Source organism: Takifugu flavidus, chromosome 10, assembly GCF_003711565.1.
Source record: "Takifugu flavidus isolate HTHZ2018 chromosome 10, ASM371156v2, whole genome shotgun sequence".
Lineage (NCBI taxonomy): Eukaryota > Metazoa > Chordata > Actinopteri > Tetraodontiformes > Tetraodontidae > Takifugu > Takifugu flavidus.
In genome coordinates, this window is record NC_079529.1 from 15516974 (window position 1) to 15577921 (window position 60948).

The following is a 60948-nucleotide window of genomic DNA, read 5'->3' on the forward strand; positions in this document are numbered from 1 at the left end:
AGAAAAACACCAGCTTTAAAACTGGTGAAATGAGGAAAGCTAGCTGGACCCCTCAGTACCCCAGTCCATGCATCTGATTAGCAGTGAATGTGTAGATGAATTTGATCCTTATTGAAGGAATTTTACAGCAGCAGAATTTCTCACAGCACTCAAAAATAAAACGCTGTAGTGGAGCAATGTGGTATGAAAACAGTTTAAAATGTACCTGTAATAAAGCTGTTTGCACATACATGATATAGCACATACACCATAATAAAAAATGATAGAATACACCCTGACCACACCCTGATTCTAAAACTGCAGAACAAAAATGATTTAAAGTAATCCCAGTTTGATTCAAAATCCAAATAGATGTAAGCAGAGAAAATTTGGTTTACCGACATGATTGATTTTTACAGCTGAATGCAGTAATGAGATAGACCATGCATGTTTAGACACATGAAAGTAATAAGAAAGGAAAATTATAAAAGACCAAATGGTGGTCTGACATTCATTTGTCCGAGGATTGTGGGATGGTCAGTTGCAATATTGGCAGATGCCAGTCCATTGCCTATAGGTACACCCTACATCAGAAGGTTACAACCCTCAGCAGTTACACCTTCAAGGCCGAAAGGGAATGCATCAAATGTGCGGTTCTATAATAAATGCAGTGAGTATTCAGCAAAAAAAAGATTGCAAGGAACAGGTTTAAGAGTGACACAAAATTCAAATAGCAAAACAGTGAAGGATAATCTGTTACATGGCTTATTACACTACAGTCCTAAAACCCTCAAAGACCAGCAGCGATTCAAACATTAAGAAAGCATCCTGAGTGCAATTATACAGTTTCTCTGAGTGTTATACAAAATGGTTAAAAACAAAGCATTTTTTTTAACCTGAGGTAGTTTCAAAAGTAGCTTCAAAAGACAAAAGTAGATCATATGTCCCACCTTGGTATCAAAGCAGTTTGATTGGCCTTTGTGCGTCCCCTGGCAACTATTTCCTGATTCTCTGTTTAATTGGCACATTTGCGAGGTACCACCAAGTGAGGGTGCTGCTCTTCCTCCCCTTTTAATGGAGACGGTTTTCCTTGAGAACCTGGTGATGACTGCTGTGGTTTGACTGGGCAGCTGGCAACCATGTGTTCGATGCTCTGACAAAAGTGGCACTTTTTGGGCTGGGGTGGTAACTTGCACTCTTTGGCATGGTGATCCAGGCCTCCACAGTTGTAACATCTATAAGAAAAGGATGTTTAGTTTGATGTCACAGGTTGAACAATGAATTTTTATGTCACTCAGGAGTGGTGAATATAAAGAAGTTATACTGTATGAAAAACAGTTGATGATTTACTCAAAGTTTTTCCTGGACCTGATATGTTAACTTTCTAGTCACCATTCAAGTCAGAGAAGAATTTTAAAGGTAGGTAAAGACAAAACTCCAACTTAAAGAAGGATAGTGTGGTTGGTGTCAAAGACAGATGTATTCAATGATTGTTCAATATCACAACCCTCACATGTAACATTTGGCCATGTCAAGATAATATTCTAACACTCGGGTGGACTACACAGTATCAGCAACAGGGTTTCCCTTTGGCCATCAGCTTGGCCGCAACATTATTTCTGCATTGCTGTGTTTGTTGGTTATGCTATTGAATCAGAGCAAGTCAATATTTTCCATTAGCATCTACCTTTAGAGTTAAACTGCACAAAGGGTAACCTCCAGTTATTTCTATGCAATTTCCCCTCATATGAGAAGGGGAGGTAGGTGATTGGTGGGCAAGGGTCAGCCAGTTTGTGCCACTGTAGACTCCCAACCACCATTGTGGTGACAGACAAGTGGTAGAATTGCCTGCCGATGAGTCAGTTTGTAGCTTTGTGGCACTTTCCATTTGCCTAGTGTCCAGATCTATACCAACAGAAGAGTGAAGTCTGCTATCTCATCATCAGGAGGAAAGAGAAGGAAAATGGAAGTAGTCTCTTTGTGTAAAAAACTGGAATAATGACCTTTGATCCCTGTCTCCCTCCTCTGTTTTCTAACCTCCAATCATATCGCAGCCCCCAACCAATTTGCATTTACTCATACATTGTTTCCATGACAACAGTGACCTCTCACCCCCCTCGCCTAGGTCCTTACATCTGTTATCAATTAAATGGACAGGAACATTTTTTCCTCTCTCAATCATTCATTCATACATACTCATGTCCATGCAGTCTGTTTTTTATAATATCTCGGTAACATGCAACAAACTGACAGAAATGCAACCTCGTGCAATAATAATAATCATAATCATCATAATAGAGCATCAGGATGCATGTATGTTCAATCAAATCAAACACTAAACAACAAAATGTTACTGCACTGCAGCAGACCACCCAGGACTCTTTGAAGCCATAATGATCTCTATTCTCACTTATAACTCACTAGCTCTAATCAGCACTGGCAGCAGATGATATTTCTCTAAGATTGAGTTGTATCCCTATTTAAAAATCCTGTTTTTGTTTGGAGATATTTCATGGATTATAAGGTGTCAACCCTTGTGTGACCAACTCAGCCTAGTTATGTGTTTGTTGAATATTGCCTTGATATATCTTAGATTTTTTTTTTGATGACAGAGTTGCAAAAAACCACATAGAGGTTTAGGGAGTTAGCCAGAATCCATTTTGGAAGAGTAGATTTAAATGTTATTGATTCAGGTCACTCATCAGATCCCCTCCTCTGACCCTTGATAAGGTTAAATGTGGGGGTTGGGATTAAGGAAAAGGGAAAGGGAAATAAAATTTAAAAAAAACAAAAAAACAATAGTGTCCAAACTGAACATGACGACATTACAGGCAGTGAAGTAACATATACAAAAACTAAATGATTTATAAATCTGAAAAATATAAATGATGATATGAAAAAAGCAGTGGCATTTGTTGACACAATTTGTTAGTGTACAAGTTCTCAGCAAGAAAGTTTCCACTTTACCTGTCCCCCTTTGAGCGTCGTTTCTGGACCTTCTTGCCTTTCGGTCTCCTTTCACTGCCCATACAGTGAATGCCTCCTGGGCCAGTAACTCGCTGCGACTCCAAACCCTTTGATGACTTCTTGAATGTAAACTCGACTGCTTCGCCTTCTTTCAGGCTTCGAAAACCTTCCATGTGCAACTTGCTCTGAAAAACAACATAAGAAGTGGATCAACACTAAAAACACAGGCTTTGGTTTTTGGAAAAATTGGTTAATTGGACTCAAATTAACAACAAGCACTACTTGCCATTGTAGTGCGCATATTGGCTTACAGAGAATCAACACCTCCTACTAAAAGAAAAAACAGTTTGGTACAAAATGCCAAGAAGAGGAAATATTGGCTGTTTTCTATTGTCACCATTGGTTTACCATGTTGTGTTCTTTTATTTTTAATACAATAGCGGAAAGCACGCCTAATTGCTACTTGCTATGATATCAGGCCAGCTTACTGTAGCTTCCACTGTGAAACAACCAAGACCTACAATGTGTGCAGACACTATCCAGTCAGGATCAATGCCCAAACCATGCTTGTCTGTTGGCTCATGTTTGAGGAGTAAATCTGATGAGGGTAACCTTTAACCCATCCCCCCCAACAGAGGAACAGCATTCCACACTGCTGCCCCCACTCCATCTCTCTTCCCACCCACATTACAAAGCTCCACTGACCACTGCCACTAACCCTAAACTGCAGGATGCTGGGGTTACTACTATATGGTTGGGGGTGGGGTGAGAAGACAGGGTGGGTTCTCTGTGAGGCTGGGGGGGGGGGGGGGGGGGGGGGTCAGGATGACATTCCATAGATACTTTTGTGGCAGGAAGATGTAGAAGATAAAACTAAAGAGCAAACAAAAATGAAGGTTCAATCTGTGTCATTAATAAAAGACACACCAAAGTTTGTTAATTTTATTAAACATAGACAGCAGTTTGGCTGTTGGACAACGTATAAAGATCACAAAGAATTTTTCTTACACCATCATCACTTGAAGTTGATTTTCAGGAAGCAATAGCATAATGAGTTTTTGAACTTAAAATCAAGTTTTTTACATGAGATACTTGTTCAAAAATCCCATTGTGGCTTTAACTTGTAGTAGCATATATTTTTTATAGACGTTAATCTAATTTCTTTCCAAAGTATTTCTTTGACTTAAAATCCAATAATTAAATATGAACATATGGGTCCAAAACCCACTGGAGTGCAATGGATCTTATCAAAGGCACGATTTAAGAAACTCTAGACGTATCCTTAATAATAGGCTATTAATGTACTCCAAAGCATCACATTTAAGACCAAGTAAATTCCTTTTGACAACCTGCTGCAAAACTGCAAGGCAAATGTAACAGACACTAGGTCATGCTAACATCTGACAAGGGTTTCCAAATTAGCAGCTTCCACAAGGACTTAAGAGATAAATGATTGCTCATGATATTTCTGTTTCAATGTGTCTGGAGAGCCACAACCCTTCCAGGCCTCCCTGCTCTCGTGCCCATAAAAGCTCACTTCTTTATTGTGACCTTGCTCACCCTCCCATACCCCCTACAGATCATCCCCAGTGTATGCATACCCAGCATCAGCTTATCCACAAACACAGATAAAGATTTGGGTAGAGCTATAAACTCCAAGGGAATGTTACTTGGGGTGTCTGCTCCAAAGTGTCTAAAATGTGTTTGAATGCACCAAGTAAGAAATCCATCAGAGTAGGCTTGGGGCAATCACAGGACTACCGCTGGGAAAAAGATTGGTTTGGTCACTGCCAAGGGGTGCTTTATTCTAATATATGACCCTATTGTTGTCCTGCACAAAGACCAAAGGATCCTGGAAGTTATTTATCCTTGATGCCTGACTACCAATTTAAGAGATAGGGTCTTTATAGTTGCCATGACCCCTTCACATATATCATTGCTGCACGCGTGCCTACTTTTTTGTCATTAATACAACAAAGTAACTGACTGCACATTAATTTGGAATTAGATTCTTTTTGAACAAAATGTACGGGGCTGTTTTTTCACACAAATTTGATGTAAACCACATGTCGAACTCAAGTTTTCAAAAATAATCATCCACTCCCGACCAATGTGAAATTATAACCTGAGATAAGACCTGAAAAAAGTCAACAAAGTAAATGTGGAACATGCAAGCAAGACCTGCATACAGACAATCCTTCAACTTTTCAGATAAAGATGCATTGGACTGAATGATACCTTTGTGTGTGCTGGCACAGTGCAGACAAATAAGCGTATCTAAAATAAACCTTGAGGACTTTGTTCTCTGTCAAAGCAAATTTAACACAGCACCACACACACACCCCACAGACAGAGAAGAGCCCTTAATCACTTTATGACAGGAACCTCGAGTGAAATAGGATGCAAGTGGAGACTCCTCTCATTCACATGCTAAGTCTTTATTTTATCAGACTGCGGTGGAGGTGCATACCCACATGTGAAGAAGGAAAAGAGGCACATGCAACACCCCACTGCTTCTTCGGCTGTATTTGAAAAGGTGAATCTCTTGAAAAGCTAAGCTTCTTACTGAAATATATATGCTTTTGTCTCCCACAAAAAAGCCTTCTTTAAAATAAATATTCAAAGAAAATCAATGTTTCATACTCATTCTATTCAAAATTCAATTGGTTGTGTAGCCTTTAATTCATCAAAGTGTATCAGTGGTGTTTCTCTCCAAAAACCACGAGGAAGGCAGCAACACGTGCTCCGCACCCATCGCGTTTACGCGCGACAAACGCCTCTAAATGAAATAACGTTGAGGGTGCCGCTTTCAAATCACTTTATTTTACTTATCTGATTTGGGCGTTTGAAGGTGTTTTGTTTTGTTTTATCAATCTTGTTTAAGACTGTGGTATCCTTTTGGTATCCTACCTGATGGACAAAGACATCAACCGGTTCGTCCAGCGGGAGTCCCTCACGATTCGTCATTGACAGGAAGCCGAAGCCCATACGCACGTTAAACCATTTGCACACGCCTTCGCCATAAGAACACTGCAACTCTTTCTCGGTGCTTGGGCCATCATCTTCCTCTGTCTTACATACTCCTGCATTGAAAAGTAAATTACAGTTTAGAAGAATTTATATGCGCTTATAAGGGGATGCATGCACACAATTCAAATAAAGTAGAGAAAATAACTTTCCCTTTTTTGTCGACATAGATCAATCAAATCAAACGAAAACGACACAAAACGATGCAGTTTGGTTTTTTTCGGATAACATCACCACTTTACAAATAAATCCGAGATTTTATTTAAATATCTATACAGAATGAAAATATACGTTGTATGGTGTCAAGATTTTTTTTAAATGTACTAAATTCGCATAATGTGTGCACAATGTTTTTAGATGATTAATTATAGAGAAAGTTAGCCATAAGACAGCTCAATTAAAACATATGTAGTAGAACTCTAGTTCGGTTTATTTTATAACAACCTGGAAATTCCTGGTTAGAAACGGAGCCCATGTCTTCAGTTCTGCCTTGAGTCAAAATTAGCACCCAAGCTACAGTATCCTGGTTCAGCCCCAGAGCTCGGTAAAATCCTTTAGGATTGCTACTTTCATGCAAAATGAGGTGAAACTGAGCTGCAAGGGGGAAAGCAGAGAGGTAAATAAAAGGGGGCTGGTATCCTATCCCCTAAACAATAGGAGGAGGGGGGGTTGCTGACTTTTTGCTGAACACCCTCTCTCTCTCTCTCCTCTCTCTCTCTCTCTCTCTCTCTCTCTCTCTCTCTCTCTCTCTCCTCTCTCTCTCTCTCACACACACACACACACACACACACACACACACACACACACACACACACACACACACACACACAAACAATTTAATAAAGGAGCCAGTTCAACCGCTCCCAGAGGTAACTGTCCCGATGTTGGAGAGCCACTCACTTTAATTCGGCAGGATTTCCCTGTTTTCTTTGTTTTTCTGTCCTCCTGTACACCTCTCCAGGGGTGGTCAGTTGAAAATTGAATAGATTGCGTGACGGAAGTGCCCAAAGTGTCCAATCATCAAATTCTTACACTCTGTGTGTATTTCCATTGATGTGCCCGTTTTGATCCTTCAGTGGCGCGTCGTGGATGCATTATCTTGAGAGAACTGGATATACGGATTTATGTTCAAAACGCCCATGATAGAGCGACAGTCGGGATGGACAATCATCTCCCAGAGGGCCAACGAAATGATCAAAATTGATTAATCACATAACATTCACTTGGCTCACGTCCTCGTGAACTGATTAACTGATGGATGCATCAAAGAGGAAGAAAATAGTTTTGAACAAGAGTAATAATAATAATACATTAGCCAAACTCATTGATGCATTTTTTTGCACAAAGAACAACTTTCATATTTAGTTAATGCATAAAAAATGAGTATATAAAAATGCATTTCTTGTATTGGTAACAGTTGCAGATAAACCTCACTTAACAGGACGACCCCTTGTGGAACTGTATTTGTGATAATTATAAATAAACTTATTCTGGCATCGTTAATAAAACAAACAGATTCGACACAAGCAACTGTTTTTTTCAAGAACTTGAATGGATGTTGTGATTAGAATAAGTCGGTCAAATCAATTTGAAGAAATAATTTTAAAATTAACATGGTAAAGCAGAATTTAACATTGAAAATATGTGAATATTTGGACCACTAATATGGTTAATATAAATAACATGATCTAAATTAAATTAAAATTTTATTTAAAATAGGATGACATTGCGACATCACGTGCAAAATAAAATTAAATTTGACATTGTTCAAAATTATAAAGAATGAAAAAAAATCCTTTTAATCATTAGCCCTGCCTTGGAGCAAACCTTAAAAATATATTATATCGCGGGCATACTTTTTTAGATGTCCATTTATCTTTGATCCCCATTATATTCTTTGATTTTTTTCTTTATACTTTAGGCTACATTTTGTATATTAAGTAGGCTATAGCTATTAACCCGGTCAACTAAAGCTTAGGTTCGTAAAAATTTCATGGCGAAGGGCTCTTGTAATTCACAGACTGTCCACTAGATACCAGCAAATGGCTGAATTCACTGTGCAAGAGGAACCACAAACGGAGATCCTCCCAATTTGGAGTTTCGCTTTAACCCCCTAACAACATTGTGACACTTTATGTGAAACATAGAAACACAAAAGAAACAATACTAGAGTCTGTCCGTGAACTCACCAGAGAACTAAAGTGCGATTTGCCAAAATGAGTTGCTGCTGGTGCCGTGTTCACTTTCCGGAGGACGAATACATTCTTGATCGGGACGCGGAAAACAGCGGGAGATCAACGGCGTCAGACACAGTAGGTTCGGAGAACAGCACCGTTATCGATGGGGGTCCAGTCGAGACATGCCACAGTTCTCGGGACTTAAGGGGAGCACTGGGTGACTGTGGTTCGGAAACCGAGCAGCTGAAAATCTACAACTGAAATTCTGAGGAACATGTAAAATGGAGATCTACACTGCTGGGAAAGTTAGACGCCAGCAAAACAAACAGGTTTCGCGGTCTGCGCCGTATTGCAAGTATATGTAGGTTTTACCTTCTTCCATTTAGTCAAAGTTCATAAAGGCTGTGAGACGGACTAAAACAGTTCGACTATGATGGCCAAAATACCAAGAAATTCGCGCGTATTTGTCTTGCTCTTCGCACTCCTGATCTTCTGGACAATATTAGGACTGAGGGCTCTCTTCGGAATCTGGTTTAGAGCGAATGGCGGACGTCGCTCCAGGAGGAGCTTTCACGTTTCCAGTTCATGCTTGTTCTTTTGGCAGCAACACCAAGGTGGTTTCGTCGAACGCTAGTCTCGACGGGGATGATTTTACAATATTCTTTTTTTTAACACTATATTGTAACCCTCTCACGGACAGGAAATACTTTCACTAGGACCACATCCTAATTCCACACTAGGACCCCCAAGTATCCAGCTTTTTAAGAGGAAAACACATGCCGCCTGAGGATATCGGCTCAAGTTTTTACCCAAAACGCAGTCTGTACAGTTGGAGGGGCCCGAGCGTGCGGGAGGTGCACATGAAACAGATTGCAGGGTCTGCAGCAGGTCATTCAAAAAAACATTATGGGAGAAAACGTTTTTGCGGTCTAACGCAAGGTTTGTTTTATGGCTTCAACTGAAGGCTAAACATTTTCAGCACCGGACAGCTCCCAACATGACGCAGTAGTGCAGAGATGTCTGTTATTCTCTATTTGAAGGCTGCCTATTCGAGTATTTTCCAACTGTGCGCCATGGTATAATAAATTAAAGAAAATAGATTTCTCTCACGAACCTGGATAATTCTTTTTCAATATTACTGTGTAATTTTAGATGGAGTATTGTACTAAGACTAGAGTCCTGTATGCTAGTATCAGTGACATTCTGAGGGGGTATTGCACAAAACCAGGCTAAGTGCTTAAAAGTGGAAATTTTGGCTATCCTGATTAAATTTAGCCTCAAGCACAAAGGTAGTCAAGTTTATCCCGGACAAGTGATTTAGTCTCTGCACTTAGCCTACTAAGAGCATTTCTATGGTTTTTCTGTACGTTGTACATCACTTAACCATCCTGCATCCAAATTCTATAACTGTATAACATTTTCCAGTAATCATTTTCTAGTATTATTTATTTCCACAGATTATATAAAGACAAAATAAGACAAAATATTTGAGCAATAAAATCCTTTAATTAATTTTGTTTTAATAATGAAAGGATTCATTATTATTCACCTACCTGTCTGCTGGGGTTAGGTCCTGGTCCTGACCCCCACTGCTGAAAACATACTGAAATTCATTATCAGCACACAATAAACCTATCACTTCATTTGGTACTTGCTATTTAGGCTACACTAAAGTAACTTGCCTACAAAATATTTTTATATTTCTTTTCCCCTGCTGCCAGGTCCTTATCTGGCCAGACATGTTCATTCTTTATGAAGGATGATGGATTCTATGTTCACAGTGGAAGTATGTCTGTGTGTTTTTCTGTTAATTGTGCACCCATTGACAATTGTGTTGATAAAGGTCAACCTTGAAATCTGTTCTTCAAATAATTGTAACCATATGAATGTAGCCTAAATGGCCTACAATGCAATTATGATTATTGTATGTTTCAAATATTTACAGCAATTATAATAATGGACATAGAATGATTTTGAACATTCAATAAGACAGCAACTGACTGCTAATTGGGTCAAATGGGTAAACAACATGTGAAGGTTGGATGAGTTTTTGGATGTCGGATTTCAAATTTTATTGTGGAGGTAATCCGATCTGTCTTTCTGTGTCTTTCTCCAAGGTCCTGGTCCTGTCATGGTATCCCCCAGGTCTTGCAGAGGACAACAGGGAAATCAGTGAGGATTTGGTATCAAGTATAATGGATGCTACATACAGACACAACCTTAAAGTAAACCTCAGATGCAGAAGCACACTGTCAGGCTGGAACTCTAAGCAGATTGGTCAGTGGTTTCAATCAATTTTATTCATCGAACCAAATTGCAATTTGGCAGAGTGAAAACAATAACAGGTTGTAAGATCTAACCTATGTTTACTTAACCTCAAAAATTGCTAGTTGTGCTGTGGGTAAGACACAGTGCTAGCTGCATTTATTTTCATTTTCAGGGGAAAAACTGACTGTGCTTGTTGGGGATTTTGACTCCACTTGACTATTTCAGCTAAAGAAAAAGCAAATGGTCAAAGTACTTCTGCCATTGCATCTGAATGGAGTTAGCAACTAATGTATCGTTGTTACCTAAATCTGAGGGGCCAATTTTGTCCATCATCCCAATGGAAAGGTTGGAGTGTTCGTAAAAACCATTTCTCAGATTAAGTTGATGAAAGCATGTAGAATTAAATAATTACTTGTGTTAGTTCATTTGAATTTTATCAGCATATCTGGGCTTAATTTTACATACTGTTCTGTAGTCCAATACTATTAGTGTCATTATGTCGAAGGCGTACTGAAGGAAAGAGAAATTCAATTTAGTTTCTGTTATTTAGATTAGAAAAATTAGGCTCAGAAGACTTTTTCTGTGTCCAAGCAGATGTCATATCACAATGCACCAAAATACATTATTCCAAAGAAAGGAATTCAACATTTGGGCCAGTCTTCTCTGGATAACCCAATGCCAGAAAATACATCGGTCAAACCACTGTCATTTGTTTATAATTACATGAACCAGTAAGACCATAACCTCATGAATCAGAATACACTAATACATGTACATGTATATTCATGGTTTTGCTGGGAGGAAGCGAATAGACTGTTTGTAATGTTTTCCTGTCAAGAAAATGCTTGTAACATGACATGTTTATTTTTAAGAATATAAAAGCAATATTTACAGGAAAAACAAGTCAGGAGAGTTTTATACAAACACACAGAACATTGCCGTATCTGCCAGTAAAAATAGTGCAGAAAAAGCTACAGAATCCACTTCTACAGGTTTTCCCCTTGACTTGTTTTGATGGAAAGTTCCCTCCCCACCCTCACTGCCTTTCCACAGGGACATTCATCTTTAGAGCGGTACTTCTTGCATAATTTCAAAACAATGTTGACAAGGTAGAGAACTTGAAATCATTTAGAAAGATTTTTTTTGTTTTCTTCCTACTAAAGCAGCTAACCTAAAAATGTGTCATAAGCAGAGGAAAAACCTAAAAATATATCAGTTTTCAATCAAGACAAGAAACCTATTTTTCAGTTTTTCTGTTTCAGCATGACCCCCATAAGCAGCCATTCAATTGAGCGCTTCAGTATGGCAGAGATGGAGAGCTCCTTGATCTTCCACACCCATGCTGCTACTTGATGTCACAAAGAACAAATAATAGTTACTCCCCAGTGGAGGGTGACAGTGTGCCGGGCATGGGTAGAAGGGCAAAGCTAGAAGCAAGGGAGCAAATAGTGAATGTACATGATGGACTCCATGAGTTAAACTCTCTGAACATTCCATGCCTGATACACATGGAAATAAGGCTGGTGGATTCTAATACCATCAGCTATATTTTGTTTAAAGATGTATCATGTGGCTGAAGTCAGTCTGTTAGTGTTGAAACACGACAAAGTTGTAGACAAGGCCTGAACCTTAAATCATTGTGCTAGCTCACATCACCACTTCTTTGCTCATGAATGATGTGGCATTAAATTAGACTGCGATGCAGCGAAAGGGTACGGATGCTCAATGAAAGCCAGTCCCATGACAGTGAAAGCATTAGAAAGCATCAATCACCTCTCCAAAGTCCGTAGTTGCTACAAGACCTCCAAGAATTACGCTATAACTTTAAGTGACTTAACACGCTGGTGCATTGTCTGAAGAGGGAGGATCTCTGGGCAGCAAACAAGGTTGAGTTGTTGCACCATCTGGGGAAGCATGATGCTCTTTTCTGAACCACGAGCAGTGTAGATCTCCATCTACCAGTCACCACTGTGAATAGGGACATTGACCACCTTTAACATCGGCCTTTGGGAGCTGTTTGGCCGGTCAAGGTACATTGTAACAGGGAGACTGACCACATAGTCCCACAGATTGGCCTCCTGTGCATCTCCTTTACAAGTTTTGCAAGGTCGCTTGAGGCAACGGTCCATGGCATGCTGGTGACCACATTTCCGGTACGGTGCGCCTTCCTGAGCCACAGGCACCGCTGCTCCTCCTCCTGGAACCACGGCTCCTTCCAGAGCCAATCATCCAAATGTATGGACTCCTTATCAAACCTGGGATTCCTCCTTGGCTTTCCTCCAATTGCACATGTCCTCCAGTTCCATCTGCTTTACCCTCTCCTCCAGGGCCGCTGCCTCTGTGGGTGAGAGGCCCTTAGTGGAATAGGTGCCATCGGAGAAAGCTGTCCACCTACAAGACCAGCCATGGGCATATGTTTTCCTGTGGGATGACCTGCTAGGGTTGCTACAGTGATGGAAACCAGTAGTAAGAGGCACAGGGCATACAGGGAACTGGAGGTCAACCCGGTAATCCTCCAAATGAGCAGGCAGGGGTGCTCCCACTGAAGTGTTGGAAGCTGCTGTGCTGTCCATGATTTTCTGAGGTGCACTCAATCAAGCTCGATGGACCAATGTTTGAGAGTAACACTCAAGTGATTGCTGCACCTTTCTCCAGAACCTTCACACTCCTTAACAGTAGATGGCAATAATGCCCTATAATGCAAGTTGCCAACCACCATTTCAGACCATAGAAAAAGACCTGCAAAGTTTGTTGAGCCTGGATTCAATTAAAAATATGTGGAATTTGGATTTCCTTACCTTGAAGACAAAGGACAAAAACCTCAATGCGTTTTGTGCAGGGAGGCAAATGGATGAATCTACTGACATAACAAACCAAGCAGTTTTACTTGTTTACATGAGACGTGTGGGACGGGGAACAATTTTTCTGCATAAGACAGCTCCTTATTACTGACTGCAGAAGATATTTTCAGCTCCTTAGACTTGTACCTGTATTTGAGTTCAGTAGGCCTAAGCTGGGACATGTGCGTCAGTATTTTTTGAACATTTTTGAACAATATGACAAACTGGAAATATCTCCATATGTGCAAGTCATGTTTCTAAAACCCGGCTCGACATGATCCCCAATGCCTGTCATGAGAAACAGCAACTGGACATGGCAGGAAAAATGTAAGGAAGAAAATGATCACGACACAATAAGAAACAGAAGGGTGACGAATGGATACATGACCCCTTTGGATTTGACATTGAAAGCGTCCGTTGCCAAGCAACTAAGAGAGTATGCCTCTCCCATTGCTGGTGCAGCATTGTGATGATCAAGTATCCCTCCCTTGCCACTCGACGAGTAAAGATCCTCTTGCCATTCAGCACTACCTCTCTGTGAGTGTGGCTTCTCAGCTCTGGTTCAGCTGAAGACAAAGCACATAAACAGACTGGACATTGAGTTTGACCTCAGAGTTGCTCCAGACTTTGGGACTCCTGTTAGGCTTGAATAATTGACTTGATAGTTTTAATAGGAAATTGTTATATACGGTATGCAGTATGTGGGTACTAAGCTACATATACGAGTACTTCTTGAAATTACTGCTCAGTGGTGGCACTTTCATGTTTGGGCATGTTGAGTCTTAAAAAAGGCTGAAGTTACTGAAGTGAAGCTTTTTGGATTTAATTAAAATGCAGTTAACTGAGCATTAAAGGGAATATTTCCCTCTCTGTTATCACCACTTGCAGTCGTTATGGTTTTTTTGGTCCTTTTAATTCATCAATGAACTTGTTTTTTTGTGTTGGCATTCTGTGATATTCTATTCTACCATCTCCAGTTCAAACTGCACATTTGCAATTTGAGAAGTTGAAAATTTTCCTTGATTTGTGTTGCAGCTTGTCATTAAGGTTGATGGTGGGTTCTGACGCCAAACCAGTTGATAACCACTGCTCTGAAGCATCTTCAGGTACATGTGATCAAGCCAAAAGATAATCACCCATTTTTTCTCCCCCCAATCTGAAACCCAAGTGTGCACTTCATTAGGACTTTTTCTGTTCCTTGCCTCTGCATTCTGAGGTGTGAAACTGAACTAACAAAAGAGAAATATTTCATGGTGGTGCCTAGGTTGTGCAATCCATCAATGCTCCACAGAGTAAATATTTTACAAAATCTGTATATGTTGAAGAATATAATGCTGCTTACATGCCAAGCATATTTCTTTATTCAAAAAGTTTCTAGTTCCATAGAGCCTGTGCATACATTGACAACTGAAGACACACTAAATGCTATAAGTACACATTAAGTGACCGTTGTATACACAGTAACTTCTCAAACAGAGTTGCTGTAAAAGAAATACTACGAGCCAATATCAACTCAATAGAATACCCAAACATTACATTCTTAAAACAAAAAAAAGTACAAAAAGATGTTCTTGTTTTTATAGAGCACTGTTAATATGTTCTCAAGGATAAAAAAAAATTTGAAAACCAAAACCACCCTTTCATTTTAAGTCATTCTCAGAAAGATTTTATAAGAGTTGGAGTAAAACAAGTTGTAAGTCTTTGTGTGGTGGAGCTTTAGCTCTCTATCTCCCAGAGTTCTGCAACAGTCCATGTTTGTGCTCCAACACATCAATAGTAGAAGTAAGGGCACTGTTGAGAAAATTCAGAATTAATACTTAATATGGCCTTGTGAGAAATATGGACATGTTAATGTTTATGTTGTTTGAATGGATTGCAGAAGCGACACAGCAACCTCTGCTCTTGGGCTTAATGCCGGGTTCACACTGGACATACGCTATGAAGCGAAGGCATTTTCATTTTGGCACCAATGTTAAGATGTGACGCGATTAGCCGCGACCACCCCACATTGTGAAGCAATCGTTTCGGTGTCTGCTCTATTTTGTGTGCGAGCCACGACCAATTGCATCGATCTGGCAGAAAGACTAACAAAGAAAAAGCAAAGGAATCGGGCAATTTTTATAATAAAGCAAATTTTCAAAATAAAACCTCGCAATTTCATTTTGTGTTTGCATTTATATATTTGTCAGCATGCACAAACAGTGTCTCTCACACACACAAACATTAATGGGAGACTGCACTGGAAAACGGGAAGATAAATAGATAACAGAGATAAACATTTGTTTAAGATTTCAGTATTTTAGCTCTAAATCTACAGACCATAACTACAACTACGCAACACCGGTATGAGTAGGAGCAAATCGCTTGTCGACTGGAACAGAGAAATTTGGATCTGGTCTGAAAGAGAATGCTCTGGAACAAAGGTGATTTTCTTTGCACCGCGCTTCCACTTCCAGTGTGACCCTGACATTACAGCTAATAATGATGATGCTTTTAAGGAAACAGAGCAGGGCCCCTAACAGGTTACTGCTGACGGTTCAGTCTAAAGTTTTAGCATTAACTTGCTTTTGGTGTTTTATTCCCATCTAGTTGAACAGTATCAACCTTCAGATCTGAAAGTCACATTACAAAGCTGGAAAATGTATGCGCTAGAAATTTTATCTTAAAAAATAACTTTAAAAATAATGACCAATGTCCAGACTGTTTCCAATTGATATAAACTAAGTTGTAAAGTCAGTTTTTTATTGGTTCTCGATAGATTTTAAATGTTTCAATTTCACTATCTTTATAAGGGCAAATATTAGTGCTATTATGCTGAGCTACACGATGAACATACATTTTATGCAATGCTGCAATTATTCAGATCTATACATTTACATATATGTATATGAAATAAACATATCCACATGCACGTTGAGACTGATTATATAATTTACTGTAACACACAGATACATATATGTATACATACATATCAGAGTACTTTATTGATCCCTTTAGGGGGTGTCCATTAGGGAAATTAGCATGAAATTAGCACACACAATATGTGTGTGTGTATATATATACACATACCTACATACCGTATTTTCACGACCATAAGGCGCACTGTAATAAAAGGCGCAGTCTTAGTTATGGGTGCTATATCTGTATTTAAAGGCGCACCGTATTATTAGGCGCATGCTAAAGCATACAGTAAAAAATGACAACAGAAGTAAAACAGTGAGTTTCGACACATTTATTGAACAAAATATTCATTCTTCCGCCACAAAACCATCAAAGTTTTCATCTTCTGTGTCTTCCTCACTTTCGTTCACTTTCTTGTTTTCTCCACTTTCTGACCATGGACTTATTTACATTAAAATGTCTTGCAGCTGCTCGATTGCCATTTTCAGCCGCATATTCGATGGCCTGTAGTTTAAAGCAAGCCACATATGCGTGTCACTTGACCGGCGCCATTTTAGGGGATAGGTGTGCCGCTAATCGATGGGCGGAGCGTTTACCGTAGTGCACCCACCAAAGGCACACAGCAGATTTTGGAACTCAGTCTACACACAAGGTGCACCATATAAGGCGCACAGACGATTTTTGAGAAAATCTCAGTGTTTTAGGTGCCCCTTATAGTTGAGAAAATATGGTATATATGTATGTATGCACGCACGCACACACAAACACACACACAGGAAAGTTTAAAAATATAATATATAATAATATTACGACCAATATTACATCACTTATAGCCTGAACTCACCAGCCCTGTCTAATGATGTGGTATTTGCCACGCACTGATAGGTCAACCACTGTTGACCCGAGGCGGCTTTGGCCTCCGACTGGTCCACCATCCACCACCACTGCAAGATTTGGCCAGAGCTCCTGAAATTCCTTCAGCGGAAAAACAAAAAGTGAGCAGAGGCTATTTTATCAATATGAAAAAGCAATTACAGCAAACATTTTGTTTTACTGTCACATGTTCAGAACTCACATGTACAGCCACTGTGCTGGTGTGCGAGCTGATGTTTGCACTGGTAAGTGCAAGTGGCTCCCCGCACATCTGGCACAGACGTCTCATGAAATCGTGTTGTGGGATACGTACACCTACAAGCTGGAGGTGAAATAGATTTGTTAAAAAGTTTGATTTGATATTTTGTCAACTATCTAATTTAGAGAAGGCATACTGAAGTAAAAGGGTTGAGGTCTGTGTTGAGTACGTCTGATCTTTCAAATACAAGAGTGACGGGACCAGGCAGCAGGTCATGTAACAGCGACTTCTGCACCAACACGTTACAGTAGCTGCACATAAACACAAGACATGTTCATGTTGAGGAACAGTTTAAAATGGATGTGTCATTGTAATATGCCTTGTATTTTGATCAATATGCAAAATAAATTATATTAACTGTATCTCAAAACATAACAGGTACTTATTGTGTTTTGAATTGGCACAAAGCTGTGTGAAATAACCCCCTCACTTCTTTTTTTTTTACTGGTCCTCATGAAAGTTAAAATAAATGAATAAATCCTACTACAAAATCCAGCATATAGATGGACAAATACCCACTTGTAGACATCTTGAATTTGCCCAACACAAATGGCCAGTGGTTTCTGTTGATTTCGTCCTTTGATGTCATATATTTTCCTGATGGCTTCAGAGTTTTGGGCCAAGCAGGCCAGGCCGTAGATGGTGTCTGTGGGCAAGGCGACTACATGGCCCTCCTTCAGACATTTCTTGGTCCAACTCAGGATTTTGTCATCATTGTCATCATCAACATCTTCAATTCACAAAAACAAGGAACAACATAGATAACTTATTTTATTGTCACACCTTGCATGCAAAAAGAAAAACATTTTGTAACTTTGGCTGTGTGTGACATTCACTATGTGAGCCAGTGAGAAAAAGAGTAAAAATATGATGGAACATGGGTGACCAGAAGCTCGAAAAGGAATTTAGGCAACAGTGGAGGTCCCGACGGTGTTTTTTTTTCTTATTGTTGTTCGTTTTGCATGTTTTGCTTATGTTCTGGTTTATTGATGATATTTCTATTATTTCTATAATTTATAATGCATACTTTTGCAATTATTCATAAGACCCATCATGGAACAGCGAAGAGAGAAGCCGTATACCCGGCCCAGAGGGTTACCAGGGCCCCACCCGGGAGTCAGGCCTGGGGCTGGGGCTCGATTGCCAGTGCCTGGTGTCCCCAGTGGACCCACCACCTGCAGGAGGAGCATGAAGGGTCCGGTGCAGTGTGGATTGGGCGGTGGACCAAGGCGGGGGCCTTGGCGCTCCGATCCTCGGTTATGGAAATTGGTTTTCGGAACAAGGAACGTCACCTCTCTGGTGGGGAAAGAGCTGGAGCTTGTGGGGGAGGTTGAGCACTACTGACTATATATGGTCGGCCTCACCTCCACACATAGCGTTGGCTCAGGAACCCAAGTCCTTGAGGAGGGTTGGACAATCTTCTACGCTGGAGTTGCTCATGGTGAGAGATGGAGAGCTGGGGTGGGCTTTTTGGTTGCCCCGAGACTCTCTAGTTTGACGTTGGGGTTCTCGTGGTCGAGCGAAAGGGTCGCTTCCCTGCGCCTTCGGGTCGGGGAACAGGTTCTGACTGTTCTTTGTGCTTATGCACTGAAAAATAGTTCAGAGTACCCGCCCTTTTTGGTGGACCTAGGACGGACGCTGGACAGTGTCCCAACTGGGGACTCCATCGTTCTGCTGGGAGACTTCAATGCTCATGCGGGTAACGTGGGACATGTGGGACTTGGAAAGGCGTGATCTGCCCGATCAGAACCAGAGTGGTGTGCAGTTATTGGACTTCTGTGCTAGTCGCAGTTTGGCCATAACTAACACCATGTTCGAGCATAAGGTTGTTCATCGGTGCTCTTGGCACCATGACGGCCTGGGCCGTAGGTCAATGATTGACTTCATAGTCGTGTCAGCTGATAAGGACACTCGGGTGAATAGAGGAGCAGAGCAGTCAACTGATCACTACCTGGTGGTGAGTTGGATCAGGTGGGGGAGGGAAGCCACCGCGCGGACCTGGCAGGCCCAAACGTTGAGTGAGGGTTGTAAAGGAAATTATTTTTTTTGTTGTTTTGTTTAGCATAGATCATTTAAACCAGTAAGGTCAAGCAAGTTCATTTGATGATGCTTGTGCAGGTGTACAAGGTGAGAGTGTCGAGTTAGGTGGGCAGAAGATCTCGTCGCTGCTTTTTGCAGATGACGTGGTTCTTCTGGCGCCATTGAGCAGGGACCTCCAACAAATGCTGGGTCGGTTCGCATCCGAGTGTGAAGCGGCAGGGATGCGGATCAGCACCTCCAAGTCATAGTCCATGGTCCTTGCTGGGAAAAAGGTAGAGTGCCTTCTCTGGGTCGGAGAGGAGGTCCTGCCCCAGGTGGAGGAGTTCAAGTATCTCGGGATCTTGTTCACGAGTGAAGGTAGGATGGAACGTGAGATTGACAGGCGGATCGGAGCGGCGTCAGCAGTGATGCGGGCGCTTAACCGATCTGTCATGGTGAAGAAGGACGGCTCAGCTCTTGATTAACCGGTCGATCTACATCCCAATCCTCACCTATGGCCAACAATGTTGGGTGATTACCGTCAGAACGAGATCGCGGATACAAGCAGCTGAAATGAGTTTCCTCTGCAGGGTGGCCGGGCTCAGCCTTAGAGATAGGGTGAGAAGCTCGGACATCCGGGAGGAGCTCGGAGTGGAACCGCTGCTTCTCCACATCGAAAGGAGTCAGCTGGGGTGGCTCGGGCATCTGGCCAGTTTGCCTTCCGGACGCCTCCCTTTCGAGGTGTTCCGGACATGTCCCACCGGGAGGAGGCCTCGTGGCAGGCCCAGGACTAGGTGAGGGATTACATCTCTCGCCTGGCTTGGGGTCACCCAGGAGGACTGATGGAAGTGGCCGGGGAGAGGGCTGTTTGGGCATCCCTCCTGAAGCTGCTGCCCCCGTGAAACGGATTCGGATAAGTGGGAGAAAACGAGACGAGACTTGCAATATTTCAGTGGTGCTGTTTATGTTATTCATATTGTAGAAAGTTGTATTGTATTGAACAAATAAAAAAATATATAATAGGAAAATAATTTTTGAGATTGATGAAAAACCTTAACCCTTTAAAATCTTTCAAAACAGATATGGGTCATTATGAGCAAATACAAACGGAGGTTCCTTTGACATGTATATTTTTTGAATGTACAAAAGCTTCCAAAAGCCTTCTGTTGTCTGCTGGTTAATTTGAGTCTTATGACACTATTTCATCTTCATCTGTGTCTCAAGCTATCCATTGTCGGGTCTATGAATTTGATGTTGTGATGTTTGATGAATGTGTAAAAAAAACCTGATTGTTGGTCATATTTATTATGTTACAAAAGTAGAGATATAATCCTGGCCCTTAGGGGCCGTTTTGTTTCTCCCAAGGCTATTAAATATATATGATTATTTTATAGAGATACGTAAACATTAAAGGGCAATATATATATATATATTTTATTATTATTATTTGCCTAAAATAGTCTTTCCGATCCGCCGAACCTACCGGTAAGGCCCTGCCGGCAGAGAGACGGTCCGTTGGCATTAGTCGATGACAGACGCAGAACTTTTGTCTTGATTTCTTTACACATGGCCGTTCCGAGTCGAAGCGCCGTGGTTAAAATGTGTCGGTCTCTACAACAATGAAAACTCCGACGATAAATAAAATAGTTCATTCACTTGACAAATAACCCATGCCACTGGGTTGGATCATGTTGTTGCTGATGAAACCACTTCCGAGATCCGGTCCTTAAACAAGACACGCCCAGACGTAGAAGAAGAACAGTGGATGACTTCAGTCGCACGCTGACTTTTCCGGTGGTCACTCGCAGTACTGCAGCTACAAATCCTATACCAGTTTGTTGCCGCATTGAAAAAGAGATGTCTCTAAAACGGTTCATAGGACACCTCCAGCTACAAACATGATCTACTGTTACTACTGTCTAGACTGTGTAGAGTCTGTTTTTAAGTCACAGACTTGAAAAACCTTTCCAAATCTCAGCAAAATACATTTAATTTCGCGTGACGTCAGCGCTCTGTAGGATTACGTCGTGATGTCGAAAAAGCGAGTATGCTTATCGACGGATGAATGGCAGCATGGAGCTTAATAAAATACATAATAAGATGAATACGTGAGACAAAGACTATTGTATTTTTATACACTTCAAGATACTATGATTTTGTGAGTTTGCGTCATATTTATTGGGGACTTCTTTAATCCTCGGTCCCCAGCGAGTTCAGAACTGAAGAAGCTTTCTGGATAGAAGGCAAAACGTCTTCAAAGAGAAGAAACACAGTCCAGTTGAGAAAACTACCTTGGATAACGATGACCTGGATGATTGAGAATCTACACAGACCGTTTTCTTTAATGTTGCATGAATGGGTTTACATACATACAACAGAAAGTCCAGCTATATTAGCCATGAAATGATTCAATGGACGTCGTGGTTATGAAACTTGGCAGTTTCAATTAATAATTAAGGAGCTTCTTAGATGTATTTTCTATTCATTATTAATGATAATAACATTAAATATGCAATAAACTATTTGTACAGCACCTTTCATCCAAAAAATTCTGTCCACATTGTACATCGTGTTACATAAAAACAAACTGAACTGAGCACAAAAAATGAAAATAAAAGATACGAATAAAAGTTTTAAGATAAAAATGACTGAATTTATGCTTACTGTATTTATCTTGTGTTATAGATAGATGATCTATAACACAAGATAAATTAATCTGTCACAGATGACATGACACAATAGATGACTTCCATTATGAAAACATCAGCGATTTTAATGCTTCATACTTTTCGCAATATAACCTTCTTTGCTGTGGTTAGCATGTGCAAATGTATTTGTGGTTTTCGTGATTCATTTTCCTGACAATATTAGGGTTATCACATTAATAGGAAATTTTTGTCTGTTTTTTAAATTACGGTCATTATTGGTCAAAATATAGAATTTCAAATCACAGTGTAAATTAACTATTGCACTAAATGTATTAATTTATTGGTTTTTAGGACAGTGATGGGTGATTGATTTTGTTCGTTTGTTCGTTTTCTCCCGCTTATCCGGATCCGGGTGGCAGAGGCAGCAGCTTCAGGAGGGATGCCCAGACCGCCCTCTCCCCGGCCACTTCAATCAGCTCCTCCCACTTGCTCCCAAGCCAGGCGAGAGATGTAATCCCTCCACCTAGTCCTGGGCCGGCAATGAGGTCTCCTCCCGGTGGGACATGTCCGGAACACCTCGAGAGGGAGGCGTCCGGAAGGCAAACTGGCCAGATGCCCGAGCCACCCCAGCTGACTCCTTTCGATGAGGAGGAGCAGCGGTTCTACTCCGAGCTCCTCCCGGATGTCCGAGCTTCTCACCCTATCTCTAAGGCTGAGCCCGGCCACCCTGCAGAGGAAACTCATTTCAGCTGCTTGTATCGCGATCTCGTTCTGTCGGTCATCACCCAACATTGATGGCCATAGGTGAGGATTGGGATGTAGATCGACCGGTTAATCAAGAGCTGTGCCTTACGGCTTTACAGAATCCCAGGGCCTAACCCCAAACAAGCAACAGTGGCATGGGAAAACTCCCCTTTAACAGGAAGAAACCTTGAGCAGGACCAGACTCATGTAGGGAGACCCTCCTGCTGATGGCCGGCTGGGTAGAGAGAGGAGAAGAGAGGAGAGGAGAGGAGAGGAGAGGAGAGGAGAGGAGAGGAGAGAGGAGAGGAGAGCATTTCCCAGTGGGGTGACAGAGGCCTGTCAGGTGATCATGTTTCTGGACCCCGGCAGCCTTGGCCTATAGCAGCATAACTAAGATGTCAACCTAATGATTAGACGACCCCCTAAGTATGATAATTTGTCTGTCTATGATAGTAACTGCAACTACAGAATTAGTGATAATAAGCTTTTTCAAAGAGGTAGGTTTTAAGCCTAATCTTAAAAGTAGAGATGGAGTCAGCCTCCCTGACTCCATCTGGACAGGGAGCTGGTTCCACAGCAGAGGGGCCTGGTAGCTAAATGCTCGGCCCCCCATTCTACCTCTAGAGACTCTAGGGACCACAAGTAGACCAGCATTCTGAGAGCAGAGTGGTCTATTGGGCTCGTAAGGTGTCACTAGCTCCTCCAGGTAGGATGGAGCTAGGCCTCTGAGGATCTTGTAGGTCAGAAGAAGGGTTTTAAAAGTTTTTCTAAATTTAATGGTCAGCCAATGAAGAGACACCAGTACAGGAGTTATGTGATCTCTTTTGTCAATACCTGTCAGAACTCTGGCTGCAGCATTTTGCATCACCTGAAGGCTTCTTAAAGAGACTGAAACACCTCAAACAGGCTGTTTCTCTGCAAGTGCTCCAGTAACTGAGTCACCACCACCTTCTCTAGAATTTTAGAGATAAAAGGAAAGTTGGATATCGGCCTATAATTTGCTATTACGTCCGGATCCAGTGATGTTTTTTTAAGCAACGGCACATACATAATCTGTCACTAAAGAACAATTGATCTGGTCCAGGATAGATCTGCCTATCGTTGGTAAAACATCCTTCAACGGGTGTGTTGGGATGGGATCTAAAAGACACGTGGTGGTCTTGGATTTCTGAATAAGCGACGACGCCTCAGAAAAATATATAGGACTGAAGGAGTTTAAGGGCTCGTTGGAGACCCTGTATGTTTCCACAGTCCGCATATCTGTTGATGGTCCAGTTGTTGGGATGGCCTGGTTAGCTTTTTCTCCTGATAGCTAGAACTTTATCAGTGAAGAAGCTCATGAAGTCTTCACTAACGGAAGAAGGGATATGTGGATGTAAGACATTGTGACTCTTGGTCAGTTTGGCCAGAGTGCTGAGAAGAAACCTGGGGTTATTCTGATTTTCTTCAATTAAAGAAGAAAAATAAGCTGTTCTAGCCTCACGGAGGGCCTTTTTGTAAACTGCCAGTCTTTCCAGGCTAAATGGTAGCAATCTATTTTACAAGAATACCATTTCCTTTCTAGTCTTTGCACTTTCTGCTTGAGGGTCCTAATGTGTGAATTATACCAGGGGGCGCACCTCCTCTGATGTACTATTTTCTTTTTCAGGGGGCAACAGAATCAAGCGTGATTCTCAGTGAGGCTACTGCACCTTCAGCAACAGAGTCGACCTCTGCAGGACCAAGATTATAATGATTGATTCCTGGGAAACACACAGTGGTCCTGGGATCAGCACAGGGATCACTTCCTTAAACTTAGCTACAGCATTATCTGAAAGACATCTGCTATAGTAAGACTTTGTTCTGAGCATAGAAGAATCCTTAATCATAAATGTAAAAGTGATCAAAGAATGGTCTGACAGGACTGGGTTCTGAGGGAACACTGACACATGTTCTACCTCAACACCATAAGTCAGAACTAGATCTAGGGTGTGGTTAAAGCTATGAGTTGGTTGGTTTATCTGCTGGAGGAAACCAACTGACTCAAGTAATGAAATGAAGGCATTTCTAAAGCTGTCATTTACAACATCTACATGGATATTAAAGTCTCCAATGATAATGACTTTGTCCGTTCTAAGGACCAAGTCAGATAAGAAATCAGAGAACTCAGAAAGGAACTCTGAATGTGGCCCAGCAGGGGGCTGATATACAACTACAAACAGAAGTGGCTTTTCTGCCTTCCAGTTCAGATGGGTGATGCCAAGAGTCAGGCTTTCAAATGAACTGGAGCCATATTTTGGTCTAGGATTAATTAATAACTTGGAGTGATAGATTGCTGCCACTCCCCCTCCTCGACCAGTAACACGAGGAATATGATAATTAAGATGGGTAGGAGGAGTAGATTCATTTAAGCTAACATACTCCTCCTCCTGAAGCCAGGTCTCAGTAAGACAAAATAAATCAATGTGATGATCCGCTATCAGGTCATGCACTAACAGGGATTTACACAAAAGAGATCTAATATTTAACAGTCCACACTTAATTATGATATTAATTTCTCCAACTTGTGCTTTAGTATTAGTTTTAATAAGATTATGATGATGACCGCTCCCCTGCTCTGTGCTTGGTGAACTTTTAACCGTGGAACAGAGACTACCTCTATAGTGTTAAATATGTTATTGTTGGCAGATGAGGTTTCTATGGAAGCAGCAGAGCGGTGTGTAAGACTACAACTCTGCATCCTGGTCTGGATCCTGGATTGTCAGGTCACTTTGGGTCTAATAAAATTAGCCATGTTAAATGTGATATGTGTGTGCGTCCTTACTCATTGTGTCCTGCAGAGGGTAATGTTCACGGTGCGTCATGGACATGACGTCACTACCTATGTACCTGTTCCGGTATAGTTGTGAAACAGAGCGGCAGCTCATTGCATCTCCCTGTCTGATTGATTAAATATGCCTAGAGGAGGCTAAAGATAATTCTGTTATCTGAGAGTTTGAATCTCCACCGCAAGGCACTCCGCTCAACAGGTTATGGACCCAGGAACGCAGGCTAGAGCAACGAGTAAGGTAACAGAAGAAATTAACTGTTAGCCAAGAGAAGCTACTAGCTTGGTTTGAGTGAAGACGGCGCCGAGAGTCTCACGTGGAAACTAAAGACAGTGAGGACATGGACATTCTACAAGCTGCGCAGCCCAAATTTTTGGAGATAAAGTGAACTTTGGAAAGAGAACGTTAAAATGGCCACAGCAGGAACGCCCCAGCAGATTATATTCGACGGAACTGAAGATAAGTATGATCTGTGGGAGACAAGATTCCTTAGCCGTCTACACATTCTTAAGCTAAAAGACACCATACTGCGAGTGCCCACGGATGACGCTGCATTAGTTACAGACCCAGGGAAGAACGCAGACTGCTATGCTCAATTAGTGAATGCACTCGATGATAAGAGCCTGTCTTTGATTAGACATGAAGCTGCTGAAGATGGAAGGAAAGCTCTCAAAATTTTGAGGGAGCACTATTCTGGAAAGAGCAAGCCTAGAATTCTCAACCTGTACACATCCCTGACCACCATTCAAATGGCAGAAGGTGAAACTGTTACTGATTACATGATAAGGGCTGAGAATATTATTTCAGCTCTTCGTGATGCAGGAGAGAACATGAGTGATGGGCTGCTTGTAGCCACTATTCTGAATGGACTGCCAGACTCATTCAAGCCATTGGCTGTCCATGTCACACAGAATGAGGACAACGTGACATTCACAGACTTCAAGAGAAGACTGCGAGTCTATGAGGAGTCTGAGAAGATGAGGGCAACTGGTTCTGCTGACAGTGTGATGAAGACTAGCTCAAAGCAAAGCAGACAAGGCACCAAAATACACAAGAAGGAAGGGGATGCCACTCTGACGTGTTACAAGTGTGGACAAAGAGGACACATCAGAAGCAAGTGCTGCCAAAAAGTGTGGTGCAGTCACTGCAAGAGCAACACACATGCAGAGTCCCTATGCAGGAAAAAGGGAAAAGCAAATGGAGCCAGGAAAGTTGCCGAAGAAAAAGAAAGGGACATCAACGACGAGGACCAGTGCTTCACGGCCAAGCATACCAACAGCGAGAGACCATCAGCCAACGTAAAGAAGAAGGGGATCATGGTGGACGCTGGAGCAACGTCTCACATTGTGAATGACATCACCAAGTTCCAGAGCTTCGACAGCTCATTCCAGCCCGACACCCATTCAATCGAGCTGGCAGATGGAACAAAGTGCAGCGGGATGGCTCAACGCAGAGGGACGGCGCTGATCTACCTACTAGACACCGATGGACGTCAGCACAGAGCCTGGCTGAAAGACGCACTGTATATGCCAACCTATCCACATGACATCTTCTCAGTGGCAAGAGGGACAAATGGTGGAGCTACAGTCACTTTCAAGAAAGGGGACAGTCACATGATCACCAAGAGTAACCACAGGTTTGATTTTCATGAAAGTGGTAACCTGTTTTACTTGCCAACAGTTGAAAAGATGTAATGGTGATAATGTAATGTGTGCCACGACATGCAGACTTGGCATGAAATTCTTGGGCATTGCAATTATGAGGATGTGCAAAAATTACCAGATGTGGTAAGAGGCATGGAGATAAAAGGCAGTGCAACGAGGCCAGCACAACTTTGTGAAATTTGTACAAAAGGAAAATTCACACAGACAAGGAACAGAGAGCCAGACAGAAAGGCTACAGAACCTTTACAACTGGTTCACACTGATTTAGCGGGTCCTATGAGAACCCCAAGCATAGAGGGTCACAAATATGCTATGTCTTTTACAGACGACTACTCAGGTGCTATAACAGTGTACTTCCTGAAATCCAAAAGTGATGCTACACATGCCACAGAGAGATTCTTAGCAGACTCAGCACCTTATGGGAAAATAAAATGTCTACGGTCAGATAATGGAAAAGAGTATACTAATAGGGAATTCAAAGCACTGTTAACCAAAAATGGCATTAGGCACGAGACATCCGCACCATACTCGCCTCACCAAAATGGCACGGCCGAGAGGGGGTGGAGAACTCTCTATGAGATGGGCAGATGTATGCTGTTAGACAGCAAGTTACCAGACAAGCTATGGAATTATGCTGTACAGACAGCAGCCTACATAAGGAACCGGTGTTACAGTAGACGCACAAAGAAAACACCGTATGAAATGCTAACAGGCACGAAACCAAGCATGTCAAAACTTCAAAAATTTGGATCTATGTGTTTTGCCTACAACCCACAAGAGAAAGGGAAAATGGATTCAAGAAGTGTGCAGGGTCTTTTTATTGGTTACGATAAGAATAGCCCATCTTATCTTGTGTACTATAAAGACACTGAAAAGGTTCAAAAGCACAGGCTGGTAAAATTCACAAACAAGACAGACAATGACAAAGAAATGCAGACACACGGGCCACACATCGAATGTCATGACAGAGAGGTGTACCCCAAGGTACTTGACATTATGGAAAATGATGATGACAAAATGGGAAATGCATCAAGTCAAAGTGTTCAAGGTGATGTTTCTGAAGTTGAACTGCCAAGCACTGAGCATGTAACTAGGAAGAATCCACCTAGAACTAGGAGAAAGCCAGTGTGCTTGCAAGATTATGAGACTGAGGATACAGTAGACAAACTGGTAACATGTGTAGACTCCTGTTATAGAGCTGTCTGTGACATACCACAAAACTACCAAGATGCTATAAGGTCTACCAAGACACAGCAATGGATAAATGCAATGAATGATGAAATTCAGTCACCTGAGGAGAATAACACATTCAAAATCACCCAGTTGCCACCAGGCAAAAAGGCAGTGGGGGGTAGATGGGTGTATACCCTCAAGAGTGATACTGATGGGTCTGACAAGTATAAGGCCAGATTTGTTGCAAAAGGTTATAGCCAAAAACAAGGTATCGACTATGAGGAAACTTTCTCGCCTACAGCTGACATGACCACTGTTCGAGTTATGTTGCAAAAGGCAGTGCAGGAAGATTTAGTTTTACATCAAATGGATGTGAAAACCGCATACCTGCACGCACCCATCGATTGTGAGGTCTATTTGGAACAGCCTGAAGGTTATGAGAAAAAGTCCAAATCAGGAGAAAAACTGGTATGCAAATTACAGAAGTCACTGTATGGTCTTAAGCAGTCAGGCAGGAACTGGAATACTCTGTTACATGCATATCTTATTGAAAAGGGTTTCGAACAAAATCCTGCTGACAACTGTCTGTACACAAGGGAAAAACAAGATGAAAAAGTGATTCTGATCATATGGGTTGATGATCTGATTATCGCTGCAAACACTGAAGAAGTTGTGAAAAGTGTCAAAATGATGTTCACTGAGAGATTTAAAATGAAAGACCTGGGGAAACTGAACAATTTTCTGGGAATAGATTTTAAACAATCAGATGGTCAAGTCACAATGACACAAGAGAGGTATGCCAACAAGATCCTATCAAAGTTTGGTATGCAAGATTGTAAGCCTCGAGAGACCCCATGTGAGTCTAAACTTGAATACACTGATGGTGCTAAGAAATTGGAGAATCCAAGGGTGTATAGAGAGGCAGTGGGAAGTTTGATCTATTTGGCAACATGCACTCGACCAGATTTAAGTTTCGTGGTCAGCAAACTTTCCCAGCATTTCTCAGAGCCAAGTGAAGAGCACTGGAACACTGTGAAGCACGTGTTCAGGTATTTAAAGGGTACAACAAACCATGGATTGTGTTTCAAAAAGGATGACACGGAGGCACTAGGTCTAATGGTCCATAGTGATGCTGACTGGGCAGCGGATGTCACAGACTGACGTAGCACCACAGGTTACTGTGCCAGTCTTAGTCAGAAAAGCTCTCTCATTTCATGGAAGAGCAGAAAACAACCAACAGTAGCACTATCTACCTGTGAGGCAGAATATATGGCCTTAGCCTCAGCTATACAGGAGTGTATGTACTTACAACAACTACTCAAGGGAATTGATAAATATCAGTATGCCCAAACCAAGGTGTTCGATGACAACCAAGGAGCAATTGCACTGGCCAGGAACCCAGTTAACCGGCAAAGGTGTAAACATATTGATAGAAAATATAATTTCATTCGTGAAACTGTGAATAGTGGGAGGATCTGTTTAAAGTATTGTTCCACTGACAACATGGTTGCTGACTTGATGACAAAACCAGCCACAAAGCTAAAACTCCATAAGTTTGCACAGTATTTGTTTGGCACATAAAGTGCAAGAAGAATGTGCCAATATGTTTTTATTTACTTTTGCACTGAAGACCAAAGGGAGAATATTTTTGTTTATTTTCTACCACTGAGTGTACCACAATAAGCAAAGGTCGAGTGGGGGTGTTAAATGTGATATGTGTGTGCGTCCTTACTCATTGTGTCCTGCAGAGGGTAATGTTCACGGTGCGTCATGGACATGACGTCACTACCTATGTACCTGTTCCGGTATAGTTGTGAAACAGAGCGGCAGCTCATTGCATCTCCCTGTCTGATTGATTAAATATGCCTAGAGGAGGCTAAAGATAATTCTGTTATCTGAGAGTTTGAATCTCCACCGCAAGGCACTCCGCTCAACAAGCCAAATTACTAGAAATGAGAGAGGCACCATACACCGTCTCTCCTAATCAGACCATGTTTTCCCCAAAAAGTGCTCCAAATGTCTATAAAGGCCACCTGGTTTTCGGGGCACCACCGTGACAGCCAGCGTCGAAGCGACGACATGCGGCTAAACATCTCATCGCTGGCCAGATTGGGGAGGGGACTAGAGAATGCTACGGAGTCCGACATCGTTTTTTCGTAGTTACACACCGACTCCAAGTTAATTTTGGTGACCTCTGACTGACGAAGCCAGGTGTCGTTGGCTCCGACGTGAATAATAACTTTACCAAATTTACGTTTACGTCTCGCCAGCAGCCGTAAGTTTGCTTCTATGTCGCCCGCTCTGGCCCCCGGAATGCACTTGACTATGGACGCTGGAGTCGGCTTCACGTAGCGCAAAACAGAGTGGTAGATGCGGTTTTGTGGGGTTTTTCCACTACCTTCCAGGCTAAAAAAAAAATCACTGTGCAGACTTGGATTCCGCATGTTTGCAAATTTATACAGCTCAACTAACGTTGATAAAATAATGCCCCATCTTGTTCCTGGTGCTGAATATTGAATGCTTTAAAAATGATGTTGTTAAATTATGTAAATTAGATTTAGAGTCCTTTTTATTGTCATTTAGTAATTAACATTACAGATGATGCCACAGACTGAAATGTGATAGGACAGCTCTTAAGTGGCATTGGGGAGTTGAACCCACACACCAGCAAGTGCAGATGTCTATTAAGTCAAGCTGCGTTCTATTGAGTGCAGTGAGACACTGACGTTACCAGAGGACACAGGTGTTCTAAATACGCAGGTCAGGCAACAGGTTTCTATTTCATGTTGGTTAATGTGCAAGTTCTATGTTTTACGTTATGTATTAGTCAACATTATGTTTATTGACTGTAGTTGAAAACAGCTGAAGAGATCCAGCCAAAGTCTTTCTATGGCCTCAGACACAGGTAAGAAAGACCCATACTTAACCCGATAGCCTGCCATGTTTTAAAATGGATATTGTTTTAATTGTGATTGTGGAACAGTTTCAGAGTTTGCAGAGAAAACAGGGAGCCTGCTAGCTGAAGACTTGTCCCAAGATGAACAGGTAACGTCTAGCTTCTGTTTACTGTGTGTCTGTTTCCAAGGAGCTCTGATCATTTTTGATCCCACACAGATATCTGAGGTTGAGACCAAAGTGGACAGCTTGTCAGAAAAGATAACACTGTGTAACACAATTTTAAAGGATTTAAATGAGCTGAATGGCATTTTAGTGGTGAGCAAATTTCTTTCTTTTTAATTGTGAATTACTGAATTTGAAATCAATACTGGTTGTGTTCCACAGAAGAAATCTCTCCAGGATGTGTCCTTACCAAAACTCAAATGAAAAGTACTGCAACACATTTGTCATTTTTATGTGATGTATATTTAAATAAATGAGAAACTGTAATTGTAAAACATTACTTTTGCAATGTTTTAATTATATATTGCTCTCATTTCAGAGTTACATCATTTATATGAAACAAGCATAAGAAAATGCTTATAAATTCTTAAATAAAAACAAACATACTTTTGAATAATTCCTCACTCTTAGGGTGTAAAGACATTCCTTCGGAAGCATATTTCACTCTATTGAAATCAAAACTTACATTTGAAAAATCTCAGTTTCCAACATCATTCTGCCTTTAGATTCATGATCAAACCATGTGCTTCCAAACAAATGTCTTGGATCTGTTGACATTCAATCTGGGAAAGTAAGGAAAAGTATTGAATCTTGCTGTTTTTACTGATGATCCACATGTCAAATTATAAAGCGTGAAAGGCAAAAATTGCAAAGTAAACAGTGTGGAGAAAAAAATTGAAATATTTCACACAAAGCACAATGTATAAACCACAAAAAGCTGTATGTATTTGACCAAAACTAATTCTTAAAACAGAATTGCTCACTTGCTTCAAACTGCAGTTGATTTGTTTTGAAGAAAATCTGTGTTGCAATGTTTCAGAGAAATAATCCTTAGACAGGCATAAATCTAGATTCACACCAAACAGACAAAAGGTTTCATAGATGGCCACTAAAAGGTGACCTTTGCCTCTACGTTTGCATACAAGGTTCTAGCAGGAACTATTTTCATGGAGATGAAAACTATCTTGAAGTTGATACTTCAAATATAATGCCACACTTAAATTGCGTAGTTCCATAGGATGCATGTTTGAGACTATATATCATTAAACTATCTTCTGGCAGTAACTGAGCCTTCACGGGGATTTCTATTAGATGTAACATACCAGAGCCTAGATAAAGTGATTTGCATATGGGAATACTACAGAAATTTTTGCTCTTGTACACAAATCATTTTCATGTGTCTATAGGTAAGTTTTCTAATTTTGGTGTCAATCTTTCTTTTGAAAGTGAGCTTAAGGCTCAACCAACATGAAGGCAGGATGGCTCACAGACCAATTGGTCTGTGAAGCCAAGATGTTCTATGGATTAGACCATAATACCACCACTTCACAGTCCTGTGTAAAACACTTGAATTTTTAAAGTTTGAGTGCACAAATGCCCAGCTGCAATAAGTTTCCAATTTAAAAAACAAAACACAAAGGAAATTGTGGATTCACTGAGTTATTGAAAAGTCTATAAAAATACAAATTCTATTACAATCTACAACTATTTAAATGCTACTTTACAGCAGTTGTATTGAAAAGTGTATGACGATGCTGTACCTCTGCCAAGTCAGTGGACTTAATTAACATGGTAGTGTGCAATAAAGTGGGGAAAAGTGCAGCGAAACAGGGCTATGGCCAGAATGGGATCTCTTTGTTTTGTTTTTTGAAAAAAAAAGACAACTTAGTTTTACAATCACAACCAGGATCAGCTATGACTTGATGCATTCCTGAGAGGGTCACAACTCTATATGTTGTTAAAAGTAGTAGCTTTCTTGTTAAATCTTTGCAGGACAAAAATAGAATTTCCTTTGCTGTGCAGTGTGCCTCTTTTCACGCATGCTTTTAGCAATACTCAAATTTGGGAGAAAAAAATTAAATCAGTAACATAACTTTAAAATATAGTGATTGAAATATATTATATATTTGTTTGGAAAAAAACAAGACTCAAGCATTAAAATAAATTAATGTGCAGTTTTAAAAGTGAAGTCTCAGGCAACTTAATGATGTATTAATTTCACTTAAACCAAGTGGTCAAAGGTTGTTTTTTCGGAATTAGACAAATTAAACAAAACCCAAAACTCACGTTTTGTGGACTGTACTACTAGTAAATGCTGAAGAAATCACTTCATATTGTATTACATCTTCACGAGGAGCCAAGTAGAATCACTTGAAAATTACATCTTAAACTAATGTTTGACGATGGTATACGGGCAAATCCTCTAGTAGTCGTTTCATTCCAATAATTTGCAGAGAAACTTTACATACATGAGAACCTGTATTACAGTAGAAGCATACAGCCAGGTTTAGTTCTCCTGCTCAGGCATTTGGCCTTCGATCCAGGAAAACAGAACTCTTGAGTCATCGGGGTTTGGGCACCACCTAATTGTGTTTACAATATCATAGTAGATATTAGGGGTTTCATACACGAGTTGGTTAAGAACAAACAATGCATTTTTCCCTGCAATACAGTATTAACTATGCAAACTCTTTTCTTTTCCCCACATACAACAAAATTTGACAAAAAATGTGTTCCAATGCCAACTTGAACGGAAATAACTGCAGTTTCAGAAGATCAGTGCCCCCGCAGTATCGAGAGAGAAAAGCATTGCTGAAGAATGACTACAGGTGTGGAATAGATCGATGCTTATGGGAGAGTAGGTTCAATAAACTAACACAAAACGCCAAACTCAGATCAGCTTTTGTAAGCGTTGCAATTGGTGGCCATGTTGATGTCTTCGGCAACCAGTAATAGAGCCTCAATGTTGGCAGCTGCTTCTGGATTCTGCAGGGAGAGGAAGTCTGACACGTCCACATTGGCTAAACCATCAGATGAAGGAAAGATGGTGGCAGTGCTGCCCACCACTGTGGAGAAAGTCTGAGCAGACGAAGAAGAGTGCGCCCCTGGTCTCATCTCACCCACCTTAGCGGAAGATGCAGGGAAGCAGCATGACGGTGAGTTGGCTGGGATATGTTGAGGCTCTGGGAGCTGTGACAGAGGGGAAGGAAGTGGCTTTGATGTATATGGCTCCTTTTGGGCTGACATGCTGGAGGAGGAACTCTTTGAGTTCTTTTCTTTAGCAGAATCCCTGCAGGCACACTGGCACTGACAAGATTCCTCTTGCTTGATGATGATGACAGGCAGACTAAGGCCAATCTGTTGGACCGAGTTACCTGAAGACAAAAACAAAATCTATTTTAAAGTTAATGTAGTACTCAACAGCTTACAGTGAAGGACTAACTTTTGGCCAGGACGCAATGGTGGAGGGGGTGTTTGTTCCTCCGTAAACATTAGATCTATAAAAACAGTTCTTTAAAATGACAAATTGAGTTTAACTTCTTTGTACCAGATTAAATTCTCATTAATTTACCAGCATTTCCTCCCATTGGTATGGCTGTCGTAAAAAAAACCTTTTCAACTTTCGGAGCACCTTGTTGCTGTGAGCAAAAAAGAGGACAGATTGGTTCAATAAAAAGAAGATATCCCTTCACGTTGTAAAATTTTCTATAAAGGAACGCATTACTCACTGCTTGTTCTGCATTCTGCTGGCTATTGGCAGCAGTGCTGAGGATCCACTGGAGGTTCTGGTCAGACATGACCAGGTTGGGCTGTAAGAGATTGTGAGTGGGAGTAACAGTGTAGGTGGCAGATGTGGTAGGGAAACTGGCACCAGATTCAGGAACAGGGTGGTTGACCAAAGGCACAGGTTGAGCCACAGCTGCCAGAGTATCTGTTGTTGCTGCAGCAACCACAGACACTGCATCAGTGCTTGCTGTTGTGGCGGTCAGCACACTGGCCACTGGAGGAGGAGCAGGAATGGGTGGTTGTAGAGAGGTGGTCCGGATAGTACTCTCTTTATGCTGGAATGTGGGCGAAAGCGACACATAGTGCTGGGGGCTGATGTGGTTTGGTGCTTGGACAGAGGGCTGTTGAGGTCCAGTTAGTTGCATGAAAGGAAGAGCTGGTGTGGAGTTGACAGTAGCTGTGACAGAGGCAGAAATGGAGGCCTGAGAAGAAGGATTCTTACTCGGCTGGGAAGGACCCTCCATGCCCTTACTTGTGTGGGTAGATGAGGCGGTAGGATTGAGAGAGAAAGAGATAAGAGATGAGGCATCGGTCGCAATAGGCTTGGTAGAGTTCTTGAGGCTGAAGGTTTCAGCAAGGCTCTCTGAGGAAGAAAATAATCAGTCACCAAAAATATTTAATATAATTTAGAGTTTCAAGGTGTACTGACCTTTTGGATGAGCATCATCTTGGCTGAGACTATTTTCAGGACTCTGAAACATGCGCTCAAAAATTTTCACAGGTGTCATGTTGTTAAGGTCCAGATCTTGAGCCTGTGGTCAAAACATAAATAAATTGCCGGTATTCTTTTGTTACACATTTAAAGAGAAAACCTTCCCAAAGGACCTGACACCTTATTCACTCCACTTTTTCCGAAAGTAGTTTTTTTAAACGCTGGAGTTTCTAAAAAACTTACATTATTAAGATTCTCTCGTAGCTCTGAGTCTGTAGAGATGAGACTTAAATCACTGAGGCACAGTGAATGATTTGCATCCTGAAATTCATAAACAAGGAAATCAGAAAATATCTGAGCAAAAAACAAAGAATATGATGCAGAAAGGGTGAAATTACTAACTTCAGAAATGGGATGGGTCAGGGTAACAGTAAAGGGCTGTACTTTATCATGGCCCCGTATGTGACTTTTCAGACTGTTCTGACTGCTAAAGGTCTTCTCACAACCATCACTGGGGCAGTTGAATGGCTTCTCCCCTACAGAAAGTGTATATACACATTAAAATGAGAATACAAAGAAATTGTACACAAGGGTTATGAAAGGGTAAAACACTGAATTAAATATAATTTAGATTAAATTTTGGACTTTTGGAATATTATTCACTTACTCCAACTAAAAAAAACACAGACAGTGCAGACCTCCAAGGAGCTCATTTCCCCACATATGGTGACATACACCCATATTATGGTATATAAGCAGTAGTAATACAAGGTTACTTAATATAGTAGATTGCAACCCCCAGGCTTTTAATACCACCTTTACCTATACCTTTGGAAGATATAAGGTCAAAGTCCCTATTTTTTACCTGTGTGTGTCCGTACATGTGTTTTTAGGTGATGACTTGCAGCAAAGGCTTTGCCGCAACCGTCATGGTCACACCTAATTCCAAAGACAAACAACAGAAAAAGTTATTTGCAGATGCACTCAGGCGATGCATTTTAAAGACAAAGGACTTAAGTCCTCAAAAATAAAGCCACAAGTGTGATCGTACCGGAATGGCTTCTCCCCAGTATGGGTGCGAATGTGCTTTCTCAGGTCGCTGAGTGTAGTAAAGTACTTGGTGCATCCCTCTGATTCACAGTTGAATGTCTTGCCTGTGTGAAGCCTCTGGTGTGCTTTCAGTCTACAGACAAGCAATTGATCATTAAAGACTAAGCTTGTTTTTGATGGAATTAACTGTTTAATGGAAGACAACATTTTCCAACCACACAAAGCACCCACAAGAAGCAGTTTTTCAACTTAGAAATGACATGAGTCTATTAACTTGAAAAGTTGTCACACATGACGTGCCCCAATGCTAATACTGACGTTAAAAAAAAACCCCTAGAGATTATGTTGGTGGTCAAGATGCGGATGGCAGTGGTAGCAGAGCTAGTGAGCTGGAGATGCTCAGACAGCTGACTCTGTAGGTATATGAACAATCCCCGAACAGTGGGATTTCCTATGTGTCACATACTTGGCAGATGGGTTTCCATGAAAGATCACGTAGCTACATCTTTGATTTACTTGAATGAATAAAGTGTGGAAAATCTCTGCCGTTCAGAGTTCCATCTCTGGGAGATCTGTAGGAGTGTTACGGGAGTGGACAAAAACTTGGCTCTGTTTTATGCACATGCAGCCCTGAAACTTCCACAATGGCAGCCTGTTAACAAGCTGTCAGTGACAAAATCATGCCAGAACATGAAAGGCAGGTACATGAATATCACCGACTAATTTAGCAGGACGACACAGGATACCTTTCGTATTACAGGCAAGGTTGGGTTGCTGAAAAGACCCTTTTCAATCTGGGACATCGGACAAGGGCGACATGAATTTCTTGCACGGTGAAAGTAGCTCAACAGATGTCTAGTCCTGGAACTGTATTCAACTGGCCGTTTACGGACTTGCACCACTTTTGCTGCGCTGATGTTTAGAACAGATGAGGTCCGATAGTGGAGATGAATGATTTTAACCAGGTACCATTTGTTGACCTTTTCTAATCGGTTAATTTTTTGGGGGGTGGGGGGGAAGCAGGGCTCCTGGAGGGGCTAATATGTCTGATGGAGACAGATTCTCCAATTGCCATATCCTTGAGGCCCTGCCCAGTTGAGCACAGGTTGCTTTTTATAGAGGCATGCTCCTCTTCATTTTTGTAGCAAGGGTTGTCAATTTTTATGGCTCGCTTCACCTCTATGAACGTCTCCTCCTTTTCAGTTTCTGAGTGAGGAAAATTCTTTTTCTTGGTTTAGTGAGATAGTCAGACATTGAAGAGTGTTGTTTCTTCCAAACTTTTTCCATTTTCAGAATGATGGATGTTAGTGTGCTCTTGAAAACCTTCAGTGGGCCAGAATGTTTCCATAGCCTTCCCCAGGTCCAAGGCCACCTGACACTGATACCTCTGGTTATTTTTTTTAAAAGTATCCTAAACTTTGGTTTATCTAAAATAAATGATATATATTTTCATTCCACTAGGTGAAGAATTGCAAAACAATGCCAACATTTGACGTTCATTTGTTTCACACAACATCCCACCTTTTATAAATTAGGAAAAAAAAGAAATTCTAACCTGTATAAAGTGTTGAAGGCCTTCTCACAGCCTTGCACATCACACTCAAAGGGCTTCTCCTTGGTGTGAACGCGAACATGAATCTTGAGGCTGTATGAAGTGAGGAAAGCCTTTCCACAGCCCTGTTGATTGCACACAAATGTGTATTCGCCCCTGTGTGTCTTCTGGTGGGTACGCAGGTTCCCTGCCGTGCTGTAGGTCCTGGTGCAGCCTTCAAACATACACTTGTAGCGATTAACCTAATGGAGGAACACGAGGAGGAATGAGAACCTTAACATGCTTAAAATGACCTCTACTGGACATTACCTGGAACAAGACTCCAGACTAACACCTTTCCCTCATCTCAGGAACATAAAAATATGTATTTGGGACAATAAATATCCCCTGGGATGCAGTCAGAGCAAAAAGTTTTTTTCAGGATGAAACTTCTTGCAGCACAAGGTCCATACACTAACAATAGACCCACAAAATCAACAATAAAGAGAGGAACACAGAACTGTGTCACACTATTTTACCAGACTTCAGTTTTTAAAAGGAAAAGCACCTGGGGGGAATGACGTGGCAAGAAATTAAATCATAAGGCTATGATTAAATCACTATTCCCCTGTCAGTTTAGCTGGGGGGGGGGGGGGCTTTTCTGCCCTTTAGCTACAAGACAGCCTGACTGACAGCTCTGACATCTCTTAGGGTGTCTCCCAGTCTCTCTCTCTCTCACACACACACACAGACAGACACACTACAGTCCACAAGACCTCTCAAAGTCCACGATTGCCATTTTAAAGAAAGATTTATTTCTGTTAGTGTTCTCAAAGACTTGAAGGGGGTTGAAGGGGGTCAAAGGTTGAAGCCTGGGCCCAACATGCGAGCTCACAAGCAATAGTTCTCAGCCAGACCATAAAGGGAAAATAAAAAGGCTGTGGACTGGCCCGATCCAAGTTATTAAATGTTCTCAACTAGAATATGTTCTTACACACACTGATTCTTTATGTTTAATTGTTTTTCTTGTATACTGTTTAAAATGTATTAATGTAAATATAAATACAATTTTTTAATTCCTGATCCCGATTAGTATTTTTATGGCAATAACAATAACAAAGCCAAAATTAAATCAGGACACAATATTTTTGCGGATAACATACATTAAATTTGGGAGTTTGTTTTTATTTGTGATACAATTTTTTTTCTAAACTAAAGAAATGAAAATGCTAAAGCTAATAAGCCAAACTTTAAAGCAGTTATTTGGTAGCTAAACCTCTGTGCTTAGTCACCATGTAGCACTGCACAGCACTCTGACCGTATCAGTGTGACACAGTGAGTGTGTGAAAGCATTAAAAGAACTCTTTGTTACAAACTGTGCTCATCTACAGTGGGGCAAAAAAGTATTTAGTCAGTCACCAATTGTGCAAGTTCTCCCACTTAAAAAGATGAGAGAGGCCTGTAATTTTCATCATAGGTATACCTCAACTATGAGAGACAAAATGGGGGGAAAGAATCCAGGAAATCACATTGTAGGATTTTTAATGAATTAATTGGTAAATTCCTCAGTAAAATAAGTATTTGGTCACCTACAAACAAGCAAGATTTCTGGCTCTCACAGACCTGTAACTTCTTCTTCAAGAGGCTCCTCTGTCCTCCACTTGTTACCTGTATTAATGGCACCTGTTTGAACCTGTTTGTTTAACACTATGGCCAAGACCAAAGAGCTGTCAAAGGACACCAGAAACAAAATTGTAGACCTGCACCAGGCTGGGAAGACTGAATCTGCAATAGGTAAGCAGCTTGGTGTGAAGAAATCAACTGTGGGAGCAATTATTAGAAAATGGAAGACATACAAGACCACTGATAATCTCCCTCGATCTGGGGCTCCACGCAAGAACCACACGGGGGGACCTAGTGAATGACCTGCAGAGAGCTGGGACCAAAGTAACAAAGGCTACCATCAGTAACACACTACGCCGCCAGGGACTTAAATCCTGCAGTGCCAGACGTGTCCCCCTGCTTAAGCCAGTACATGTCCAGGCCCGTCTGAAGTTTGCTAGAGAGCATTCGGATGATCCAGAAGAGGATTGGGAGAATGTCATATGGTCAGATGAAACCAAAATAGAACTTTTTGGTAAAAACTCAACTTGTCGTGTTTGGAGGAGAAAGAATGCTGAGTTGCATCCAAAGAACACCATACCTACTGTGAAGCATGGGGGTGGAAACATCATGCTTTGGGGCTGTTTTTCGGCAAAGGGACCAGGACAACTGATCCGTGTAAAGGAAAGAATGAATGGGGCCATGTATCGTGAGATTTTGAGTGAAAATCTCCTTCCATCAGCAAGGGCATTCCAAAACATCACTGCTCTAGAGGAGATCTGCATGGAGGAATGGGCCAAAATACCAGCAACAGTGTGTGAAAGCCTTGTGAAGACTTACAGAAAACGTTTGACCTCTGTCATTGCCAACAAAGGGTATATAACAAAGTATTGAGATGAACTTTTGTTATTGACCAAATACTTATTTTCCACCATAATTTGCAAATAAAGTCTTTAAAAATCAGACAATGTGATTTTCTGGATTTCTTTTTCTCATTTTGTCTCTCATAGTTGAAGTGTACCTATGATGAAAATTACAGGCCTCTCTCATCTTTTTAAGTGGGAGAACTTGCACACTTGGTGACTGACTAAATACTTTTTTGCCCCACTGTATAAAACTTACTTGCAGTTTAACGCTATCTATCATTATTTTTTAGCCTGGTACTTTGCTAAATGGTCTATATTTGTATGAATAAACATAAGTCACAACAACCTTCAGGTCCACAGTTTGTTTAAAATTGATCATTATTAGGATGAAGCTTGAAAAATACAATGTACATTCATTCCGACTCCTCTTCAACTGAAAGTTTTAAATATGAAGGTGGAAATGTTCTTTACACACATCACAGTCAGTGTATAGACAGCACGAGTGTCTTAGTCAACTTGGATAATCAGCCTTTTTTTCAAAGCCATAAGCTGAAGCATTTACAAACTGGACAGTAACAGTGATCCTGCACATAAAGTAATTACTTCCCCAAAACAGAGCCCATATTGACATCACATTCTTCTCTGACAATTAAAAACAAACCAAACCAAACTCCTAACCATCTGCATTCTCACTTAAGAGTCGTAGTAAAATTGGGAACTTGCCTCTCTTTGCTTGGTCTCTGGGCACTCAGAGTGTAGGGTGAGGGTTGCTCCCTCAATATTACGAGGCATGGGAGTGGAACCTGGATTGATTGTAAATTGGATCTGGTCTGCAGAAATGGTATGGTGTACGTAACCCTGTGACATGCCATCAGGGTCATTGATAAAGGTGAGGGTACCCTCTTCCTCATCTCCATCCCCTTCACCTTCGGTAAGGAAAGTGACGCCATCGTCCTCCCCTCCACAGTGACCTTCCTCTTCACCCTCCTCATCCAGGCGGATAGGATCCCTTTCAATGAGCACGGTGGTGCGGTCGTACAACCGTCCAGAAGGTGATGAAGTCTCAGGGATCAGGTCATCACCTTTGCTAAAATGGATCTTGTCATCTTCTTCTTCCTCATCCTCCTGGTCCAAGTGACCCACCTCCACCTCAAAGTACATGGGCACCTCTGAGTGAGGGCCATTCCCACTCATGGTCCCTGTTGCCTCCTTCCTTTCCAAGCAGGAGTGCACACACTCTTGTTACTGGTTAAGGCTGGACAATAATAAAGGGTTATTGTTACAGTCCATCAGTTATCTTAACCCTTCTGCTTGAAATAAACAAATTTGCTTGATAAGGAAATTCTAAAAACAAATTTAAAAATTAAAGCTCTAAAAATTGGCTGCAGTGTCACATTATTTTGGACGTAATACGTGTGGCATATATATTCTTGGATCTTGCTTCAGATTATTGACTTTTGCTTTTGAGGATTCTCATTCCCTGAGAATCTGACCCTCAGTCTTTAACAAAGCAGTGAACGAACAGGTAATACGTCACATATAAAAATAAGGGTGGGAGTAACAGCTAAAAATCAGCATTTTGCTTTTCCCATTGATTAAAAATTCGAAAGATTAGCATTTCAATCATGAGCTAACGTGTCTTCAAATGACCACTCCACACTTGCCACCGCTAGCTAATGTTCTTGGAGTGGCCCGACACTGTTCAACCCCTTGACATATAAAGAATTAACATTTAGTTATTTATCTCACGTCATAATGAAATAATGCATCACGCACGTAAACTGCATGTTTGATAATGCGTTCTATTACCCGCTAGCGTTAAATACATTAACACATCATTACTAGCCTTAAACATGATGCTAGCATGTCGCTTATATAGTCAGTGTTAATACCCCAAAGCTCAACCCATATACAAAATTGTTGCACGGAAGCTAGGGTCAAACCTAAGTTTCTTTTCTTCTCATCTTTAAGGGCTCCACTATACGAACCTTCGTTCATGACAGAGAGCAATAACTTCGTCGTATCCCCATTTTGCTAGCCGCAATTTAGCTTTCCCATAATCTAGGCAGCTAGCTATTTAATGTCGACAATTGCCACCGTCTCTTCGGGTAAAAGATAACCAGTTTTTATAATACGCAATAACAAACCGGGTTTGTAGTGATCAAACTTAGCGACTGAAAAATAAAAAAAGTCAAATCATATTTACCTGTCCTAAAGTGAAATTGCTTTACGTTAACCACTTAGTCGGTCTCCAATTCTGGATACAAGACGTCACAGGCTCGTAATGAATTATGGGAAATGAAGCTAATCTTGCATTTGATTTATTCAATGTCCTTTTCATCCGTATTGTTCATACGAACAGGGAAACCTCGATTTATAACAATGTAGCAAATTTGATAAAGTACTAGCATGACTATTGGGAGGGATACTGAAATCTCTGTTCTGTGTATAATAGATGCAGACACATGTAATTCAGTGCTTATTTCTTAAATAAAGAATTATGATAAAAATCACCAGGACTATTAAGACAAGAAAAAAACAACTTACAAATTACTGTTTTTAAATGAAAGTGACATTAAAAATTCTACATTAAATATAACTGTAGAGTAACTCACTAATGTACAATCACCAAATTACATTTGTAACTGTTACTAAACTGTTATTTACAACAATAATAGTCTATATCTTTACAAATCACAATGTAAAAATACTACAGATCAAGAATGTTCTTTAAACACTGGTTTTCGCAGTACTGGACTCTGGATTCAGAAAGTAATAAAAGAACTCTTGGGTCTTCCTCTTTTCTGCAAAGTCCTGTTTTGTTGGTGGCTTCAATATCAACGAGGCAAAAATTGTGGCTGTAGAAAGAAAATAGGATATTTATATTCCATAGACCATAACCTTTGTACATTTTTTATTCAATAGAAAAGGCAAAAAAAAAACCAAAACATTTGACTTTGGAACAAACACCTAAATTAGGTTCTCTTAATTAAACCAGCACAATGAGAACTGCAAAAAGTAACAGGAGATTCATAAATAAAAGAGTGAAGTGCCTTTAGCCTTACACAGTATGTTGACATCCAGTCGATTGTTAGCAGTATGCTTCAATAGTTCCCGGAGGAAAGCAGTTAAATAGTTGAACACATTTTGATGGCACTGAGGTAGCATGGAAATAACCTGTGGAGAAAAAGAAATACAATAACATTTTCAATAGTGTAACAAACCTTGAAGTCAATAACTGGTGATGAATAAATAGTCAAAGTCCCCCTACTTTCTCACAATGACTTGCATTTGAGCAGCAGTCTAGGCACTGTTGGTAAAAAGAGTAGGGAACCACAGGCTCTGGCAGGGCATCCAGGAAGAGAAGCAAGGCTTCTGCAACCGAGTGGTTACTGCCCGCTGCAGGTCAACTTTTTGTCAACGACATAATCTTCAAGCAGAAGGATATGCACATATGCAAAAAATATACACATATGAACAAAGCTATTACTAGTACTTTTCATTCCAGGCAAACAGTTATTAAACAGGGGGAAATGGCATGTCATGGCAACATTTCTTAAGGATACGGAGAGAGTCGGGCATGCCAGTGTCAAGACAATCCCTTATTTCTGCAAAATCACTACGAAGTCCTGGTTGTTGAAATATGTCCTCCTGCCAGATTAAGAAAATGGATAAAGTCTATTCTGTTTTCAGCTCAGAAATCATAGGAAAGCAAACCCCCCCCCCCCCCCCCCCCAAACAATCTGCATATGTGCTGACCTGTTTGATTGCATGGCGAAACAAATGATCCACCATCATCCAAAGTTCTTTTGGAATGGCTAGAGGATTTTCAGCATTCATATCATTCCCATTGATCAATGTTTCTGCCTAGCATTGAAAGCAAACAAAAGAAAGAATTGAAACACATCGCTCTGACACTGACACACATGGCATCAAGGCTGCGGAACTCTACCTAACAGAATCAGATCACTTTATCCCACCAGAGCAAATGCTTCTGCCACATTTGAGCATTTTTTTCCCCCACATTCACTCTACAACAGAGTACATGCGTAAGAAAACTACTACATGATTGATGCCACTATCCCACACACATCCCTCAGTACCAAACATATTTCAAGGACATTCTTGATGGTTGTTACCACCCCACACAAAACAGCACAGTTGGCATGGTAGCCCCTCATGATTTACAGCTTTTTGACTCCCCTTTGGTGAGGAACAGTGTAAGCAAATAACTCAATTATTAATGTCACCAAGTTCCCCTTACACTTCAGCTATTTCCCTCTTAAGGCAGTGCCCCTTGATTAAATAGTGACAGTCACACTCACAAGTTTGCCAATTGTCCCTGGCGGCATGTCATGAATCGGTTCCCTCATAAGACACAATAAACGAAGGGAGGTGCCATAGCAGCTTGGTAGGTAGTTTCCTGAAACCGAAATGAAGTAATCTTTGCCACGTTCAAGGTGAAGCACCAAGATGTCTTCAATCTGCTCCTTGCCAGAGTTGAGATTAGGTGCCGTCATGTGGTTTACAAAGACCTCAAGCTCAATGTCCACAGAACCACCTAGATACACCGACACAAACAGCCAAACAGGGGGTGAAATTTCATAATTAGTGGATAAATAAATGTCAAATATTCTGCTCAGCAACAAAACGGTGATGGAAAAATTAAAGTGACTTTAATGTGATACAAACCCTGAGCAATGAAACCTTTGTGGGGGTTGGCTGTGAGCCAAGACTTGCAGTATGTGGACTCGTTTGGCTTTTGGATGAACTCAAACTGACAAGGAACCTGCCCATCATTGTAGAGGGTCAGTGTCTCTGCCTGATGCTGCATGTATTTCACATCCTTAAAGTGGAACTGGAGGAAAAAACGTGGGAAAGTTTTTTGAGCCATGATTAAAATATTTGACTTTTTCATTCATATTGTCGACATTCTAATAATACATGATAGGAGGAAAAAAAGTCACCTCTTGTTTAGACAATGTTACAGATGGAATACATTCATTCTCCAGTTTGTCTATATTGCGGACAATCTCTTCAAATGTCTTCTTATACGTCTCACTGTTTATTCTCTTTATCTGTAGGAACAAGTGAGCACAGCACACATTACGCAATGTCCCATACTAAACCGTAGGCATATGTATCCACTGACATTAGGTTAGCTGACTGTTAAACTTAATGAACTTTTCTCTGCTTTTTAACCAATGCCGAAGAAAATAAAATTCTTTACCCCAGTGACGAGCAGGGAACTGACTGGTTTGTGGTCACTGATCTTCAGAGCCATGTGACTCTGATAATGCTGCTGAGTGATGTTCTTTCCTTTCCACAAGATACGGTCACACCATGCAGGAACACGGCATTTCTCACTAGTTTAATAGAGGTCAGAAGTCAAAACTCACCTTTGTATCATACATGCAAGAATTGTGAGGTTCTTGAAATTGTCTCATTTGGATGTAACAGCTAATACAAATGAACATACAACACTGCAATTTGAATTTACGGCAGGATTAACAAACGCTAAACTAAAAATGTAATTTCTCTGACATGTATAGATTGAAAATAGATTGAAATTATTTTTCTCCTTTCTTATTAGTCTGCGAAAAGGAAAAAGAACCAAAACAAGATCATAAGCACTTGTCCCTGTATTAGCGAGTTACCTTGTGTCCCATGTGTCTGAGCCTGTATCATATTTATATGTGGGCTGGAAATTGATCTCTCCCTCCACAAATCCAACAAAAACAGCCTCTTCATCAATCTGCCTCTTGAGCTGAGGATCACATGCAAGTGGTAAGCATCTGGCTGTATTCCCAAAAATGAAGAGCAGGACTTTCAATGAAGAGAATGAGGAAACCATCTGTGTTGTTACCTGATCATAATTGTGCAGTGCTTCAAACTCTTTCTTGCTAATGAGCTCTTTCACATCTTTAACATCAAGGTTGCTGATCCTGTAATTGAGGTCTCCGATCCAAAAAACCACACTAGGACACAGAAAATAGAAATAAAAATATTTCAAACATATCACAATAATCTACGCTTGAAAAATAAGAATATTTATTTTCATACTCATGCTTTATGATCGTAAATGGTGGCCTGGAATTGTCCAACTGGTGGAACTCCATACGAGCGCAAATATCTTTAAAGTCTTGATTGCGCCTCTCATATTCTTCAATATGTGCAGCTAAGTGAGAGTTGACCACGCAGATATTAGAGTTGTGGAAGCGAAAACGGATTGCAACAGCACCTTTATTTCCCTGAAAATCGAGAGAAAATTCTTAAGACCAGTCCTGGACAAACTGTAAAGAGAACACCACTGTTGCATATCGTATAATCGTATTACATATAACATTGTTCAGAAAAAGCACTCTCGACAAACTTTAATAAAAACACAAAGGAACATATATTGTATACACAATGTGGGAGACTATGTCCTGTTTTAACCTAGAATTATTGGTTGATTGGCCAACTGGTGTTGTCACACTGCCAAGCCTTGCTATGTGCAACAACAGATCTGTTACAACTGACCACAGTGCCTCACTATCATGTAATAGCTTAACTAAACTACTGCTCAACCAAGGAATTGAACTACAAACATGGCAAATGAATTAAAATCTCAGTGAATAAGTGAAAACTCCAGCTATTGTAGAAAAGAGGGAACAAACCTTTACTAATCAGCAGCCATTTGAGCTAATGTCACCTGCAGAAATAGCTATATAAGTCAGTCTGCATGGGAAAACAGTGCAGTAAACCTGGGAAGTGGGCTGCACATTTCCTTCCGAGGAAATGTGTGTTTGCAGGACTACGACCTCTCACAGTTTGTTTATATGTTGTTAAATTTGAAAGGTCAAATAAGAAGTTTCAGAATCTTTGCACTCTACAACCGACAAGAATGTCAAAAGCAATGTTTAGTTCAGTATCCAGACAGTTATCCAAGAAGGGCATGTGATGACAGTCCAAAAATGTATATGAAAACATCAATATAAACTTTTCTGGAACCTTTGCCTGGAGCCTTAAAGTGTGAAGGGATGAAAATCAATCCAATAACAGCAAGACAGTGGCATGAATGAGTGCTTACCATCCGTCCCATGATGCCAGTGCCCACACTTTCAGCCTCCACATCAGAGATGAATTCGGCATGTTCCTTTTTCACATATAAGATCAGCATGATGCCCACCAAACGCACCAACTTCACCTACAGCAGAACACAAGTACAATGTCATTTCACTAGGACCATTTCTGTTTCGTTGCTGAACAATAGCTTGTATCTTATCTGGGGAGTTTTAGTGGAATATCTGTTCTTTTAATGGACCTTTACTGCCATCTGCTGTATATAAGGCTGCATACATTTGTTCTACAAAGCCTAAAAGGCTGATTCTGAAATTGAAGAAAGTTTGTCAGAAGAGGAAAGGCCAGTTCTTCATAAGTAATTACAATTTAATCAGAGTTGGTTCAGCCCGCTTTGTGTAAGTCCAAGGACAGGCATGTTGATATAAAACAGCATTTTGCCAAAATAAAATGAAATATTTGGTGAGATAAGAAATGATAAACCTTCTGATGAGATCAGTGTTTCCAGGTGTAAAATGTTATAGAAAACCAGCATGGAGTAGGACTGCATTGTAGCCTAGTTTCATCTTTCCGCCTCTTTATGAGGCATATATGCTCTCCTTGTCAAAGTGGAAACTACTGACAAATGTGCTAGTGTGGAGAGTATTAAAACAAGGGCCCTTCAGGCCTCTAATAAGTCTCACACAAGACTTGTAGAAGAGTTTGACTGGAAATCATAAAAACTGCATTTAGCATTGGTACACCTCAATAAAACAGTTCAGCCAAAAGGGAAGGAAGCAAATAAGCAGGTGTCAGCATTCTGAGAAATTATAAGTAGATGAAAACAGTAAAAGGTGTAGTGACTATGCTCATCACATATGGACTTTTTCTTAGAACTATTTAGGAGAACATTCAAATAAATGTGGTGAGAGAGTGTTATTTCAACTTTAATATCGATTATTACCATTCCAGCTAAAAACTCATCCACACTAGAAACACTTGCCTTGATGTTGAACATCTTATAGGTATTTGACTTCATGTGGAATAGAAAAACAAGATGAACTTCTTCCTTACTAAGGCATACGTGGCATCTGGATGCAAGGCTTCAGATACAGCCTTCGTCCACTCTGGCTCTTTTGGGGTGTCATTGAAGAAGAAAGCCTCTTTGCTGAGATCAAGTTCCTGAAAACTAAAGAAAAATTAGGTGTTTATCCAAGTCTGGTTCTTCTATTGAGCTTTTCCTGTGAACCCCCCCCCCCAAATCCCTCAAAACCATTGCAACAGCATTTTAAAGACAGTGTTGTTTTACTTCAGGATAATTGTGTCATGCAGCATATGTCAGAGGTTTGCATGGGATATGTTGAGTTGTATGGATGACAAAGCTATTCTGTTGCAGAGAAATGGTCACCTACCCCACACAGTACACATCAGGAGGGTTGAGTGTGCAGCTCAGCCAAGGACGAAGGCTTTCCTTTGGTGTCTGCCCATTGACATTATAGGTACCAAGAAAGAAGCTGAAATAAAATATGGTGAATTATGAACTTTCAGAATAGTAGTAAACTAATATAATTTAAAACAAAAGGACCCAGCTGTTTCACCATTCTTCCCCTAGGTATCCCCAGAAATAATCAGATATTGACACTTTCTAAAACACTAAAGTGCATTTTGCAAAGATTCTCAGTCATCAGGGTCACAGTTATTCAGTAAAGTGAGAAGACTAATGATGGTCAATTAAAGATGCATGACTTTTTCTTACCCTACCAATTGCATGTTATCTTACCAGCTGATACTACTGAAGCAAAAATATTTAGGGCAGCGATGGAAAACTAAATTATGACCGTTTTTTTCTTGCAGGTAACTTCAAACATCAAACAAAAGTAAATATTTGAAATAAGATTTTAAGCTGCCAGAAAGTGTGGTTGTAAAATACCTGAAGTCCTCTAAGTAAGTGTATTGTTCTTCATTCTTCAGCAGCTCACACCGGATCAGGTTGTCTCGCAGTCCAAACTGTGGCATGGCCAGTATCTGGGCTTTGTTAGAGGGGGTGTGGCTGGAAGAGCGGACCAGCTCATCCCGGTCCTCTCGACTTGTTATTCCCTGACTGAATTGATGGACACAAGTAGTCATTTCAGGAATGAAGAACCTCATAAAAGTGTCCTTTCAACATGTGTCAAAAGGGCAGACTGCAAACTATATGCCAGTTTGTGTTCATAACAGTGTTCATAAACCAAGTAAAAACAGACTTGCAATGAATAATTGTAAAAATAATTATTCTATATTTTTTCCTGAATATTATGATCATGTTGGGTGCATTGTTAGGACAGAAAAAGTGAACAGCCTTATAATAAGGTGACTGCTGTGTAATGTGAAGCTATTCACACAACTGGGAACAAAGGAATTCAGAGTCAAAAAAGGAAGCTATCATCCCCAATAACAATGCCCAAGGTATTGCCTTTATAAAAGTTATTCATAAATATGACATGCTCATTTGTAATTCAAATTTTTGATTTACATTCCAAGTTTAAAAAAGTGGTTAAAATTGTTTGTGGTTATTGCAGTTTTTTTTAAGTGTAATTTTTTTAGGTCTGATGTGTTAATCTAATCCTAACTCAAAAAAAGCAGTCAAAAATGGAAAAACCAAAAACCATCACTTGTACACCAACAACATTGGGGGGGAAAAGGGTATAAAAAAAGTCTATATGTGCAGATTTTACTAGACACCAGTAAAAAGCAGCATGCCAGGTCTTACCTCTCAGGACTGGAGAGTTTAAACCTCTGTGGCCCACTATTAGAACCCCTTTCCCTTTCCAAATTTTCCTTTTTGCCCAAGGATTTCTCTGCTGTGGGGGAAAATGGGGAAAAAAAGTATAAGGATCATCAATCATATAAAAAACCTGCTGTACCTGCTTCATCTACCTACTTTGAATGACAGATGTGTACATTTTGCATAATAAAACTTTTGGTTACCGTCTCGCTACACAAACATTAGCTTGAAAACTTCTGCAGGTATTGACACTGCCTGACAATTCACTGTAATAAGAACCAAACCCTTAATAAATAGAACTCAATTCTTAACCCAGAACAGAACTACAATTTTATAAATTACATTTTTAACAGAAACAGTAACAGTATCAATGCCAGAGGTATACAATAATAAAAGGCTATTCCAAGTATTGACACACTATACAGGAAGGCAGGCTAATCTTAAATTAACCCATATTTGAAGAACAGTTTTAAAATATAAGCCAGGGCTGATGTGTCAACTTTGGATTGCTTTGTGGATGGTTGTGGTTGATACTGCATGTAAAGTGGCCTGTTTTAATGCCTCTGAAACAGCATGGCCCCTGTCTCCTGCAGCTCGGTGGGGAACACAGCTGCTCTCTGAAAGGGGAAGATCAACTTCTTCCAATGGGAGTTAGGCACATTGCCGACGGCACAAAATAAAAATAAGTCAAATTTGTTTATAATATAGAGGTTATTTTAAAATTACCAGAAATTTCAAGAGCAAATTATTACCCAGATATTAGCTTCAGAAGATAGCTACACATATTTGCACACTAATGCCATTATAAACTTTAGTTAATGTTTTTTGAGGTACTATCAAAACACCATGTGTTCATGTTCTATGATAATAAATGGACAATGTAGATTGACATACAAATTTTAGTAAAAGTGACACTGTATTACACTGTGTTTTTAAATTGACATTTTATGCATGCGACAGACAGACAGACAAAATTCCACTATTTGTCACTAACTGTCCGAGTCCTCTCCAGTCTGTCAATTCTGACAGTCGTCTGAAGAAAATATGTAATCTTTTAATGTAACTATGTGTTGCTACATTTTAACATGAGAAGAAAAAAAACAAAAAAATCCAGTTTGAGCATAGCAGAATACACTGGATAGTACAGTTGAGCACCTTATTTGACTAAGGAAGATGTAAAAATTTGGAATTATTCAATTAATACAAGATTCAAACAAGACCTCGAATTCCATTTACCAATTCCAAGCATCACTGATTCTAAACAAGTCTAAAAATGTCAAGGTGGTAAAATACTGCTTCATATAATTAAAAAAAAAAGGTACGACAATTTCAAAAGATTGATCTGCCCCCGCGACCCGACCCCGGATAAGCGGTAGAGGATGGATGGATGGATGATCTTACTGCAGCCATGTTACTAAACAAGCAACATATATCAGTCTTTATGTGGTTGTAAAATTCAAAACGTTATAAAAGACAAAACGTAATGCAAACTTGCACATACTGCACGAAGGTTAATAATGCCCAGAGTTCCATTGAGATGTGTGTAGACGTAAATGTCGGCCCATTCCTCCATCGTTTGCATTATTTGTTCCTTCACAACAGAACATTTTTTGGCACCTATAGTATCCAAAGATGAGCTCTCACCAACTTCAGCTGTCAGACTAAATAGGCCAACAACACGAGCAGAATATAAAGCCAGTAAACCAGCACAGGGGCTGCACACTGTTTTCTGATCACTACCGAAATTCTTTACAATCATCGTAGTTATGGTATTTTCTGTCTCATTGCGATCCCCAAGGAGAATGATAAAGCCAAATCTAGCGAAAGCCGACACTTTTCGAGCCGCTCAACTGATTACGGTCTACAGTAGCTTCGTGACATATTGACAAGATAAAACTAACATGATCTCGCAGTACTTTATAGTCCGTTTAGACTATAACCAACATAGCTTAAGTTAGTTTTATAGAAAGATAAAATACACGCTAGCATTAGCTACACTGGTAGCATATTATGATTGGCTTAATGGAAAACGCTGAAGTGGCTCTTTGTTTCTCCACCTGGAAAATAAGTAAATGCATGAATAGTTATCATACCCGAGTCTCTCATTGCCCGAGACATTTCCATGCAAGAAAATCTGACATCCTGTGCTTAAGAGCGAAGTCCTGGGAGCTTGAGACCTGCCCATGCTAATGGTCACAGCACTGTAGGAGGAGTTGAGGCCTGGCAGCAGGCAGGAAGCAGCCATGGAGGTACGGACCCAGCTCACCTACTGCATAGATAACGACCAATTATTTGATATTTTAAGAAAAAGCTAACAGGAACTCTGAACGCAGCAATAATATCTTTAAAAAAAAATTAAAAATCTTATTCCTGCAGTGAGCACCTATTAGCGTTTTCTTTAATCATTCGTCGTCTCTGTAAATAACGCAAGAACTCGTTCTTACAGTCTAGGTCTAACGAATCCATTTATTAATCCATTTTGTTTAACGATGTGCATTTGCTTGAATTTCTGGCGCCAACATGTAGAAGTTAGTGTGAAAAACTAACGGTCAGATATGAAGTCTTTACTGACTGCGTCTAAAACGGAACACTCAAAACCAGAATTGTCATACCTGCATCTTGGTTTGTGTAAAAGTGTATAAGTGTTGTTTCTTTGGTCTGTTGTGCATGTCTTTACAGCTACTTACTTTTTCTTTGTGCAAATTTCTCTGTTACTCATTTTTGTAAAAAAAAACCTTTACACTATTATTCCATTATTTTTTATAATAACGTGTTTTTGATTAATGTTCTCAGTTATTAAGAAATCTTGGCTTAAGACAATTCGACTGGACTGTCCTTATCCCCCCCCCCAAAAAAAAAACCACAACAAAAAATAAAGGAAGTCCAGTTGAATTTTATTAAGGCAAAAATGCACTTTTGTTATTTGTTGTTTTTGTTGTTATTTGTCTCTGTTTGTTTGGCTAGGTTATTTGTTTTGCTCTGTTTTGCTTGGATGTTTTCCCAGTTCCTTCTTCTCCCAACAGGTCTGATGTTTGATAATTTGCTATCCACCAAATGACGCTACTTTGTAGTTTTGCACTTGTATATTGAAAATTCTCTTTTACTGCACTTTTGACCCTTAAACATGTACATATAAGGTTATGCATACATATTTATTTAGTACTTGGTACTTCAGATAACTTTAAAGTCTCTTTTTATGTGGTGGAATGGAAATATGTTTTTTGCTGCACATAGGTTTAATGTAAAAAGTGTCATTATGGTAATTGCTAAGGTCCTTTCGTGTAAAGGTCAGTAATGTAAAATTCATTGTTCCATGTATAATATGACAGGTGTGATCTTAACAGAATGAGTTAAGATTTCACAGTCCAAAATCACTTTAAACCTATTGTGATGTTGCTTGGCAGGTGTAGTACAATATGTGCACTCAGTGAGCTCATCTCAAATTTATATAATATTATAAGAACAGCTCCAAATTACTGCAAGTTGAAATCCAAGTGTAGCCAAAGTAATGTGTAAATGTAAATTTGTAATTTCTATTCTGTAAGTAAAGATGCTCTAAACATGTTTCCATTACACTTGCAGTGGTAATAATAAATGAAATAACAAATATGACACAAAATAAGTCGAGCAAAAATGAAAGATCATTTTAAGGGTTGTTGTCACTCAGATCCTTATATTACTTGCCAAGTTGCTGACAAGGCAGATTTAAAGAAAGAAGACCTGTGTATGTGCTTTTACATTTAAATTAATTTAGTATTTCCGATCTGCCAGGTCTATTGCATTATTGTATATGCTTTAGCATTTTTCATGGATTACTACAAAACAGCAGCTATGATACATGCAGTCAAACAGGGCTACCATGTTCATTCATGACAATAGAAATAAAGAAATTGTCTTTGAAGTGCATTGAAAGGAAGTGCTGCTTACAACCACACAGTTTTAACAGCGCAAAAATGTGAGACCACAAGGTGCACAAGCCTCTTCTGAATGAATATTGAATGAAGGTGAAGCTTTACTGATTTTTTTTTTGTAATTACAACTTTAGCTTAACTGGCAATTAAGGTCATTGCTATGAGCAGGAAAAAAAAGATCACAAACCTGTTTTCCTTTGCTGACTAAGTTTATTTAGTGGTGTCCCCAGGGGTGCTGGAACCTGTTTGCCAACTCCCAGGCTTTTGCTGTTTTTCTGGTATTTGTTGATCCATTCAAAATTTGGCACCACAGCAGGAGACTTACAAACTTCTGGAATAAAGGGAGAACATAGAAATGAGTGGTCACATTATTTTTGAGTGCAGGCCAAAACATTTGTTCAAAGATGCTGAAGTCACACTTGATAGTAAGAAACTTCATAATTTCTCTGCTTACCTGCAGTGGGAGTCTGGTTCTTTGATAGATCCATGACCAGTATCCCTACTGACTTAAATCCCTAATACAACTTGCAGAAGTGTGCTCTGATGGTATTGAAGTAGCCCATCCCTCACACAACCGTGAAACAATTAGCCTTCAGAAGCTATGCTGTCTGGTTTAAATGGCTTTCATATCATCTCTGCAGATCCCTGTGAGTGAAGTCCTAGAAAAGAAATCCAAACTCCACCCCTGTCCCTGCCCCCCCATCCCGTCCCGTCTACTACTTTGCAGTTCTAAAATTGATTTTGAATATTTGAATATATATATTTGATATATATTTGAATATTTACATAAATAATAGAAATAATTTTTAGATTAATGTTAGTCCTGATCTGTTCTTGATGTGTTTAGCATATACAAGGATGAGAATAAGCCCCTCCAATTGTGAGACTACAGTCTCACAACTACCCTCTCCAGGTCGGGGATGCATAGCTTAACAGTTAAGCTGTTAAACTGACACGTTAGCCTGATCTATACTGAGTCTTCTGCTAGATTGTTGAATTTAGCTTTTGATATTGTTGTATGACTTACCACTCCATGCCCTGTTCAGCTCACTGAGGAAGAGTCATGAGTGGGACCCAAAGGGAAGCTTGAAGTTTAATTCCTCTTGCTGGTAACTCATTCTGACTGCGATATCACTACCTTTAATCACAAGTATGTCAACCTTATATTGTTTTGGTTTTAATTATTTCAGTCTTTTATCTGAATGGGGCAAAAATAAAAATGGCAGCTTACCCACGACTGCAAGCTCCTCTGGTGAGGACACTGAATAAAGCAAAGAATAGCAGAATGTGCTAAAATGCTTTCATTTAATAAAGTCAATTAATTCCAACAAACAATACTCTCTTTACTGTTGCAAACCACATGAAAGCAGCTCACCTTCTGCAATTGCAAAGTCAAATGAGATAGGTATTATGTCCTCCAGTGACACGTCCTCTGCAGTAATGGCCATTCTTCTGTGTTTATAAATGAAGATCCTGCATTTAGACGTAGTTGTTTAATTTTAGAATTCAAACTGTGGCTTGCATTTGTTGTAAATTAATATAACATTTAGCAAAATGACATAGTCTCTCAAAAAGACATAGACTCTCAATGCACAACTCTACTCTCAAATTTTGCACACAAACCAGTTTGTAGTCAATTAGTACTTTAATTTGAAACTCACACATGTTCTTTGGCAGATTCCACCAATCCTAGCAACCTGCTCTCTATAACGTCTTCAAAGAAAACATCACATTGGACAGCATGTTAACAGTTAAGGACAAAATTTTACATTTGGTAGGGAGGGTTCCCATGTGTTCCTCTGCCTAATGCTTTTATTGAACAATGACATTAATTTATGATGCAAGATGTGTAGATTCTCAAGGTCATAGTTATCCAAGGTAGTTTTCTTTGTCAACTGGACTGTTTTTCTTCTCTTTTGAAGACGTTTCGCCTTCTATCCAGAAGGCTTTTTAAGTTTTGAACTCGTTGGGGACAGAGCTTGAAAATATAGCCCTTGTGGTCCATTAGCATGCTAACGATCCGGGTGGTCACCTGAGAGTCTTTGCTACGTAAGTTAATTTAATGAGCGCCTGTAAGGGGAGATCCTCGAGATAATACTGCCGTCACGTGGATAGAAACGATCATTACAATTTGTCAGCTCAACAGGACGCCATACCCTGAATATCTAAGTCATGTCTTGATTTAAGTCAGTTGTGCTGTATGTGCACGTTAACTATTTTAACGTTAGCCGTACATTCTTGTGCCCATTTGCTTACTTTACTTCAACTTGTGAAGTAACTAATCTGAAAACAAACAAAAAAACAAGAATGAAGGATACAATAGTGCAGTTTTCTTCATTTTCCAAAGTTTTAGAAATCGCAGCGGACTGATCCATTGTCAAGTCGGTTCTTCACTCTACCCGAGATAGCTTTGGTGAAGTTCGTCTATCTGTGCCCCGAGGAAACGTCAATTGTAAAATCGAAGAAAAGATGGAGTTCACAGTTATGCAACATTATTCCCCTCCGATTTCAGTACTTCTGATAATCCGCCTTAAGTCTGCCACGTCAATGCCGCGCTAATGTAATGCCCTGACGTCATCAATACTGCGGCGAACGCATAAAAACGCTTACAATGAATGTTTTTAAGTTCGAGCTTTTCTCTCGCATTTCTTTTAATTCTGAAACGATTCACGGGATACCAGAATAAGATACGGAAGTTTTAAAGAGACAATTTTGGGGATAATTAAAACATTTTGGTGAAATTCCTAATCAACACTCTTTGATTCCACTTCAGGCTGGTAGTACTGCGACTCAGGAGACCCTTCAAGAAACGTCAGAAAGTTCTGATGTAGCATTTCAAAATAAAGGTCCTTCAAAGAGTGTGATGTTTTAATGTACTTGAATTCAGATTCATATTTTCGGAAAATTCCTAATCATCACTTAATGATTTATGACTCAATTACACTTCAAGATTGACACGACACAACCATGGGAGTCAACACCGTCCAAAAATTGGGAATAAAATCTCGTCTTAATCTATAAATTTAGTAAACTGCTTCTTGGCCGAATATCGGTTCTGTGACATCTGCGCAAATCACTTCTTTGAACTCCAGAAATGTACTATTTTTGGAGTAACCTTAATACAGAGTCGACACATCAAAAAGTTTAGAACATATTCCAAAAGTTTAAGGCATCAAATAAATAAATGGCAAAGGGGATGGGAAATATGGCACATTTTGAAAGCATCGGATTTATAGAGACTTTATGTTGAAGAACTGTGCTGAAAGGCAGATAAGGTAGCTCAAAATAGAAACGAAGAAATCAAGTGAAGCACACAAATAGAGTGTGCTACAACAAAAGCATCCACAGTAGAAAGAAATGAAGTTGTTTCATCCCAAGGGTTAACAAATCATTTGCAATTCCATAAAATATAGCATATCTACTGTAATTATATTAAAGTCTTGAAAATATGGGATGTCTGTATATTTCAATACCATATTCAAGTGTTTGACACATCAGCAAACTGCCATGCCTGTTCGTAGATAAGCCTAATTTTCTAATTTTATGGTGAAGTAAGGAATTTGTTCTCATATTTTATTTCATAGGTGGAGAATAAAGTTTTTTTTAAATGATTATCGACAAACCAATGTTTACCTCAATATACTAAGTAAACTGAAATGAACCTAACTGTGAAAGCACACTGATTTTCTCTCATTATTTAAGAAAATCGTATTATTTCAGATCCAATTGGAATCATGTGAAAGGCAGTCCCATGAGGAGGGCTTGGAAATGGCGACACAAAGACATTCAACAGGTCTTTGGCATTTTTTGTAAATAACTCAAATCAAATCAAATCAAATCAAATCAATCTTTATTTATATAGCGTCTTTTACAATCAAAATTGTTTCAAGGCCCTTTCCAGAATCCCAGGGCCTAACCCCAGACAAGCAACAGTGGCAAGGATAAACTCCCCTTTAACAGGAAGAAACCTTGAGCAGGACCAGGCTCATGTAAGGGGACCCTCCTGCTGATGGCCGGCTGGGTAGAGAGAGAGGAGAGGGAGAGGGAGAGGAGAGGAGAGGAGAGGAGAGGAGAGGAGAGGAGAGGAGAGGAGAGGAGAGGAGAGGAGAGGAGAGGAGAGGAGAGAGGAGAGGAGAGGACGGGCACAGAGCACAGAAACACATAAAAAATACACTATTTAAACAGCGGGTCAGCGGGAGGTCATCATGCAGCTCCGAAGGCGGCGATACCTGTAAATGAATACAGAAGGGGGATGGGGGGAGGGGGGAGCAGAAAAACTACACAAGAATCAGCATAACTAGTCTGCTTGATAAGGAGGAGGAAAGGAGAGGAATGGAGAGGAAACCATGACCCAGTGGGGTGACAGAGGCCTGTCAGGTGATCATGTTTCCGGACCCCGGCAGCCTTGGCCTTATTGTTACAGAATTAGTAACAATAAGCTTTTTCAAAGAGGTAGGTTTTAAGCCTATAGTAGCGATGGAGTCAGCCTCCCGTACCTGGACAGGGAGCTGGTTCCATAGCAGGGGGGCCTGGTAGCTAAATGCTCGGCCCCCCATTCCAGAAAATCTACACATCGGTATGTGTAGATTTTCTGTAGACTTTGATGGTGAGATTTCTGTCCTCAGTGATCTGGACTGCGCAGTCCAGAAAGGCCAGACTGTTTCCTTTTGTATCTTCCCGGGTGAATTTTACATGCTGGTCTGTTTTGTTGAGGTGATAGGAGAACGCTTCCAATTTTGTGCTTGAATTTTGACCCAGGTGTCGTCCACATACCTGAACTGGACGACATTTACTGTAATGCCTGTGGTGACAACACAATGCCTGGTATAATATATAATGCCTGGTCAAATCCAAGGCCTTTGATGACCAAGCGTACTGTTTCTGACTGTACCTTACTTTAGTTGCAGCTATATATGCTTATAGTAAAGTATATTCACCTACGTCTATGTCATGCACACATAAATAACCTTAGCAACTATAAGTTCATCATCACCTTCCTTCCTTCTGACCGGAATCATAGTCCATAACCTGCCGCCTCACCCAGCAATCCCTCGAGTGCCACTCTCCAATAAAGGAGCTTCTTCGGGGTGTTTTTAATTCATTATTTATAATAATAATTATCATACACAATGATTAATAATCATTATTCATATCATATAAATGTAGCCTAGTGGAAAATTTAATATTCCTTTAGGTGCCACTAGATAGCGATGGACCCCTGTGCAGTTTCCAAGTTGAGGCGTAGATAACGAGAGGAAGAGCGTGACGTAATTTAAAAAAAAACAGGAAGTGGAACCCGTTCCTTTTCCATGAACATCTCACCTGTTGCATCTGCTGTTTTCCAGAGAGGTAATTAGACTTGAAATATTATTTCTGTCCAAAATAGTCGAAAGATTTACATTACTTTCATTTTACAGAGATATCAAATGTATTTTTGCGGCGGATATTGATTGTTTCGGTTTGATATTTACAGATTTTATCATCCGGTTTTCCATGTATAGCATGAATAAGGTATGTTGGAAACATTGTGAGTTTATTTTATAAAGACGTGTTTTGCCGTTGAGAGAAGCTCATACATATGTGTATTCATGGTTTCTGAAATTTGTTTGTCTTCATTGTGTAGTATTGTATGTGATGAATGATGTCCTGCTGCTACAAGTGTTTGACATAACGCTGAGTCTTTAGTGAGTGTAATATGATTTATTTTGCCCAAAATTATTTGATATGAAGATGTCATGTTTTCTTATCTGTAAGAAATTGACTGTATGTGGTTTTGTTTTATTCCTTTTTTGTGTGTGTCAATAGGAAGCACTACAGTTGTTTATGCACTTTTGTTTTTTTTAATAATAGGTATTTCAGAGCCACATTCCAGTGTTTAAGTTGTTCAGAGAGCTTGGGGAGCTGTCATTTTGGTATTAGTAGTGCCAGATAGTGCTATAATGGAAGCAACCAGGATTTGCCTTAAAATCTGCTGCGAGTCGAAGTAGAGCAGCACATTGCAGAGTGAAACTTTGTCCTTTTAAGTTTTTAATTTTGTTTACATGGAAAACTTTTGTTAAATTTAATCCCTACTCCAATTTAACTTCCAAATTATTCACTCACTTTCTACCGCTTGTTCCTCCACTGAGGGTCGCGGGGGGACTGGAGCCTATCCCAACACAATGGGCGGAGGCAGGGTACACCCTGGACTGGACGCCAGTCAATCGCAGGGCTAACACATATAGACAAACAACCATTCTCTCTCACACTCACGGGCAATTTTTGAGTTTCCAATTAGCCTAATCCCCAATCATGCATGTCTTTGGACTGTGAGAGGAAGCCGGAGTACCCGGAGAGAACCCACGCAGGCACAGGAAGAACATGCACACTCCACACAGAAAGTCCCCAGCCTCAATCGCAACCGGGGATCGAACCCGGGCCCTTCTTGCTGTGAGGCAACAGTGCTAAATTATTTTAACTCTGAAATAAAGATCCCTGAATATAGTTTTGTGTCCTGTG

The 60948-nt window shown here is 40.3% G+C and overlaps 5 protein-coding genes and 1 long non-coding RNA gene across 13 annotated transcripts in view; 1 reads left to right on the plus strand and 5 right to left on the minus strand.

Moving 5' to 3' along the window:
• lin28aa (lin-28 homolog Aa) overlaps positions 1-7201 on the minus strand; it is an 8840-nt gene extending 1639 nt beyond the window's left edge. The window contains exons 1-5 of the mRNA XM_057045368.1: positions 6874-7201; positions 6418-6567; positions 5857-6029; positions 2947-3131; positions 1-1214 (exon numbers count right to left, since the gene is read on the minus strand). The exon at positions 1-1214 is cut by the window's left edge and continues 1639 nt beyond it. Of these exons, the coding sequence (XP_056901348.1) occupies positions 995-1214; positions 2947-3131; positions 5857-6029; positions 6418-6448 (609 nt within the window). The 5' untranslated portion in view covers positions 6449-6567; positions 6874-7201 and the 3' untranslated portion in view covers positions 1-994. The remainder of the gene's footprint in view (positions 1215-2946; positions 3132-5856; positions 6030-6417; positions 6568-6873) is intronic.
• A 336-nt stretch (positions 7202-7537) lies between these two features.
• On the plus strand, positions 7538-14822 carry LOC130532636 (uncharacterized). Its single transcript, XR_008952383.1, has 3 exons — positions 7538-8285; positions 10268-10427; positions 14294-14822. It is a non-coding gene; the product is annotated as an uncharacterized LOC130532636 (long non-coding RNA).
• Positions 14597-21044, minus strand: yrdc (yrdC N(6)-threonylcarbamoyltransferase domain containing). Of its 2 annotated transcripts, XM_057045366.1 has the most exons (6): positions 20794-21044; positions 17811-18021; positions 17428-17542; positions 17235-17354; positions 17004-17134; positions 14597-15049 (listed from the first exon to the last, which is right to left on the minus strand). In XM_057045366.1, the coding sequence occupies exons 1-6, from the start codon at positions 20960-20962 to the stop codon at positions 14983-14985; spliced, it is 813 nt and encodes a 270-aa protein (XP_056901346.1). In that variant the 5' UTR covers positions 20963-21044; the 3' UTR covers positions 14597-14982. The 2 variants fall into 2 exon arrangements, with proteins under 2 accessions (XP_056901346.1, XP_056901347.1); XM_057045367.1 differs by lacking the exon at positions 14597-15049 and having other exon boundaries at positions 17024-17165.
• Positions 21045-31743: 10699 nt separating this feature from the next.
• mtf1 (metal-regulatory transcription factor 1) lies at positions 31744-43026 on the minus strand. Of its 5 annotated transcripts, none has more exons than XM_057046329.1 (12): positions 42941-43026; positions 41458-41989; positions 38291-38529; positions 36737-36868; positions 36551-36624; positions 36088-36221; positions 35929-36006; positions 35683-35785; positions 34976-35616; positions 34819-34885; positions 34690-34744; positions 31744-34640 (listed from the first exon to the last, which is right to left on the minus strand). In XM_057046329.1, exons 2-12 carry the CDS (start codon positions 41926-41928, stop codon positions 34358-34360), a joined length of 2277 nt encoding a protein of 758 aa, XP_056902309.1. In that variant the 5' UTR covers positions 41929-41989; positions 42941-43026; the 3' UTR covers positions 31744-34357. The 5 variants fall into 5 exon arrangements, with proteins under 5 accessions (XP_056902309.1, XP_056902308.1, XP_056902307.1 ...); XM_057046328.1 differs by lacking the exon at positions 34690-34744 and having other exon boundaries at positions 31744-34621; positions 34976-35430; positions 35506-35616; positions 42941-43025; XM_057046330.1 differs by having other exon boundaries at positions 34351-34621; positions 42941-43025.
• Positions 43027-43039: 13 nt separating this feature from the next.
• inpp5b (inositol polyphosphate-5-phosphatase B) lies at positions 43040-55098 on the minus strand. 3 transcript variants are annotated; one of them, XM_057046332.1, is made up of 19 exons: positions 54905-55098; positions 54638-54781; positions 50525-50615; positions 49706-49876; positions 49188-49289; positions 48850-48964; positions 47807-47923; positions 46798-46985; positions 46601-46712; positions 46392-46501; positions 45965-46100; positions 45702-45812; positions 45427-45592; positions 45060-45295; positions 44494-44601; positions 44301-44385; positions 44006-44133; positions 43800-43911; positions 43040-43592 (listed from the first exon to the last, which is right to left on the minus strand). In XM_057046332.1, the coding sequence occupies exons 1-19, from the start codon at positions 54936-54938 to the stop codon at positions 43465-43467; spliced, it is 2394 nt and encodes a 797-aa protein (XP_056902312.1). In that variant the 5' UTR covers positions 54939-55098; the 3' UTR covers positions 43040-43464. The 3 variants fall into 3 exon arrangements, with proteins under 3 accessions (XP_056902312.1, XP_056902313.1, XP_056902314.1); XM_057046333.1 differs by lacking the exons at positions 54638-54781; positions 54905-55098 and adding an exon at positions 52633-52801; XM_057046334.1 differs by lacking the exons at positions 54638-54781; positions 54905-55098 and adding an exon at positions 52633-52773 and having other exon boundaries at positions 50525-50612.
• Positions 54641-57400, minus strand: LOC130533150 (type II inositol 1,4,5-trisphosphate 5-phosphatase-like). Its single transcript, XM_057046336.1, has 6 exons — positions 56768-57400; positions 56112-56190; positions 55826-55923; positions 55682-55711; positions 55478-55588; positions 54641-54778 (listed from the first exon to the last, which is right to left on the minus strand). The coding sequence occupies exons 1-5, from the start codon at positions 56823-56825 to the stop codon at positions 55512-55514; spliced, it is 342 nt and encodes a 113-aa protein (XP_056902316.1). The 5' UTR covers positions 56826-57400; the 3' UTR covers positions 54641-54778; positions 55478-55511.
• Positions 57401-60948: the final 3548 nt, after the last annotated feature.

Excerpts from the sequence above, each read along its gene's own strand:
- yrdc (XM_057045366.1), bottom strand. The coding sequence starts at position 20,962 with ATGAACTATTTTATTTATCGTCGGAGTTTTCATTGTTGTAGAGACCGA. Across the intron at positions 18,022-20,793 it reads CTGCCGGCAGGGCCTTACCG|ATGTTGATGATGACAATGAT; the intron begins GTAGGTTCGGCG and ends TGTGAATTGAAG. Across the intron at positions 15,050-17,003 it reads CACATCATTAGACAGGGCTG|TGCCCTTACTTCTACTATTG; the intron begins GTGAGTTCAGGC and ends TTTTCTCAACAG.
- mtf1 (XM_057046327.1), bottom strand. The coding sequence starts at position 41,928 with ATGAGTGGGAATGGCCCTCACTCAGAGGTGCCCATGTACTTTGAGGTG. Across the intron at positions 36,625-36,736 it reads ACTGGGGAGAAGCCATTCCG|GTGTGACCATGACGGTTGCG; the intron begins GTACGATCACAC and ends CTTTGGAATTAG. Across the intron at positions 34,622-34,818 it reads ACCAATGGGAGGAAATGCTG|GTAACTCGGTCCAACAGATT; the intron begins GTAAATTAATGA and ends TTTTGTCTTCAG.
- inpp5b (XM_057046332.1), bottom strand. The coding sequence starts at position 54,938 with ATGGATCTATCAAAGAACCAGACTCCCACTGCAG. Across the intron at positions 54,782-54,904 it reads GAACCAGACTCCCACTGCAG|AAGTTTGTAAGTCTCCTGCT; the intron begins GTAAGCAGAGAA and ends CCTTTATTCCAG. Across the intron at positions 45,813-45,964 it reads GTTCCCTGCTCGTCACTGGG|ATAAAGAGAATAAACAGTGA; the intron begins GTAAAGAATTTT and ends TTGTTCCTACAG.
- LOC130533150 (XM_057046336.1), bottom strand. The coding sequence starts at position 56,825 with ATGGATCAGTCCGCTGCGATTTCTAAAACTTTGGAAAATGAAGAAAAC. Across the intron at positions 55,924-56,111 it reads GAATCTGCCAAAGAACATGT|GATCTTCATTTATAAACACA; the intron begins GTGAGTTTCAAA and ends GTCTAAATGCAG. Across the intron at positions 55,712-55,825 it reads TGACTTTGCAATTGCAGAAG|TGTCCTCACCAGAGGAGCTT; the intron begins GTGAGCTGCTTT and ends TGCTTTATTCAG.